We start from the raw sequence: 72,089 nt of genomic DNA, 5'->3' as shown, positions 1-72,089 counted from the left end.
GCGACATTTCGGGGAACGGGAGTCACGTGACACTACAGCTGCTGCCGCCTCTCGTAGCTTGGAAGTTTGTAACAGTCACTCGCAAAGCGTGACACAGGCAGGAGGTAGCGCAGTAGGAAGTGCACATCAAGTATATATGCAGCAGGTAAGTACGCTGAACCTGCACGTTTCGTATCGCAAACTTATATGTGAAACTGTCAGTGAAATAGCGAAGTAGTTATTCTTGGAGCAGGATACGCAGCTGGAAGAGGCGAGTCGCGAAATTGCTTGTTACATCGTCAGTCAGATATGTACCTAACGTTGACTGCTCGTCCCATGTTGCCTGGCAGCTCGCTTCATGCTTTGAGATTCGACTTCAGGTGTTCCCTTTTTATGTCATAAGTGTTCACTAACATAGCATAAATTCCACCGTAAGATTTGGATCCTGGCGTACTTCAAAGTTTCAACGAACTACTGCAGACGTCGGTGCGTGGATGAATTAAGCCTTTAATCGGATTGAACTGGCGATTTTGCGCCGCTACAGAGGCGACAACTTCTCCGATTCAGAAAATCTGCTACTTTCTTATGTGAATGTAGGCTTCCCTGGCAAACTACACTGGCGATTTCTTTTCGGGAAATCAGCCGCTTAATGTGTCCTTGTCGCCAGAAGACAGAAAAGAAATTCGTAGAAACGTCGCTCCAAAACGATCATATTACGCTGCTGCTTTCACGAGGAGAAATTCATCAGTGTCAGTCTGCTAGATTGTCTCACGCAGTTTCTTCGGCCGGCTCATAAACCACCTTTTCAAACCATAAGACGTGTAAAGCGTCGTCTAGACTAAATGTGCACGAAGGTACAAACACAGAACATCGTATATCCGTTGGCATATTTATCTGTTGGGCGTGTATTCCTCCTTGCTGTAGGGACTGACTGCGCTTTTTTCACACAGAAAATCTATTAACTCTTCGAGGTTATGCTGACATCTGTTTAAAGAGGGGCCAAGTGCAGACGAATTTTTTAGTTTTCATTATTTGTTTTTAACCTGATAGGGAGTTTTCTCGTTCTCTTAGTCATAGCAAGAGGCAAGAAAATGTAGGATACTGTTCAGTGACGTCATTTAGGCCTACGTGGAGTCATTTCGGCTTGCTACGAAGTGACGGAATATAAATTAAAGAAAATTAGGGGTTACCTCATAATTCTCTTCTCCAATAAAAGCTGATCAATGTTTATAAAATCAGCTAGGTCTAAAAGTGCTCCTTTGTAGTACCTCTTGATTGAATAAAATTCCCTTGCAAAGGTAAGCCTTAATGATACCTAAAATGGCTAACGTCAGTGCTTACTGATAGCCAGTTAGATTTGTGATATTACAGAGGACCAGTGCAGTGATTGCTACATCGCCTGTGCAATCAGTGTAAATCACTTACGGTCTATAATGACTGGTTCAGTCTTGTCTTTTACATTGTAAAAGGCAGACTTTTGGTTTTTTCGTTGCATACGTTTAATTATCAGAATGTTTACAAAGCATCGGGGTACACTGTTGGAAAAAAAAATTAGTACACCCTTCGAGGTTTCCAGTTCACTTAAGATTTATTGTTGCAATAGTGCTTATGGATTAAATGAAATGATTACATTACAGATCAGAAGCACAAAAGGTTCCAGAGTACTGGATTAGGACCAATGCTGAAATGTGTTTACCGGCGGAGGTTCGAGTCCTCCCTTGAGCATGGGTGTGTCTGTTTGTCCATAGGATAATTTAGGTTAAGTAGCGTGTAAGCTTAGGGACTGATGACCTTAGCAGTTAAGTCCCATAAGATTTCACACACATTTCAACATTTTTTGTTTGTTTGAAACATGTTGGTACGTGGTGTAGCCTCCACAAGCGGCAATGCATGCGCTGACTCTGACATCTAGTTGATCGTACAGATGAAAATAGTGTATTCAGATACGTTGTGCCATGCCGGATCGACATGTTCACGTATTTCTGTAAGAGTTGTTGGTTGGTGAATCGCATGTGTTACTTCTCGTCCCATCATACCCCACACGTGCTCGATTGAAGACACATCCTGAGATCATGGTGGCCAGGGAAGTTGCTGCACGTCTGACAGAGCACATTGAGTTTCACAGGGAGTGTATGGACGAGCATTATCCTGTTGGAACAACACACAACGCTCTCCGTTGGTGGACGATATCGAATCCATTATCAGTACATCTGCTATCCCCCAGGTGGCATATGCCATCATTGGAACACAATGGACGTTGTCTTCCCTGGTGTTCCAACTATTTTTTTTTTTGCCGTGTATGTTAAATGAAATTGTAGGTAATCGTAGAGGTACGGTCTGTTTGTTACTTTCTGCATGTTTGGATGATGCTGATTCCGCAAATGTCGTTCAATAAATGAAAACCCACGCCAATTACTTACGCTGTGCCTGGCTGTCTCGTTCATTGCAACCGTTTCACACATTTATTTATTCTAAGTATTACCTGATCATTTTATTCGAAAAAGGTAGCACTGTGCTTCTGAAATACGTCAGAATAAATTATTAAGCTAAGGCATGTTAAGTTTAAATTTCTTGGAATCTACAGTTTTTTAATTATGTTACGATCATTTTTCTTTGACATAACTGGGCGCGAAAGTGTTTAAATCAGTTTAATGTTTCTATCATGTGAAGTTGCTTTTATACTGCGTAAAGTAAGGTGTTGATTCCTTCTGTACTCGCACTGTACGTTGTCTCGTCTCCTATTATAAAATATATGAAAATATTTTTATATCATATTATATTTAAAAACTCGGCAGTTTCTTATACACATGAATAATGACCAGTTATAAAGGCCGAAACCGGTGGTGTGTGGACTTAATACAGCAGTAATTAAACAATTTGAGCGGATTTTCATTAATTAATGATGTGTGATTCTTTGGTGCGTATCCATTCACGATGATTCGTATTCAGTTTTAGTGTTGAACTGGATTCTATGTCGAATTAATATAATACCTGTTTCCACATTTTCTGAAAGAACCTCTCTATGATGCACAATGCTTAACTTGTACCGTCTGCCACTGGAAGTTGACTATCGCTGTAACATTGTCCCGCTGACTGAAAGAACCCGTGACGAAACTGGTCGCTCTCCGTTGTATCTTTATTTCCTCCATCGGCTCTTCTTGGTAAGGATCCCAGATAGATGAAAAATACTCAAAAGTCGGTCGAAAAACGGCCTTGTATTGCACTTCCTTCGTGGATGCGCTACATTTCCTTAAGGTTCTTCCTATGAATGTGTCTGGCATCTGCTTTTCCTACAATTTTCTTTATAGTCATTCCACTTGTGGTCGCCCAGGGCAATTACTCCTAGATATTATGCGGTAGATACTGTTTCCAGCAGTTTGTCATCAATAGTGTAGTTCTGCAGTAGTAGATTACTTTTTCTATATGTGCGCAGTGTCTTACATACATTTATGTTCAGAGGCAACTGCCGGAGCCTGCACCATTCATCGGTCCTCTCCAGGCCATTCCGCAAATCGATGCTGTCTTATGGCATTGCTACTTTCTTCGAGACAACTGCATCATCTGCCACCAGTCTTAAAATTTGCGACGCTTTCTAAAAGATTATTTTTAGAAATTATAAATAATAATGGACCGATGATGCAAAGAAGTCTTGCATCCAGTAGCAGATCTAGTCCGATACTCGGTAAGCTCGTATTTTTTATTAAACGGCAGTGCCGGACGGTGTTGTATGCCTTCACGGAGCAAAGGAACATGGCACCAACCTGACCGCCATTGTCTACAGTGCTATGGATCTCGTGGAGGAATAGAGCGAACAGTTTAGTAACATCTGATTGCTGAATCCACGTTGATTTTTATAGAGTATATTTTCGTTCTCGAGAACGTTATAATTCTTGAGCGTAAAACATGGTCCAAAAATCAAGATTCACATCAACGGTACAGGCTTTCAGTTATTTTTTTACATGTGCCTTCTTGCAAAAAGCGGAATACTGGGACACAAATCAGTGCACGTAGTAGTCATGAGCTTCCAGAAGGTATGTTGCAAAAATTTTCTTCTGTCCTGCCGAAGTTTTTATCCCAAAAATTTCAACGTAAGTCAACTGAAGTTCGCTATTGCTGTATCTGAAGTGAGGCTTCAATGCCTCTCACATGAGTCCGTACCTTTTTACGGTTGCCTGAATGAATTGTGAACTTTGGAGAGGAGCTTATGCGATTGTAAAGTTCCCTGACACTTCTAAATTATGAAGTATGAGTTGGATCAACACTATTCGTCTGGATCAGGCGTGGCCAAGATTTGCGATCCCAGAGCAGGCTCAAGTCGGGTTAGCGCTCCGGTTTCCCCCTCCACTGCGCTATTCCGAGTAAGTGTGTAAGAGGGCTACATGCTGAAAGCTGCATACGCAGGAAACTTAGGATGACATGTTCGCAATACAGTTCAGCATCTCCTAAAAGGCGAATATTGCAGCACACAAGCAGGATTTTACCACGTTTACTTTCAAATATTTATTTTACTTCCAAAGCAATAACTTATCACTTGATTAAAGAAGCACATAAGGCAGTGCTATTACCCTGAGCAGAACTACGAAAGCTCTACAGATAGGCATTTTACATTAAGTTGTAGTGTTTATAAATTTATACACAGTTTAGTGCTGTAATATGTGATGTCTACAACTAAGATTCGTGATAAAGTCAAAGACATGGAGCTTTTACACAGGTTAAAATCTCTTAAACCTGAATGTTGGTGGGTCATTCTTGATTTTTTAACACAAAAAATAGTTCGCACACATGTATTGTACAACACACTGAAATAACTTTAGTGACATGTCTGTGCTGTTGAGGTTATTGCTCTTGGTGTGAAATTTTAGAAAAGTCTTGTAAGTACCTGGATCAGCTTAAATTGGAAGTAATGAGGTCACTAGCAGTCAAAAGTGAGACGATCTAAAAAATAAATTGAAATCCGTCTTGAACCGTGCTGTCTCTTCGAATCTCTTTCAGAAATTATAATGACTGCACATAGTCAGTCTTTTTTGAACCAGAAATTATAATGAGATGTTTGTTACTTAAACGTTGTCGGCTATGTCTGGTCCACAAACCACTCCCTTGACATGTGGGAAATGTTCCATGTCATGAACCTGAAGCTGATCTTTCAATAGTACTACTTTTTATTTGGTGACATCAATCTTGTCCGCCATATGTTACCAAAAGATTGTCTCGTTCCGTTAAGACACTTACTGAATTCAAAAAACACGCATGATGGTCACAAAAGATTTTGTCAACACTGTACTTAAATTTAACTCGGTTTTTTTCTTCTTAATGGCTACCTTCGGTTCATCTAACTTCCGCTGTCGTTCGTCAGATGACAAGTGCGTCATATCGTCTGCCTGGCTGTGTTGTAATCACGAGCCAGTAAGTGTTTTTGTTGTGAATTGGCAGGAGCCAATTCACGGAGTTTGGAAGAAGCCGAAAGGCACGCGTTTAAGCTCACACAGGCTGGCGTGAGGTCTGGAACAGGTCAGAGAAATAAGACTAGAAAAACAGGAGGTAACTGCTAGAATACTTAACTTTAATCCACAATTGGTGTACATCGCTCTTGACGGTACATTAATAACAATCTCAATATAAACTGGTAATGGCGCCTTGCTAGGTCGTAGCGAATGACGTAGCTGAAGACTATGCTAACTATCGTCTCGGCAAATGAGAGCGTAGTTTGTCATTATAGCATCGCTAGCAAAGTCGTCTGTACAACTGGGGCGAGTGCTAGGACGTCTCTCTAGACCTGCCGTGTGGCGGCGCTCGGTCTGCAATCACTGACAGTGGCGACACGCGGGTCCGACGTATACTAGCGGACCGCGGCCGATTTAAAGGCTACCACCTAGCAAGTGTGATGTCTGGCGGTGACACCACAGTTTTCATGGCCATAGTAAGGTGATGGCATATTAAGCACTGTGCACGGACTTTAAACGATGTGGAAAGTATTCCATTCGGCGCTGAACAGTGTTCCTTCTCCACTTTTTATTTTTTTCAGTTCCAATAGTAATTACAGTGTAGAACGTAATTAATGTAACGCGAGCAGTGTTGTCGGCAAACTGCTTGGCATCTGACAAGGCGAATGTTTGGCGTCCGGCTGCAGCCTTCACTTCCCTGTTCCTCGTCACACCTCAGCCCCGCTCGTGGCAGCGCTCAGAGCTCTAGGCAGGAGCGCAGCCGAAGCGCTCGCGCTAGCAGAACGCCGTTTGGCCGGGCTTGGTCTAGATGTGTTTCAAGCTGCTCCCTAAGGTGCGGGCGAATAACTCAGTAATAACTACGCGCCCAGGTTGAAGCCTCGTTCAGGATACACACATGTGATCTGCCAGAGAGTTCAGGTGTGGTTAGTCTTCTGATATACCGTGCAGTAAATTCTCTCACTGCAAGCCTGAAAGCTGTGAGGAAACGCAGATTGTATTTCCGCAAAGCAGCTTACCTTCTCCACAAAACATATTTTCATTACCACAAAGCTGCACACACCTTTGCTGCGAAATGTTAGAAAGCCCAACCGCAAATACAAAGTGTACAAAAGCTTACATTTAAAAGTGGTACCGCAGCACAGTGCTTACCCCAGTGAAACACTTTTCCTGCCGTGCGATACGCTGTAACCGAGGTGCAATTCTTATTACATACTCCAGTAACGACATTTCACAACGTTGGTATTTGTTTGACAGTTAAGTAAATAACATGACGATTTTCCCGGCCATGTTTATTTCTCTTTTCTAGTGCAGTGTGGTAAGGCACAGATAACACTTTGCAGTTGCTTCAAAACTTCCGTAAACTCGTGGATAGAGGGATGGAGTTTGTTGAATTGTTGTCATCTGTTGATATTCTGCGAAATGTATCATCTTCACTTCCATAGTTTCAAGTACGTAGTGTATAAAAAAGTTAACTGATTGTGACTGCGAGTAATATTATTGACCTCTACAAATGTACCCCAGAGTGTGCTTTGGAGATAAGAATCTTAAAACAAACAAATGTTTCAGAAAGTCTCGGGATTCTGACTGAGGATTGGAATACTCAGAACGAAGCCCAAGTTCCACTGTCTTTTGAGATTGTACCTGACATAACCAGTCTTCAGTATTAACGCCTGGAAACTTTCTGTGCCGCCACCTGAACTGCAACTTCAAAATCTAGAATTAGTGTTTTAGGGTTAAAAATTTTAGTCCACAGACTGAGTACCGTTCCACATGCAGTTTTTGAAAACATTAAACAAAACGCAACTTACACATACTCAAAGGTAGTGCATAAATGCAATGTATAAAGCTGATGAAGTCTTTTGGTGATACGTAAAAACTCCATCCGCCAATACAGTATGCAACTTACAATTCAGAAATAGCAGATTTTGTTCACCAATGAAAATACATTATTTTCCGGCTTTACAAAGCAGAACCTTTCGTATCGGTTTGATAAAATACCTGATTTAAGTGCCCTAAGGCCTGGAGTACCAGGAAGAGTGGGCATATGTTTCCTTCGCGCTCTGTAGAATGATAAATGCAAACCGTCTCCCTTCTGTATTTCATAGCTAGCTGACACAGATAATCTGCTGGTATTATTTTACTACCTTGTGAAATTAGTCCTTCGCACGCTCTGCTTTTGCAATTATTCCGCGATTAAATAACCCTACCGATTTTGTCTTCATGATCATGGGTGTATCTTAAATACACTATTTCACACATTTCCGAACTAGTCCGTAAATTTGAGATACAATTCTCCTCCGTGCCACCTACACCCGTCATTTTACGCGGATTTGTTTTTAAAATTGTCCTTAGTAATAAAATCCACTCCACGATTCGTTTATGAAGTACATCTTTAAACGCTTAAAGTGACAAGAGAAAGATAAATATTCTTAGATACGAGCGTCGAGACATTCATCCCGCTAGCCAAGTAAAGCAATAACTTCCGACTAAGTATATGGACGTACCCAGCACACCACCGAACACAACACGACACAACATATACAGGGTGTTTCAAAAATGACCGGTATATTTGAAACGGCAATAAAAACTAAACGAGCAGCGATAGAAATACACCGTTTGTTGCAATATGCTTGGGACAACATTACATTTTCAGGCGGACAAACTTTCGAAATTACAGTAGTTACAATTTTCAACAACAGATGGCGCTGCAAGTGATGTGAACGATATAGAAGACAATGCAGTCTGTGGGTGCGCCATTCTGTACGTCGTCTTTCTGCTGTAAGCGTGTGCTGTTCACAACGTGCAAGTGTGCTGTAGACAACATGGTTTATTCCTTAGAACAGAGGATTTTTCTGGTGTTGGAATTCCACCGCCTAGAACACAGTGTTGTTGCAACAAGACGAAGTTTTCAACGGAGGTTTAATGTAACCAAAGGACCGAAAAGCGACACAATAAAGGATCTGTTTGGAAAATTTCAACGGACTGGGAACGTGACGGATGAACGTGCTGGAAAGGTAGGGCGACCGTGTACGGCAACCACAGAGGGCAACGTGCAGCTAGTGCAGCAGGTGATCCAACAGCGGCCTCGGGTTTCCGTTCGCCGTGTTGCAGCTGCGGTCCAAATGACGCCAACGTCCATGTATCGTCTCATGCGCCAGAGTTTACACCTCTATCCATACTAAATTCAAACGCGGCAACCCCTCAGCGCCGCTACCATTGCTGCACGAGAGACATTCGCTAACGATATAGTGCACAGGATTGATGACGGCGATATGCATGTGGGCAGCATTTGGTTTACTGACGAAGCTTATTTTTACCTGGACAGCTTCGTCAATAAACAGAACTGGCGCATATGGGGAACCGAAAAGCCCCATGTTGCAGTCCCATCGTCCCTGCATCCTCAAAAAGTACTGGTCTGGGCCGCCATTTCTTCCAAAGGAATCATTGGCCCATTTTTCAGATCCGAAACGATTACTGCATCACGCTATCTGGACATTCTTCGTGAATTTGTGGCGGTACAAACTGCCTTAGACGACACTGCGAACACCTCGTGGTTTATGCAAGATGGTGCCCGGCCACATCGCACGGCCGACGTCTTTAATTTCCTGAATGAATATTTCGATGATCGTGTGATTGCTTTGGGCTATCCGAAACATACAGGAGGCGGCGTGGATTGGCCTCCCTATTCGCCAGACATGAACCCCTGTGACTTCTTTCTGTGGGGACACTTGAAAGACCAGGTGTACCGCCAGAATCCAGAAACAATTGAACAGCTGAAGCAGTACATCTCATCTGAATGTGAAGCCATTCCGCCAGACACGTTGTCAAAGGCTTCAGGTAATTTCATTCAGAGACTACGCCATATTATTGCTACGCATGGTGGATATGTGGAAAATATCGTACTATAGAGTTTCCCAGACCGCAGCGCCATCTGTTGTTGAAAATTGTAACTACTGTAATTTCTAAAGTTTGTCTGCCTGAAAATGTACTGTTGCCCCAAGCATATTGCAACAAACGGTGTATTTCTATCGCTGCTCGTTTAGTTTTTATTGCCGTTTCAAATATACCGGTCATTTTTGAAACACCCTGTAACTTCAACCTGACTTAGCACCATGTACAGTAACTTTCGCCTGTGTCCTTAGCCAACAATCAATCTTCCATCTTGCCGCTGAGTCTACCGTCATACGGAGTGAGGTAGAATAAACGCTGAGTTGCATAGCTTATGTGGTAGGTAATTAGGAATTTCATTTAGCGATATTGATCTTCTGCGATAGTGAAATTTTTTTGTGAACATGAAAATTAATTTTACCGGAATTTAAGTTTTTGCGCATTTGTAACCAAACTTGAGGAAAAACAGGATGGTTATAATCAAACTTTTGAAATTTTAGAAGTACCCCCCCCCCCCCCCCATCAGAAAAGAGTTATCGTAGTGCAATGAAAGTTTGTAAAAACGTGTGTAAGCACGTGCGGAAAAAAATAATGAACCATTGAAAGAAACACATTTTAATTTCCACGTGAGAGGATAACATTTTTTAATTGCGTTCCATACGTTTAAGACAACAAACGTTGCTCACCGTTACGACTATCTGCATTCACTGCAGCCTCTAACCGTGTTAGAGGTAACGTTTCAAGGAATTTCGCCGCACCTTTCGAACGGTGGCCTATGGAAAAATGGTTCAAATGGCTCTGAGCACTATGCGACTTAACTTCTGAGGTCATCAGTCGCCTAGAACTTAGAACTAATTAAACCTAACTAACCTAAGGACGTCACACACATCCATGCCGGAGGCAGGATTCGAACCTGCGACCGTAGCGGTCGCGCGGTTCCAGACTGTAGCGACTAGAATCGCTCGGCCACTCTGGCCGGCGCGTGGCCTATGGAACATTCAGCTATCGTGGGCTGACTTATAAGATCGTGGCGCCCTCCATCGGTAATGCTGGAATTCAATATGGTGTTGGCCCACCCTTATTCTTGATGACAGCTTCCACTCTCGCAGGCATACGTTCAATTAGCTGCTGAAAGTTTTCTTGGGGAATGGCAGCCCATTCTTCACGGAGTGCTGCACTGAGGAGAGATATCGATGTTGGTCGGTGAGGCCTGGTACGAAGTCGGCTTCCCAAAACACCCCAGAGGTGTTCTATAGGATTCAAGTCATGACTCTGTGCAGGCCAGTCCATTAGAGAGATGTTATTGTCGTGTAGCCACTCCGCCGAAGGCTGAGCATTAAGAACAGGTGATTGGTCCTGTTGAAAGATGCAATCACCATCCCCGAGTAGCTCTTCAACAGTGGGAAACAATAATTTGCTTAAAATATCAATGCAGACCTGTGTTGTGATAGTGCCACGCTAAACAACAGGGGGTACAAGCCCCCTCCATGAAAAACACGACCACACCGTAAGACCATCGACTTCGAATTCTACTGTTGGCACTACACACGCTGGCAGATGACGTTCAGCTGGCATTCGCCATACCGACTCCCCGCCATCGGATCGCCACATTGTGTACCGTGATTCGTCACTCCACACAACGTTTCTCCACTGTTCAATCGTCCAATGTTCACGCTCCTTACACCAAGCGAGGCGTCGTCTGGCATTTACCAGCATGTGTGGCTTATGAGCAGTTCTCGACAATGAGATCAAAGTTTACTCACCTCCCGCCTGTCATAGTACTTGCAATGGATCCTAATGCAGTTTGGAATTCCTGTGTGATGGTCTGGATAGATGTCAGCCTATTACAAATTACGACCCTCTTCAATTGTCGACGGTCTCTGTCATTCAGCAGACGAGGTGGGCTTTATGCTTTTGTGCTGTACGTATGCTTTCACATTTCAACTTCACTATCACTTCGGAAACAGTGGGCCTAGTGATGTTCAGGAGTGTGGAAATCTCCCGTACGGATGCATGACACAAGTGACACCCTATCACCTGACCACGTTCGATGTATGTGAGTTCCGCGTAGCGCCCCATTCTACTCTCACAATGTCTAATGGATACTGAGGTCGCTGATATGGAGTACCTGGCAGTAGGTGGCAGCACAGTGGACCTAATAGCAAAAAGTATGTATTTGGGCGTGTCCGGTCACACAGTGTAGCATGCCAAGGAAAAGAAACTGCATCTAGGTGAAGACATTGTAACTTCCCCACAAAATTGAATAAATAATAATGAATATGATTCTAATTTTAGTGTAACCTCAGAACAAAACTGGTTCCCATTTATAACCTCCCTACAGGAATTCATTCACACTTAACCTCCACACAAAATTTGTTTCCCGTTTAATGTACCCACAAAATTCTTTTCTCATTTAATGTAAGCTCGAAACAGAAAAATTCCTAAACCTCGTTATAAAAAAATAAATTCAATAACCTGGTAAATTTGGACGACAGCAGTGCTGCGTCATGGCCCTGTAAGATCATTCCGAATAAAAAAACAAATTCTTACCTCAATAAAGTCGACGAATATATCTGCTCTTACAATAAATTTTCTCGGCACAGCTCTGTGCAATGTTGGCCGATAGATTTTTCATTTATGAAAGGAAGCAACTGATTTTTCTTTTGCAACAATCGGAATGATCATGGATTGGAGAAATTAGTAAATTCTTTAAATTGAAATGAATGCTTATCAAAATTACTTTATATGACAAAGATTATTATTAGGACATTTTTAAAAAATTTACATGGGAGTTCAGATAACATTAATAGAAATGCGCAAGGCTGCTTTTTACCTTGTACAATAATACTCAGGCTCCAGCATCGCTGCACCGCGACCGACCAGCCAACACGATACACCATACCAGACCAGAGCAGACTCCAGACTAGCGCAGACTAGCAACAACTTACTGCTACAGCTACACAGTTCCTACTGCAGTCAACACTGCACTCTGGTCAGCGATTCTCTTATACCTTGCATATCGCAGGCAGCGCAAATTACATCTGCTCGGACCTCTTACATAAAATTACATCTGCTCGGACCTCTTACATAAAATTACATCTGCTCGGACCTCTTACATAAAATTACATCTGCTCGGACCTCTTACATAAAATTACATCTGCTCGGACCTCTTACATAAAATTACATCTGCTCGGACCTCTTACATAAAATTACATCTGCTCGGACCTCTTACATAAAATTACATCTGCTCGGACCTCTTACATAAAATTACATCTGCTCGGACCTCTTACATAAAATTACATCTGCTCGGACCTCTTACATAAAATTACATCTGCTCGGACCTCTTACATAAAATTACATCTGCTCGGACCTCTTACATAAAATTACATCTGCTCGGACCTCTTACATAAAATTACATCTGCTCGGACCTCTTACATAAAATTACATCTGCTCGGACCTCTTACATAAAATTACATCTGCTCGGACCTCTTAAACATGATTCCGAGGGAGAGAGGCATACTTCCATTTATCCAGTGTGCATTCCGGAATGAGAGTACCATCCAGAAAATGCCACGAAAACATTCGCCAAACCATAACCCTTCGTCGTCCAGTCTGGACTGTTCAGACCATGTAGGGCGTTTGTTTCAGTCCGATGGAGCGTAAAACGTAATTAATCTGAAAAGTTCACCAGTCGCCACTCTACGGACTTGCAGTTGTGCTATTGGCGTGCAAATTGCAGCCTTCGTCTCCTCTGAACGGTAGTAAGCTTGGTTACATTGGCCAGGCACTTTATGCTCTGGCCCATACGCAGCAACGTTCAGTGAACGGTCGGCGAGGAGATACTGTTCGTAGTCCCTTGGATCATCGGGGTAGTCAGTTGCTCAGCAGCTACACGTTTATTGCCCTGGACGCAATTCGGCAGCCGTCGTTAATCCATGTCGTCTATGGCCCGTGGTGCACTGGAGTTACATTGGCGAGACTTTTGGATAGTGCCGTTTTGTCATGCATGGTACGCTTTAACCATAGCGGCCCACAAATAGTTTACGAACTTAGCTGCCCTGAAATCCTTCCTCCCTTATCCTGAAAGCCAATGATAATGCGCTTTTGACAGTCAGATAAATTGCTCCCTTTCACGTTACGACAGTCTGCAATGATTTCTGCGTCCCCTGACAGTCCGTTATAGTGGTACCCAGTGAATCATGTGAGTGAATATTGCATATTGTACATTAATGTCAACATAGGCGGTGACCACATTGAGTGGACCGTGTGGTACCTTCTGACCTTATGTCGTGTCCTGACATAGGTGGGAGAGGGAGAAAAGGGGTTACTGGTCAGTCTGCACTCCCGAGTGGTACAGAGCAAAAGGCAGGAGGACGATTCACAGTGAAGGCATTTGATTGTTTTCTTATATCTGAGCCAACACTGGTACAGGCATTTACTAGAAATGCAGGTGGTGAGACTTGATAGAGAACTCGTTGTGGATACTCTTGGACAAAGGGTTTTTAATAGTTAATTCCAGACAGGACTAACTAATACACTGGAGGCTAGTTCTAGGGTTAGAAAAAGCATGAATAACACTGTTAAGACAGAAGCCAGTGCAGAAGTCCCAGGATGGATGCTAACCACAGTAGCAAAGACTAGCAGCAGCTTAAGGCAATAAATTAGTTGCAAAACAAAACATACTGAATGTGACTTTGTTCACGGAGGCACTCCAAGTGAGAGAGCAGACTTCCGCGGAGATGGACTGAACGCTTGGGGGCACTGTTTCTCCCACTTAAGGCCACCCAACCAATTCCAGAGGTCTCTTGCAGGCGCCTGCCAATCACGGTTTAGTTAGGTCCCCCATACTGCTCCTAAGGTGGGGCTGTTTATGCAGTTGCACTACCAAGTCCGTGTTTGATATCAAAATTGTTCAGTTGAAAGCTAAACGTAACTGCTCTGCCAAATAAGCCTTGCAGCACTGTTGTTATACGTCATTTAGCCCCCATCCCCACCCCCGGTTTCCCCGGAGTGGGGACTGTTACGCCAACAGGTTTGGCGTTTTCGCTGTCTTTCTAACCCTTGTGAGCCTACTGATGCTGCTGTTCTCAGGGCTGGTATCAAGCTCTCTTTATCGCTAGTACGTGCTACGGTGGCAACCTACCACAGCATCTAGACGACATATGAAGTTACTTGTTAATTTCTTGAAGAGTAACTAGCGCCCTGGGACTGCGTCTGGGAGCGTCTGCATTTTCGCAAGGCTCTCCCCTTACGGTCTACTTCATGTAATAATATCTCTCCTAGTTTCTCTGCCCTCAGCATCGTCTCTGCTTCCACGCCTTGGAGTGCCTGTCCTCCTTTCTCACAGCTTCAACATAACAGTACAGTAGCTGGGAATAATCAATATACTACACTTATCGGTATTGTACCAGTACACTATTTTGGAAGATTCAGTGTTTGAGAGAGACTGAAATGTAGATAGAAACTAAAGAAATGGGATACATTCTGTGCAAAAGAAGTGTTCAAACTGTTAAGGAAATATTGATACTGTGTTACCTAGGAACTGCAGTTATTCACTTATGGTGTCTGTCTGATACAGCAAGAATATCACCCCCCAGGGGGTCCACAACCCTTTTGTGGATATGTGCGTAGCGAGCACAGGACCTCTAGCTAATGTGGCCCTCCTTCCTTTCCGGGCTGCATACCTTCCTTTTCCGCATCCTTCCCTATCCCCCATCTTCGCCCCCTCTCCCCTACCCGCTGGCTCTTTCCTTCCCTTTATCCCCCTCTGGGAGTATGTTTTGTGCCTACGTCTGGAGACACGCTCGAAAGTGTAACACATTCTTCGCTTTCTCTGCTTGCATGTCTTCATCCTTCCTTTGTCCTTCTCTTTTCCTTACCTCTTCTCTTTACCCTTTTCTTCGCTGCGGCGTTTGAGACCCCTCTTCTTTCTTTTCCATTTCTTTGTTTTTCCCATTCTCTTTTTTCCTTCCTGTGCGTGTCTGAAGGCCGACCCATGCACTTTCATGCCTAGCCGGTGACGGGGTAGCGCGTAATTCCCCGCCCCAGGTAGACAGGTAGGACACGTACGTACCCCCTGGTAACGGCCAGGCCCAGGGAGGGGTCATTACCCGAGCTGATACCTTCCGAAAGTGCCGATTGGTCCCTCCGTCCGTTTCTCGGGAGGTGTGACCTGAGGTGTGAAAAATCACCTAAGGCGGGAGTGCCCTCTGAGAGGGCCCACACAAGGGAGGAGCGCGCCATCGGAGACGCCGGTAATCATGGGGGACTCTTCCGCAATGGTTTCCTCATCTTCCACTTTGTCTGCTCACAAGCGTAAGTTCACTGAGTCTCAGCCACAGACAGTTCTTCCATCGTTGCCACAGTTCCTTGTTGTTTCTCGGTCTGACGAAGGTCACGACTTCTCCACAGTCAACCTTTTCATTATTCAGAAAGGTGTTGACGCAATTGCAGGTCCTGTAAAGTCTTGTTCCAGATTACGGAATGGCACCTTGTTGTTAGAAGCAGTCAGTGCCCTCCAGGCACAAAAATTGCTGCGTACTTCACTGCTACACACCTTCCCTGTCCGGGTGGAGGCGCACCACACTTTAAATTCCTCACGTGGAGTCGTTTATACACGCTCCCTCGACGGATTGTCTGACGAGCAAATTCAAAACTACCTCTCTGACCGGGGCATAACGGCTGTTCATAGTCATGAAAAGCGTTGACACGAACATTGTTCCAACCCGTACTGCCTTCTTGACATTTAACAGAGTTCAACTCCATCGAAAATAAAAACGGACTATGAGATAATTTCCGTTCGCCCCTACATCCCAAACCCTACGCGTTGCTATCGGTGCCAGTGGTTCAATCATACCAGCCAGTCCTGTTCCAACCCGGCCAAATGTGTTACGTGTGGCAAGGATGCCCATGAGGGTGCTTGTCCACCTCCATCCCCTCGTTGCATCAACTGTATGGGTGACCACGCAGCTTCCTCTCGAGATTGCCCCATTTTTAAAGACGAAAAGCTCATTCTGGAAATCAGAGGGAAGGAAAAGATGTCGACCTTTGCTGCTCGAAAATTATTCGCCAGTCGAAAGCCCAGTGTACCTCAGACAGGAAGATACAACACTGTCCTTGTCTCTCCTCAGCCAACAAAGGAGGCGGCCACGCAGACTTGTGATCTCACCTTTAGTGACACGGTCGTCAGATCGGCCAGCGCAAAGATCGCCCGTTCAACCTCGCTACTTTCGCCTTCTCACTCTATGGCTCACCCTTCATCAGGTGGTGCTAAATCTCCATCCGAAAAGTCTGACAACCGGACTTCCAAAAAAGAGCATTCTCGTGAAGATTTTTTACGTACCCCAACTTCACAACCATCGGTTCCTCCTTCATCTAAACATCATGTTTCCAAGAGGGCTAATAAGAAACCCAGTTCCTCTCCTTCTCCGCCACGGCGTGTCTCATCTACAGCACCAGCTATCGGTAACCGCCCTCGGCCGTCTTCTGTGTCGCCGAGGCGCACTGCTGGCGGCCAATCAACCGGCCAATCGCTGGTGGCAGGAGCTGCTCCTGAACAACCTATGGATCAGGATCTTCTGCCTTCGACTGAGTGCCGTTCCACGCTGTCGGTAGCAAGCTCTGAGCAGTCGTTGAGTTGACGGCAACCTTGGTCACATTCTTTCATTTTCTGTCCGCGCTATGTCCATTATCCATTGGAATATCCGTGGCATTCGATCCAATCGGGATAAATTGACGATCCTCTTACGATCCTACTCGCCGGTCATCTTCTGTCTTCAGGAAACAAAGTTGCGTCCCCACAACTGCTTTGTTTTCCCCCATTTTCAGTCAGTCCGATTTTATCTCCCCTCTGTTGAAGGCACTCCAGCACATGGAGGACTCATGATTCTTCTCCATGATACTCTCCATTATCACCCAATCCCCTTAAACACTTCCTTCCAAACAGTCGCTGTCCGACTTTCCCTCTCTGGATACACCTTCTCTCTTTGTACTGTATACATTCCATCGTCCACACCAATGGCACAAGCTGATCTCCTTCATCTTCTTGGTCAGCTTCCACCCCCCTATTTGCTGGTTGGGGACTTCAATGCCCACCACCCGCTTTGGGGATCTCCACATCCTTGTCCGCATGGCTCACTGTTGCTAGACGTCTTCCACCAAGCGGATCTTGTTTGCCTCAACACTGGGGACCCTACATTTTTGTCTGCCTGCACGACAAATTTCTCTCATTTGGACCTTTCGGTCGGTACTGTTCCGCTAGCTCGGCGCTTCGAATGGTTCGCCCTTGCTGATACACACTCGAGTGACCACTTTCCATGTGTCCTTAGATTGCAGCCACAACTGCCATATATGCGTCAGAGACGCTGGAAGTTTGCCCAAGCCGATTGGACACTTTTTTCGTCTCTAGCGGCATTCGATGACCGTCACTTTCCTAGCGTCGACGATGAGGTCACTCATATTACAGACGTTATTCTTACAGCTGCGGACCGTTCAATACCTCGCACCTCCGAATTGCCCCGGCGCCCTCCAGTTCCTTGGTGGAACGAGGCATGCCGTGACGCAATACCTGAGCGGCGACGTGCTCTTCGCGTTTTCAGACACCGTCCTACATTGGCCAACTGTATCCGCTATAAGCAGTTTCATGCACGGTGCCGTCGCTTCATCCGCGAAAGCAAGAAGGCAAACTGGGACTTTACTAGCTCATTTAACACCTTCACTCCCTTCTCGGAAGTCTGGAGTCGGATTCGGCGGTTATCTGGAGCGCCTAGTTTCTCCCGGGTCTCTGGGCGCACTGTCGCAATTTCTAACTCATTGGGTCAACACTTTGCTGAGATTTAGAGCTCTTCAAATTACCCGCCAGCGTTTATCCCGAAGAAACGTGCAGCGGAAGTGCGACCTCTTGCTTTCTCCTCTCAAAATCGCGAAAGCTACAATACTGTTTTCTCCATGCGGGAACTCCAACATGCACTCTCTTCTTCTCGCTCCTCCGCCCCAGGACCGGATGGTACCCACATCCTAATGTTGATGCATTTATCATACCATAGTCTGCGTTACCTCCTTCGCCTTTATAATCGAATTTGGACTGACAGTACTTTTCCCAGACGAAGACGGGAAGCTATCGTCGTTCCTGTTCCGAAACCTGGAAAGGACAAACATCTCCCCTCTAGCTATCGCACCATTTCTCTCACGAGTAGTGTATGTAAGGTTTTGGAGCGTATGGTCAATTGCCGTTTAGCTTGGTGGCTGGAGTCCCGCAGTCTTTTAACACCTGCCCAATGCGGTTTCCGAAAGCATCGTTCTGCAGTTGACCATCTTGTTGCTCTCTCCACTTATATCATGAACAATTTTCTCCGGAAACGCCAAACAGTAGCAATATTTTTTGATCTGGAGAGAGCATACGATACCTGTTGGAGGACAGGCATCCTCCGCACACTGTTCTTTTGGGGCTTTCGCGGTCGGTTGCCCCTTTTTCTTCGCGAATTTGTGGCAGAGCGCACATTTAAAGTGCGGGTGAACACTACTCTCTCCCGTACTTTCTCCCAAGAAAACGGGGTACCCCAGGGCTCCGTGCTAAGTGTTGTACTGTTTGCCATTGCCATAAATCCAATTATGGATTGTCTCCTTCCTGATGTCTCGGGCTCCCTCTTTGTGGCCGATTTTGCGATCTACTACAGCTCTCAACGGACCAGCCTTCTTGAACGACGTCTTCAAGGCTGTCTCGATCGCCTCCACTCTTGGAGCATCGAAACAGGCTTCCGCTTTTCTCCCAGTAAGACCGTTTGTGTTAATTTTTGGCGTCGTACGGAGTTTCTTCCACCATCCTTACATTTAGGACCTGTCAACCTTCCGTTTTCAGACGTCTCTAAATTCTTGGGTCTTATGTTTGACAGAAAACTGTGCTTGTCCTCCCACGTTTCCTATCTTTCGACTCGCTGTCTGCGATCCCTCAACACCCTCCGTGTCCTGAATGGTACCTCCTATGGAGCGGACCGAGTGGTCCTTCTCCACCTCTATCGCGCCTTAGTGCGCTCGAAATTGGACTGTGGAAGCATAGTTTACTCTTCTGCTCGGCCGTCTATTCTTCGGCGTCTCGACTCTATCCACCACCGTGGATTACGTTTAGTGTCTGGAGCTTTTTACACCAGCCCAGTGGAAAGCCTTTATGCTGAGACTGCTGAACCTCCGCTGTCCAATCGGCGAGCTGTCCTTCTAAGTTGTTATGATAGCCATTTGTCTTCCATGCCTGCTAATCCGGCCCATGACATTTTTTTCGACGCCTTGTAATCTCCCCACGGAAATTTACCCTCTACCACGCAATAATTAATAATAGTTAATCAAATCATCCACATTTATTCACTTTTAGAAAGTATCTGATCGGATTTCTAGTAATATATGCGCCGACAGCCCGTCGACGCCAAGGTATTTTTCTAGTAAGATTATTCTTTGGAATAACAGAGAGACATAGATGTATTCTCCATGGTTATTATAGAGAGAGAGAGAGAGAGAGAGAGAGAGAGAGAGAGAGAGAGAGAGAGGGAGTACAGCTTCGGAAGTATCTGTCGGAAGATTGTCGGGTTGCTAAAAGAGATATTTGCTCTTCTTCTCGCTAAAACGAGCTAGTAAAGTTTGTGCCACTAGCGTGTTATTGGTGGATAGAGAAAAACGGTAAACGAAAATTACGTAAGACTTGGAATCAACAGAAAACGGAACATGTAATGGAGATGGACTGAATATACTATTTTCCTCAGAAATAAGGTTTGTGACCCTTTTATTCTAGAGTGAATGACGAATGAGTTCTCTGTCTGAATCATTGATGATTGTATTGGCCCTGTAATTAGTGGGGAAGTTTCAGCTGTGACGAAGAGAGCCTGCAGTCTCCGAGTTTTGATAAAATCGTCCAAAAAGGCTTCGTCCACATCTGAAATTCTAAATCTGTCGTAAAATGAACGAATTGTTCAAACGATCGATTTTTCCCAACTGAATGCAGCGCTTAACAATAATAACAAATGTAAAGATCTTTTCCAGCAAACCAGCCGCTGAATATTAAGACGAAGGGCTCCACCAGAGATTCTATTGGGCTGATTCCACGTAAATAAAATAATAGGTTTAAAACTGTACACAGATAAAGGACACACAGAGAGAGAGAGAGAGAGAGAGAGAGAGAGAGAGAGAGGGAGAGCGAATGAAACTCGAGAAAATACTCAGAATCCTCAATTAGCATAATTGTTTGCCTGTCTTATCACGGATAAGCCCAAAAGATAAAACAGGAGGCCCTAACTGTATTGTACCGATTTATGTGAGAGTGAAGGGCTAATAAAGGCGACAGATACACCTCTGTACAGACAAAACATTACACCAAGTTAGCGGCAAGCTGCATTCACATACTTTCATCAATTACAGTAGAATTCATTATAATGGCCAATCCGTGACAGGACACGTTTTTGGACGTTGTTAAAATAATTTTGTTCTCTGTTTCATGTGAACTACGACGAGCCAACTTAACTGACGCTTGGAAAGGAGAAGAAATACTCGCAGTCACATTCAGGAGATCTACAAATAAGAACATACACAAGACGCGGGGCGCAGACGAAAGGCCAGATTTATAATTTAATTATGGAAGCTTACTAGAATAGATGAAGTATACGCTTTTCTGTTAAGTACTATTGAATATTTGAAAAATATGGAAGCTTACTAGAATAGATGAAGTATACGCTTTTCTGTTAAGTACTATTGAATATTTGAAAGTTGACCAATTGTGTTCATGCTAGATGTAGTTAGACCTGCCCCAGTTGCTTTTATCTGTATAAGTACAGTAAGAAAGTAGCCACAGAAGTAATCTTGTGTGAAGGGTGATATATAAATATAGTGACAGTAGAATATTTATATGGTTTTAACTAGGGCAATGTTTAAGATGAGTCGAGCAGAGCAGCACGCAACAGCCTTCAGCTGTTAGCACTGATAATAATGATGTAGTAAGAAGTGTGGTAGAACCGATCGCTACAGATAGCGCAATAGAACGCCCGGTAGACACGGCGGGAGATGTAACAGCAAGTACGCAACATGGATTAGATCCATTGGTAATTATCATGAGACAGATGCAGATGATAACCGAGAGCATGAATAATTTGAAAATCGACATTAACGCGAAATTAGCCTGTCACTGAAGGGCAAAATGATTTGAATACGAAATTAGCCTCAGTTACTGAAGGGCAGGAAAATTTGAAAATCGACATCAATACGAAATTAGCCTCAGTTACTGAAGGGCAGGAAAATTTGAAAGCTGAGATTAAGCAGCAGATACAAGATAGTTTTTCCGAATTAGAGCAGCGGATAGAGACGAAGACAAGGGAACTTAAAGATCGGGCCGAAGAGACGGAACGAAAATTAACTGCACAAATAGAATTGGTGAAAGCTCAATGTGAGGAATCTACTCATCGCGTACGTGTAGAAATGAAGGAGTATGTGGCTATTAAGATAGATACCGTACGGGAACAGGTGGAAATGGTTCCGCAATTAGTACAAAAGCAAGATGCCATGTCATGTGCAATTGCGCAACTTCCTGAATTGGCACGTACGCAGACTAACCTAAAGGAAAGTGTTGAACATCTGACAGAGCGTCAAGATGTTATAGACCACCAAATTAATGTATTAACGGGTAAATTATCCGAAATCACATTAGAAAACAAAAGGCTAATGTGTGAAAACGTTGAGCAAAATGTTAAAGCAGCATTCCAGAGTCTGTGGCAAACATGAAGAGAATTTGTTTGCGAAAGGACTTGAGGAAGTGCGACAGCAGTTAGGTGCTGATTTCGAGCATTGGAAACAAACGATAGAAGAGTCGCTACGCGTTTCACAACAAGGCTCAGAACAAATGAATACAGGCCAGCAGCAGAAGTTGGCAGCGACTATAGAGCCAGTTACTGCACATTCGCACACGATACCGACTTGTGTAAGTAACTCAAATATTAAATTGCCACGAGCTAGTTGTTCGCGTGAAGTTTTATCTGAAGGAGATTACGAAAGCATTTGCCATGCCGAAGAAAAAATGATAAAGCATCGGCAATTCCAGATTTTTAACACTGACAAAAGGGGGGTCCATCCGATTGTTTTTATTCGAAGTTTCAGAGGAGTGCTACCCAGAAATTGGTCGGAGTGGCAGAAGATCAGTTTTGTGACAGGATATATACAAGGTTCGGGGGCGATCTGGGCCTCGGACATGACTTCTGTTTGCTCGACATATGACGATTTTGAGAAAGCGTTTTTAGCAAAGTTCTGGTCAGAAGGGGTACAGGAACGCCTAAGGCAGGAGGTGCTCTATCCGGAGCCTTTCTCCTTTTCAAAAGGAAGCCTTAGGAAGTATTTTGAAAAATATATAAATAAAACTAGATACTGGGACAGACCTAAGCCCTTGCCAGACATAATAAACATACTTAAGGCAAGACTACCAACTAGCATCCGGAATCAATTAATCTACGGCAACGATAAAGACTTGGAGTCGTTCCTCACGACGTTAGACCATATAGATATTATCGAAGAGAACAACCAGAAAGCCCGTAATAACAGATTCCAATATAGGGAGATAGAACCTCCTCCAAATGGTAGGAAAGGGAATGCACAGAGATCGCTAAATAGTGGAGAAACCCCTCAAAATCTCAATAGTAATACTGGCAATAGTCTTGCGAGGGGCTATCCAAGGAACAACAGGAATGGGAAAAGATACAATCCCGTGTGGGGGAACGAAAGGAATTTCAGACCTCAAGCCTGGAACAATAACAGTAATAGAAAGTGGAATCAACCGGGGGGAATAAACTCAAATAACCAACATCAGTGGGGACGGACATCTGCGAATCAACCGGTAATTACTGAAGTGACGGAAGATGTCAACCACCAGGCGAATCAAAATCCATCAAACTTGTAAGGACCCACTCGTGCCCCGGAGGAGCGGTCAACAATTGGTTGAGGGGCAACAGGATATGTGTACCCATGCTAACGTATAATGATGGACGATTACTGGCAGATGAATTGACCGAGGACTTAGAACCCCAAGATGAGGATAAGGAAAAGGTGGCAGTAGCCGAAGTGCAAGTCATTTTGGAGACTGTACCTATAGTGGCGGTTTTAGACACAGCTGCAACCACAAATGTTATTTCGGAGGCTCTATTCAACAAGATCAGAAATATAAGACGAGTACCAGTTTTTCCAGTTCAAAATTGCAGAATAATAGGCGCCGTTGGGGCTAGATCGGCTAATGTAAAAGTGCAGTCACTACTTAGTGTAGAAGTCGGAAATGTAGCAATATTAAGCACATTCCTTGTTGTGAAAAATTTGGTGGTAGACTGCATTATCGGAGTCGACAGCCTACGTCAATACGGATGCAGAATAGATTTTAAAACAGGAAAAATTTGGTTAACTGTAAATAAACAAGAAATTGAGTTGGACTTGTTGAAAAAAGAAAGCCTTACCAGAAAATATAATAGTGGGATCAGTGTGCAAGTAATCAGGACGGCACAAAATTCTAAACAGCACGTAAATAATGAGTTCCAAGTCAAAGGAGATTTCGGTCAATTAGTGTATGAGAAGTTAAATGAATCTGACTGCATTATTGAAGATCAGAAGAAGCAGCTCAAAGAATTATTATTAGCGTATGAAAACGTGTTTGATGAAAGGCCAGGAGTTATTAAGGGATACATATGCCATCTCTACGTTAAGCCGCACGAAACGTATTGTAGAACTTTTTATCCTGTTCCCTGGAGGTTAAAGGCTCAAGTTCAAAAGGAAATAGATCGCATGTTGAAATGGGGTTTGATCGAACCCTCTACAAGCCCATACTGCTCCCCATTGTTGGTCGTGCCAAAAGCAAATGGGACTGTGAGACTGGTACTCGACGCCAGAGAAATAAATAAAATCATAATTCCAGTGAGAACACATCCGGAAAACATAGACGAACTTATACAACGGTTCCAGGATGTCCAATATTTAACGAGCATTGATTTGCGGAGGAATGGTGTTGCGAGTGACAGGGATGAACGCTCGTAGAAAACAATAAACTGTGTATGTAGTGTTAGAAAACTTTAAATTGAAATAGTTAAACAGTGACATAGATTATAGAAATAGTGACTAACTATTACTATCAAGTGTTGTAAAGAAGATAGTGGAGATAGGCTTCACCTGTGGTTGGGGTGAACATGGAACTTTAGCATTGCTAATGTCATCAAGATTTATAAAGGATCTAACAGACCTTCAAAAAGAATGAAATGTTTCCCGCAAATGACGCTGAATAATCAAAAGAGATTCCGAGTGAATGTCCATATATAATCTCAAGTACACGCTTAGATGTGTAAACGTGTGAAGAGATGTGTTGAGGTAGTGAATAATGAGTAACGGTTAACGCCGCAAAGATAATTTCCCGCGCAAAACAGTTGACGTCGGCGCGAGAGACGATATAGACGACACAGATATGCTTTGTAAGAGACTCGCACCAAACGCGAGAGTAAACTGATTCATGTTGAACTGTAAAAAGAAAAGGTGTTATAATTAGAAGTTAAGAGTTTTTAATTTATTAATGAACGATTAAAGAAAGTAATATACATAGAAGTAGTAGTTATTTAATGGTTCGTGTTCGTTTGGGAATTTTGTTTGAAAGATCCATTTCCATATATGTGCATGTATGAACGCCGTATGAATCAGGGAATAAATGAAAGAAGTGAATCCGCATTCCTCAATGCTAATAACTTTTACATCACAGCAATCAAGCGGAGAAATAGACGTATTTAGAATAAAAAGTTTTGAGTATAGATAAATTATATGACTTTTCAAGAAAATGATGGATTATGTCTTTGTATAAAAAGAACTACACTTTCCATTATTCGATGATTTGAATCCAAAATCTATTGTAAGTTGCATGAATCCTTTAAATTACGAAGAACAAATCAGTGATAGAAAATATGTCAGAACTTTTGGACTTATAAGCACAAGTGGGGATGCAAAGTCAAAAAGAGTATTCAAACGAGAGTAAATATGATGATGCTTTTGGGCAACATCATTCGTTAATGGCTAAATTCTTTGAAGTATGTCGTAACAAAAAGGATGCATGAAGCCATAAGGATTTTGCTTTCAAAAAGGAGAATCTTGGACGGTGCAACCTAACCAGTTCTCTTACAGGAAGAGTTTCCCTTTGGTCATTGCTAATTCTTTTGGAATGAATGTTGCATGTGAACTCGAGTATCCCTGTCCCTTCTAAGCTATCCATTGTGGGCCGCGTAGAAGACCAACTACAAAGGGGGCCGCGTAGAAGACCGACTACAAATGTGGACGTCGGGGACATGCAAGACCCGGGGGAGTTTTAGCACCGCAAGATATTGTCCTAGGAAGAAGATTGTAAAACGAAAATTCACGCTATTTATTGTAAAATGTTTTTTTTTTTTTGCTAGAGGCACAAACCACTCGTCTCCAATTCGTGACATAAATTGACCCCTGTCTTCCCTTTAGAGATCTATTTCAAAATTATTTTTTTTCCTTCTATAGGCTTTCCTATCTTCTCTGTACCGTAGGCTGGGGGTCTAGGCTTAAGAGGTTTTCCAAGGTTTCCCTGCTTAAGAAAGTTCCCGAATGGGTAGACCCTAATAACAGTCGCATGAAAGATCATCTTCCTTGGTTGTGCACAGCAAACATAACACCTGGATGCACGTAAAAGCAATACAGCCGCGGTACCTGTTTCTTCATTTTTTCTGTTTTCAACATTTCTTTTCTTCGTCTGTCTTAAATATAATATTCTCCTTTTCAGTCGGAGGACAGACAATCATCACTTCCGGGTTATCCACACTAATAGATAGCTCGCGAAGTGTGTTCGGTAAATCAAAATTGAGTTCATAAAATTCGCTCGCTGCGAGGGGCATTGTAATCTCCCCACGGAAATTTACCCTCTACCACGCAATAATTAATAATAGTTAATCAAATCATCCACATTTATTCACTTTTAGAAAGTATCTGATCGGATTTCTAGTACTATATGCGCCGACAGCCCGTCGACGCCAAGGTATTTTTCTAGTAAGATTATTCTTTGGAATAACAGAGAGACATAGATGTATTCTCCATGGTTATTATAGAGAGAGAGAGAGAGAGAGAGAGAGAGAGAGGGAGTACAGCTTCGGAAGTATCTGTCGGAAGATTGTCGGGTTGCTAAAAGAGATATTTGCTCTTCTTCTCGCTAAAACGAACTAGTAAAGTTTGTGCCACTAGCGTGTTATTGGTGGATAGAGAAAAACGGTAAACGAAAATTACGTAAGACTTGGAATCAACAGAAAACGGAACATGTAATGGAGATGGACTGAATATACTATTTTCCTCAGAAATAAGGTTTGTGACCCTTTTATTCTAGGGTGAATGACGAATGAGTTCTCTGTCTGAATCATTGATGATTGTATTGGCCCTGTAATTAGTGGGGAAGTTTCAGCTGTGACGAAGAGAGCCTGCAGTCTCCGAGTTTTGATAAAATCGTCCAAAAAGGCTTCGTCCACATCTGAAATTCTAAATCTGTCGTAAAATGAACGAATTGTTCAAACGATCGATTTTTCCCAACTGAATGCAGCGCTTAACAATAATAACAAATGTAAAGATCTTTTCCAGCAAACCAGCCGCTGAATATTAAGACGAAGGGCTCCACCAGAGATTCTATTGGGCTGATTCCACGTAAATAAAATAATAGGTTTAAAACTGTACACAGATAAAGGACACAGATAAAGGACACACACAGAGAGAGAGAGAGAGAGAGAGAGAGAGAGAGAGAGAGAGAGAGAGAGGGAGGGAGAGCGAATGAAACTCGAGAAAATACTCAGAATCCTCAATTAGCATAATTGTTTGCCTGTCTTATCACGGATAAGCCCAAAAGATAAAACAGGAGGCCCTAACTGTATTGTACCGATTTATGTGAGAGTGAAGGGCTAATAAAGGCGACAGATACACCTCTGTACAGACAAAACATTACACCAAGTTAGCGGCAAGCTGCATTCACATACTTTAATCAATTACAGTAGAATTCATTATAGCCTCCTTGGATTTAGGGTATGCAGGCCGCCCTTCCTCCCTACTACCACCGGGAGTCCGCTTCCGTCAACTGCTCCATTCTCTTTCCTTCCGCTTTCCTAAAACTTTCTTGACAACTTGGGGTACAGCACCACCTTGGCTCCGTCCCCGAACCTGCCTGCTCCGTGATCTTTGTCAGTTTCCCAAGGATGGTACCCCTTCACTTGTTTATCGTCGGGCATTTTCTGCTCTATGCATCGTTTGGTGTAGGGAGTGCCTATATTGTTGGTGACACCCCAAATCGATTTCGGCTTCCCGACCAGTGTTCGGCTTATACTGCGGAGCTTTACGCTGTTCTCCAGACTGTCCAATACATCCGTCGCCATCAGCGGATACAGTATGTTATTTGTTCAGAATCTCTCAGCTCTCTCCTCAGTCTCCAAGCCCTCTACCCTGTCCACCCTCTGGTCCACCGGATTCAGTACTGCCTACGCTTGCTCCACTTGGGGGGCGTCTCGGTGGCGTTCCTCTGGATACCAGGACACGTCGGTATCTGTGGAAATGAGGCGGCCGATACAATGGCCAAGGCTGCAGTCTCTCTTCTTCGGCATGCTATTTGCGCGATTCCCTTCGCCGATCTACGGAGTGTTTATGTCGTCGTGTTGTTCTTTTATGGCATGCACATTGGTCGACACTTCCCCATAATAAATTGCGGGACGTGAAAGCTCTTCCCTGTGCTTGGACCTCTTCCTCCCGAACGCGTCGTCGGGAGGAGGTAATTTTAACTAGACTCCGGATAGGGCACTGTCTCTTTAGCCATCGACATCTTTTCAGCGGTGATCCTCCCCCACTCTGTCCCCACTGCTCTCATCTGTGGACTGTAAGACACCTTTTACTTGAGTTCCCCTATTTTACTCCGTTAAGCGTCCGTCTACAGCTGTCGCCCGATATTTCTTCCATTTTAGCAGATGACACGCGCTCAGCCGATCGCGTTCTCGAGTTTATTAGTGCCAGTGAGATGACGTCAGTCATTTGAAGCTCTTTTTGGGGACAACCAACCCCCTTCTGTACTGGATTTTTAAGCTTTCCTTCTGCATTTAATTTCTCCAACTTTTTGAGTTTCGTTTCCATTGCTGCTGGTTTCCATTTTCGGTTTTTACCTTTTCCTAAGCCACAGACCGGGCGCTAATGACCATAGCAGTTTTGCGCCCTAAAACCAAAACAAAACAAAAAAAAAGCAAGAATATCTGGGTGTCGTAATTTACATGTAAAGCACAAATATTACGAACTGTTGCTTCAAACAGGTGTCTCTGTGCGTCATATAATTACTGAGAACGCTGTGAGAGATCAAATGGCGGATCAGTAACGCTGTGTTCCAGAATCACCCGCAATGGAATCCGTTACCAAGGTAGAGGAAACTGCAGCTGTCGACTTAGACGCCTTACTGGACGCTGGGGAGGACGCCACGGTGACTCTCGTGCCAGGAGAGACGCGGCTGATGGCGCGCAGGGCCGTCCTGGCAGCGAGGAACCCCGTCTTCAGCGCAATGTTCAGCCACGACACGCTAGAGTCCAGCAGCAATGAGCTCACCATAACAGACGTGGAGGGTCCGGTGCTGAGAGAGCTACTGGCCTACTGCCACACACTGAAGACTCCACATCTGTCCAGCATGGCTCCCCAAGTTCTGGCAGCAGCAGACAAATACGATTTGTCGGGATTGAAGACAGAGTGCGAGCAGCAGCTGGCTTCTCTGCTGACTGTGGAGTCAGCGGCGGCCACAGCTGTGCTCGCTGTCAGGCACTCGTGCCCCAGCCTCGCGAAAGCCGCCGTCGCCTTCATAAAGGCCAACTTTCAGGTGCTGGCCACTCAGGGTTGGGCTGATGCTGTGCACAACCAGCCCAAGGATGTGGTCGAAGTGTGTCGGCTACTCGGGCAGCCACCTAAAGAAATCAGGTAAGCACAAGCATAAGAACAAGATGATAATCTGTGTTTTCGAACGCTAGGGGTGTGTGTGTGTGTGTGTGTGTGTGTGTGTGTGTGTGTTTGTGTGTGTGTGTATTTGTGTATTTGTGTGTGTGTGTGTGTGTGTGTGTGTGTGTATTTGTGTGTGTGTGTGTGTGTGTGTGTGTGTATTTGTGTGTGTGTGTGTATGTGTATTTGTGTGTGTGTGTGTATGTGTATTTGTGTGTGTGTGTGTATGTGTATTTGTGTGTGTGTGTGTATGTGTATTTGTGTGTGTGTGTGTGTATGTGTATTTGTGTGTGTGTGTGTGTATTTGTGTGTGTGTGTGTATTTGTGTGTGTGTGTGTATTTGTGTGTGTGTGTGTATTTGTGTGTGTGTGTGTATTTGTGTGTGTGTGTGTATTTGTGTGTGTGTGTGTGTATTTGTGTGTGTGTGTGTATTTGTGTGTGTGTGTGTATTTGTGTGTGTGTGTGTGTATTTGTGTGTGTGTGTGTGTGTGTGTGTGTATTTGTGTGTGTGTGTGTGTTTTTTTTTTTCTAAGCCTACAATGTTTACCATTGAATTACGTAGATGTGTCTGTGCTAGGAAATGTACCTTCAGTGAAGGCTACAAAATTAATTTGGTGATAGCTCACAAAGCTTTTGTTGTCTTTTCATGACAGGTACAACAGATCTATGAAATTAAATGTTTGTTACGAGATAATGTAACAAAAATGTGGGAAGAGCCAAATGTTTTATAGCTTCAAGAATTGCTTTGATCTCTAAGCAATTAATAATTTCTTGCAGTCGCTAGTTCTTTTAAACCAAATGTGTATGTAGGTTTTGGCATTATGCCAGTTCCGAAAAAAAGACATGTTGACTGTGTTCTCAGCAGGAGACGTTCATGTTGTGAGTACACAGGTGTGCTACGTAGCAGGGAAACACACAGTAACCTCTGCAGATTGTGCTCAGGCAGGCGAGTGCTCGGGATTTTTTCTGCCTGATGTAAAGCTCACCACAACCATCTTGACGAAAAGTTGGGTCTAGTTGTTTGGTGTCACAGATGCTATTGATAATGAGATACTTCTGACTGGTATTAAGCTGGGTAACGAGAAGTCGAAAATGAAGAGTATGTCGCTCCTCACCAGCACCAGGAACATAACGGTATGCTGCAATATGAGACAATGAGAGCAGCAATGTATCTACAACTTATCATTTCTCACGATGCCCTGATGTAAATGGTGACATGTCGCAAATTCTGGCTTCCTCCCTTCAACCAGTTCCATGTCTCACAGTACACATTCAACAGCCAGGTGGACAGCTTTGAGCAAGCAGGTGAAACTCTGCGTCTGCACCCGCCAGCAGCGTTGCTTCTGCCAGCCCCAGCTTCAACAAACATGTCATGGAAAGCCAACGAATGTGGGCAGCTATGAGTTGGTGATAGCACTTTCTACTTATGATCACGATGTACTTTTCAATGTATTCAAAATTCCATACATCCTGCCTCAGTGCGTCTACCACTGTGCAGTATAGTCTTACAACTTTGCCTGTTGCATTATTTGTTTCTATTTTCTTAGTGCATGTATACTGTATGCCATCAGTTTTCATAGTTAAATTATTTTGATAACCCTGAGCGGTACAGGGGGAAATTTACATCAAGCTCCAAAGAGTCAGGTTACATACAGCAGATATCTAGTAGGCAAGGTACTGTAAGCACATGTGCTCATATGCTCTGTGTTCACCCACAACACCCTCATGACATCACAGCAACACCGAAGCTTTGAGCAGCGTCCACACAATACTTGGTCTTCTTACCACATTTCTCTGCTTCTCTGTTTGGGAGTGACCTAGTAATGGTGCTGTAGTAGGTACTCATTTCTGTAACAGTGATGCTGTTTACAGAAGCAGTTGACAAACCTCAGCGCTCCTGTCTTGCATGAAGTTTTCTATGGTGCTACTAATAACCTTCCAGTGAATGCCACTAACTTAGCCCAGACAGGTTGCTCATGTGGTATTGTAGGAATGTGACTCCGCCTGGGCCTCAACTTTTTCACCGTTTCAAAGTGAAATGAAGGACGAGAGATTGGGTTCAATGTCTGTTCCTCCCTTACGACCTCTTGAAGCGTCTCGGTTTTTTGCTCGCCATGCAATCCAAATGTCTTCTGAACTTCCTCTCTCACTATCTGACGAAGAACACTTGTGAAATCAGTTTCTTCCACCATCACAGACATCGATACGACGTTTGGAAGCCGTTCAAACTTCTTGTGTGTAATTCTTTTTTGAGGCATTGTCTCGATATACTGGCACCCTTTTATGCAGTCGTCTGCTGTCGGAACCTCCTGCAGGAGTAGGGCTTGATACATGTCCTCAGCAACACCCTTCATGAAATGTGCAACCTTATCTTCCGCCTTCAGTCCAACATCCACTATTTTACACAGCTCCAAGACGTCTTGAATGTAGGCTGCTGTAGTTTCTCCTGGTTGCTGTGCCCTGCACTTCTGTTTATCTGCAGCCTTGCACTTCTGTCGTTGTTTCTCCGAAATACCTGCGCAGTTCCGTCTGGAATACTGTCCAGCTTGTGAACTTGTCCTCGTTGTTCCTATACCATTGCTTGACAGTGCCCTCAAAGGAGAAAAATACGTTAACAAAACGCACTGTGTCATCCCATTTGTTAAATTTGGCTATACGCTCATATACCTTCAGCCACTTGTTTGGATCAGGGCCATCGTCACCAGAGAACCCGGAAAGATATCTCATGGGGTGTCACACAGTTGCTGTCCTCGTAAAGTACTCGTCTTCTCCTGTCTCCGATGGACTGCGATCTGTTGAATATGGCTCGAATTCAAGTTTCTCGCCACGTTAACGGCGGCTCTGTCGTGGCCTGATTGGAGCCACTCTGTCGTCCATAATGTGCGCTATCACACGCAAGTTCCAATACCCAGCGTCTCTACCACAATAATGTCACTTAGAAGAAGATGTAATTAGATTAATGACTAACATTATCTTCACTTAACGAAGATTTACTCAGCATTTGCAGATACAAGAGCAAGGAGCCAACTGCCTCCGGCTAGAACACAAACAGTATTTATACAGCTACAGAACATTCCAGTACAATGATCCATGACATTTGTGGATACTTGTAGAATGTATTCGAACCGAATATAGAAATTATTATTGTACAGTCCAGGTGAGTTTTGAACTCACGACCCTTCGTACAGCAGTTTAGTATCATAACCTCTACACCTCGGTGCTAATTTGCACGGAATACTCAGTGTAAGTCCTAATCGCATCCCTGACAGTTTTTGATAATTCGAAGGCATTTTCGCCAAAATTGTCTCTGGGTTCTGTTAAGGGTGGGGAAGCGTACACAGTCCACAGAAGCTCCTAGCTTGCTTTTGTGATATTTGTTTTTACCGTCTTGAAAAACTCTAAATCACTCTCTAGTCCCTCCAAGTAAGTCAGTATCAGATTATAATCGCTAGTTCTCTATCCTGAGGTGACTTCCCAGTGAACATACCTACAAGCTGACACACTTGTGCCGGCCGTGGTGGCCGAGCGGTTCTAGGCACTACAGTCTGGAACCGCGCGACCGCTACGGTCGCAGGTTCGAATCCTGCCTCGGGCATGGATGTGTGTGATGTCCTTAGGTTAGTTAGGTTTAAGTAGTTCTAAGTTCTAGGGGACTGATGACCACAGCAGTTAAGTCCCATAGTGCTCAGAACCATTTTTTTTGACACACTTGTAAATGTAACGTCTACGTTGCTTTCTCACGTCCTGTCTTTCCAGGATGATTGTGCACATATACTGTTAAATCAAAACATTATGCCCGCTGCCCACCGTTAGGTTGAATGCTGTATCGGGCAGAGGCGAATGGGCAGTCATTATAGCGAAGATTCGGGACCTAAATGCGCAATTCCACCGATACAAGCAGTTTTGACAAAGGGCTCATTGTTGGGGCACTGCGGCTGGAAGCGAGAATCTCTGAAAAGGCGCAGGAGGTCGCCTGTTCGCCTACTGCTGTCGTGATCACCTTTGTAAAGTGGTTGAAGCATGATTTTGGACGACCTCGTCTAATCAGAAAACGTAGAGGTCGGGGGAGCCCTCCTGTGCAATTCTATACAGGTAGCGATCTGTGGTAGGTCTGACGACACAGTGCTGGTGCAGGCACAAGTGTTTCGGAGCACATCGTTCAAAGGCCATCGTCGAACATGGAGCTCCACGTCACATGACCCCTACGTATTCCTGTGTTGACCAAACGACATAGTCAGTTACGATTGCAGAGGGCACAGCATCACCGAGTTTTCACCGTGGATCAATAGAAGCATGTGGCCTGTACAATGAATCGCATTTATTGTTACACCAGGTCGATGGTTGGGTCATTACACGCTGTCATCCAGACACGAAACATGCACTGCACCATAGATGCCTTGTGTTAAGAGGTACATTGAGTTGGGCTTCAACTAGACTTGTGATGGTAATAAAAGGTATCATGACGGCTGTGAACTACGTCAAAATTACGGACCACCTGCAACGCTTCATGCTTGAAGTCTCACCCTACGGCGATGACATCTTCCAGCAGGATAACCGTCAGTGTTGCAAAGTCAGAATCGTGCTGCAGTGAAATCACACAGTCTTGGCCAGAAAATGTGCCAGTCATGTATCCATTGGAACACACATCGGGAGCCACCTGTGTGCCAGTAGACAGCCGTGTCTTACTTTGCAGGAATTGCTTCACCAGGGCATAGACATCTGGTGCCACATACGAGGGTATTCCCAAAAGTAAGGTCTCCTATGTTTTATACGTACATAGACCTGTTTATTTCTAGAATGGTTTACATTAGTTTACGGATTGAATATTTAGCTATTTTTGGACATAATCGCCATTTCTGTCGATGCATTTTTGTAGACCCTGTGGCAGTTTTTGTATGCCCATGTCATACCAGCTCGCCACCGCGCTGTTCAGAAAGTTATGAATCTCTTCTTTCACCTCGTCGTCGGAGCTGAATCGCTTTCCGGTCAAATGTTCTTTTAACCTAGGGAACAGGCGACAGTCACTGGGTGCCAAGTCAGGACTATAGGGTGGGTGGGTGATTATGTTCCATATGTAGGCCCTTGCTCAACACTCCTCTTCTCCGGTTCTGAATTGCCCGTTTTAGTTTTTTCAGAGTCTCACAGTACCTGTCAGCGTTAATTGTGGTCCCAGTGGGCATAAAGTCGACCAACAATACCCGTTTCCGATCCCAAAAAAATAGTTGTCATGACTTTACCGGCAGACTGCGTGTGCTTGAACTTCCGCGGCTTTGGCGAAGAAGAATGCCGCCACGGGCGTGATTGTTGCTTGGTCTTAGGTGTAAAGTGGTGTGCCCACGTTTCGTCACTCGTCACAATTGAGTCCACAAAGTTGTCCTGTTCGGCTGCAAGGCGGTGAAGAAATGCGCGGGAAGCATCAACCCGTTGCCACATGTGGTCCTCAGTCAGCATGCGTGGCACCCATCTTGCGCACACCGGTAGTTCAATGTTTCCGTTAAAATTCTGTGAGCGGTGCTTCGGGAAACCTCAGGAACAAACATGCAGAGATGATCCAGTGTGGTCCGCCGATCTTGACGCGTGCTTTGCTCAACCTTCAACACTGTCTCCTCAGAAACTGACGGTCTCCCGCTCCTTTGTTCGTCGTGAATTTCGGACTGACCAACTGCAAACTCTCTACACCACTTACGAACATTTTTGACATCCATGCACGACTCACCGTACACTTACGTCAATTGGCGATCGATTTCAATCTGTGCAGTGCCCTTTGAGTTCAAAAACCGAATAACTGCGCGCAGTTCTCATTTGACGGTTACATCAAACGGGAGCTCTATTCTCAACGGCTGCCAAGCCAAGACTGAGCTCCTCAGTGCGACGTTTGCATGTTTACACACAGGGCGTGAAGCACTCTTCATAACAATGACCAACTGCCACACAGAGTTCTGTACTTATAAAAAAAATAGGAGACCTTACTTTTGGGATTACCCTCTTACTTCAGTGACTTTTAGAATCCATGGCAATCAGAATCTCTGTTGCACTGTGTTTGAAAAGTCGAATAACACGCTGTTAAACATGTGGTCATAATGTTTTGGCTCATCGGTGTAAAACTGCAGCTCGAGAACAGCCTCCGTAATTCATGACCCCTATCATATAGTGTTGCACTGTGGCACGACACAGATTTAGTATCTGCTTCAAGACCAGTTACAATTAGCTTAACATAATGTGTCTGAAAAATGTCCTTCAGCTTTTGAATGTGTATAAATATTTCATTGCTGAAAGTTCATGGTGAGAGTAAATCCACTGGTATCCTCATTAATATCTTGGTTGATCATGGTATGATAATCATACAACTAACGGAATTCCGTGGGATCTCCTGTTGGGAACTACTACATCTGCCATTGAGCATCTCCCCTTCGTTGTGATTTACGCTCTTTGGGCGTCTTGGAGATTCTTCCTTGGTGGAGAGTACGCTTCCAGAACACATTGAATATCTGTTGGTCCGAAGGCTCTTGTAATTCGTGTAGCAGCGTCAGGATGTGCATAGCGTTCAATTGTGGTGGATTGTGAGTGAGTATGAAAGTAACGACGCAGACATGACTTTCTATGATCAAATGCCATGCGTTGATATGTGATAAGATTTGTGTGTAAAGTTGTAAATGAGATTCCTCTTCTCCTTTCTGCATGCGTTTTGACTGAGTTCTTTACTCTTGCCTGTGCATGATGGAAGAGTCACTGTTTTAACTGAATTTTGTCCACTAATTCGGGGAAAGTGAAGGTCAGGAATTCACACATTGGTGTCACACACTCACTAGATGTCTTAAGATGTGTGTAGACTAACCAGCTTCTCTATTCCAGAGAAACTTATCACCATAGCTATCATACAAACGTTCAGGATCTACTTGCGTTTTATACTTCTACAGAGATAAAGGATTAATCACTTTGGGTGGCAGCGTCCAGCATGCGTTTTCAGTTGGGAGAAAGAGATGGCATTTCAGCAGAGCTGTCTGTCTGAATGACACCAAACAGCTGTCATTTGCTAATCACGTGCAAGGCCCTTTTAAATTTAAAGCCAGTAGTTCTCTCTTAACCGCTTAGATGGCGATTTATGCTTCCTAGATTTGAGTGCAGTATTTTCTGTATCTGCTAGTTCATTCGTGGACTGAAGTACTGAGTTAGTGTGATTCTCAGTAATCTGCCCCATGTAAGTATTTTCAATAGCATTTGTTAAGTAAGACAAATTCTATTGTTCGCAGTACTTTTTTCACCTGCTTTTTGCAGGGTAGGCACACAGCTAGACTCATTTCCCTGGAAAAGTTACTTCTTTCACTGTCTTCTTCCCACATATTATCTTAGCCGAAATACAGAACACACACACGTCCATAACCAAAGCACTTCAGACGTGTAATTGGCATACAGTAATCGTAAACAGATACTGCAGGAGACTTCTGTTGTTCAACCACTCTCTTTGTCATAACAGCAGACACTTCTGCCACGTGATGTAACGTGGCTTTTCCTCTAACGCATTTCGTAAATGAAAGGAAAAGATCATTAAAATTTTCTCGATCCATTTCTCTGTCAAAGGTTAGCTCGTAGACATGTCATGAGCGCCTAATTGGGCATGCTAGTGGGAATTTCGTAAAGGGTGACCGACGGGCTATTTTTCTATAGTGCCTCACAGCTGATCTGAGTTTTTAAATACTCATGTTCGACTAATGTTTTGCAGTCCTGTACATGGACCACATACAATGTTAAGGCTTTCTTAGTAGGATGAATGCTGTTACTTTTTACTTTCTCATTTTGTGGAGCTCCCCCTGCGGGTCCGGGGATTAGAATAGGCCCGAGGTATTCCTGCCTGTCGTAAGAGGCGACTAAAAGGAGTCCATCCCCCTCACGGGGGTGGTTAGCGCCTGCGTCCGGAGACGGACGGTTCCTCGACCTATTATTGTGGTCTTTTTGGTTTTTCACTTCTCGTTTCTTCCTTCCTTTTGTTGGTTCCTTTCTTTGCTCTTCTCCACCTCACTGTCTTCCTTACTCTTTCCCTTGACTTCTCCTTGCCTTCTCATTGCCTTCTTCTCCTTGCCTTCTCTGGTCTCCGCCTCGGCGTTTGAGACAGTCTGTCCTCTTTCTCCCTCTCTCTTCTTTTTCCTCTTCTTCCTTCCTCCCTGTGCGTGCCTGAAGGCCGACCCACGCGTTCCCACGCGTAGCCGGTGACGGGGTAACGCGTAAGTCCCCGCCCTGGGTAGACATGTAAGGCACGCGCGTACCCCCTGGTAAAGGCCAGGCCCGGGAGGGGTGATTGCCTGAGCTGACACCTTCTGACCATGCCGATTGGTCCCTCCGTCTGTTTCTCGGGAGGTGTGACCTGAGGTGTAAACATTCACCTAAGGCGGGAGTGCCCTCTGAGAGGGTCCCCACAAGGAAGGAGCGCGCCATCGGAGACGCTGGCAATCATGAGGGATTCCTCCGCAATGGATTCTACTCCATCTCTCTCGACTTTGACCCAAAAACGGAAACGTGACCAGCCAACAGTGACAAAAGTACTACCGCCTGCCCCACAGTTCCTCGTAGTTTCTCGATCGGAGGACGGAAAGGATTTTTCCTCTGTCAACCCTTTCGTTATTCAGAAGGGCGTAGATGCCATAGCCGGATCTGTCAAATCTTGTACCAGGTTGCGTAACGGTACCTTATTACTAGAAACTGAGAATGCCTTTCAGGCACAAAAACTGCTTCGGGCCACACTCCTGTACACGTTCCCTGTCCGGGTGGAGGCCCACCGAACTTTGAATTCGTCTCGTGGTGTAGTCTATACTAGCTCCCTCGACGGATTGACTGACGAGGAGCTTCAATCTTTCCTCGCTGAGCAGGGCGTGACGGCTGTCCATAGGGTCATGAAAAAGGTCAACAATGACCTTGTACCGACACGGACACTTTTCTTGACCTTCGATAGTGTTAAGCTGCCATCGCGCATCAAGGCGGGCTACGAGGTTATTTCTGTTCGCCCCTATGTCCCGACACCTACGCGCTGCTACCAGTGTCAGCGTTTCAATCACACTCGACAGTCTTGTTCCAATGCGGCTAAATGTGTCACTTGTGGCAGGGATGCCCATGAGGGTGACTGTCCACCTCCGTCTCCTCGTTGTGTGAACTGTCAGGGTGACCATGCCGCATCCTCCCGCGACTGTCCTGTCTATAAGGAAGAACGCTGTATCCAAGAAATTCGGGTCAAAGAGAAAGTGTCCACCTCGGCTGCTCGCAAGCTATTGGCTAGTAGGAAGCCCGCGCTGCTCCCAGCGGGGAAATACAGTACTGTCCTCGCCTCTGCTCGGACTACCCGGGAGGTAGCAACCCAGACATGCGATCTGACCTTCAGCACCACGGTCGTCCGTTCGGCCAGTGCTAAGATCGCGCGGTCGACGTCTCCTCTTCCTCCCATCACCCCACAGACACCAGCCCCTTCCTCAGACTCTGCTAAGACGAAGACCCCGAAGTCAGATGCACGGGCCTTCAAGAAGGAACCATCCCGTGCAGACTTCCTCCGTCCCTCGACCTCCCAGCCTTCGACCGGTACTTCCACCAAACGTCCTTCCAAAAAGGCGCATAGGAAGCACAGTTCTCCTTCTCCGCCACAGCGCATTTCTTCGCCTGCGCCACCCAGCGGTTGCCGCCCCAGGCCGTCATCCGTTTCGCCTGGCCGCATCGCTGGTAGCCGTACATCTGGCCGTTCACCGGCGGAGGAAGCTCCCCCTCCCGGCCATCCTCCCGAGATGGCCGATGACCCTATAGACCCAATGGACGATGACTGTCCGCCTACTGATAGCGGCGGCAGTGCTCGCTCGAAGCCAGGCCCTAAGCGGCCTTCGAGGTGACCCCTTCTATCATCTTCGTTTTCTTACGATGGCACTTATTCACTGGAATATTCGCAGCATTCGCTCCAACCGAGAGGACTTGAAGTTGCTGCTCCGCTTGCACCGTCCGCTCGTCGTAGCCCTCCAGGAAACGAAGCTACGCCCATGCGATCAAATTGCCTTGGCACACTACACCTCTGTGCGTTTTGACCTACCCCCTGTGGTAGGTATCCCAGCTCATGGAGGGGTTATGTTGCTGGTCCGGGATGATATTTACTACGATCCCATCACGTTGCACACCGGCCTGCAGGCAGTTGCCATCCGCATTACTCTCCCCACTTTTACGTTTTCCTTTTGTACCGTTTACACTCCATCGTCATCTGCCGTTACCAGGGCAGACGTGATGCAACTTATTGTTCAGCTACCTGCACCATTTTTGTTAACTGGAGACTTCAATGCCCACCATCCCCTTTGGGGCTCTCCAGCATCCTGCCCGAGGGGCTCCTTGTTAGCAGACCTTTTCAACCAGCTCGATCTTGTCTGCCTCAATACTGGCGCCCCTACTTTTCTTTCGGACACATCTCACACCTATTCCCATTTAGACCTCTCTATATGTACTCCCCACTTGCACGCCGGTTTGAGTGGTATGCACTTTCTGATGCATATTCGAGCGACCACTTCCCGTGTGTTATCCATCTCCTGCAGCATACCCCCTCTCCGTGCTTCTCTAATTGGACCATCTCCAAGGCAGACTGGGGGCTCTTCTCTTCCAGGGCGACCTTTCAGGATCAAACCTTCACAAGCTGCGATCGTCAGGTCGCACACCTCACGGAAGTCATTCTCGCTGCTGCTGAATATTCCATCCCTCACCCTCCTTCTCCACGTCGCGTACCGGTCCCCTGGTGGACCGCAGCATGTAGAGACGCTTTACGTGCTCGTCGACGTGCTTTGCGCACATTTAAAAGCCACCCTACAGTGGCGAATTGTATCAATTATAAACGATTACGTGCTCAGTGTCGTCGTATTATCAAAGAAAGCAAGAAAGCCAGCTGGGCTGCTTTCACAAGCACCTTCAACAGTTTTACTCCTTCTTCTGTTGTCTGGGGTAGCCTGCGCCGGCTATCTGGCACTAAGGTCCACTCACCAGTTTCTGGCTTGAAGGTCGCGAATGACGTCCTTGTGGCCCCTGAGGCTGTCTCCAATGCCTTCGGCCGCTTTTTCGCAGAGGTTTCGAGCTCCGCTCATTACCACCCTGCCTTCCTCCCCCGCAAACAGGCAGAGGAGGCTAGGCCACCTAACTTCTGCTCCTCGAATTGTGAAAGTTATAATCCCCCATTCACCATGCGGGAACTCGAAAACGCACTTGGCCGATCACGGTCCTCCGCTCCAGGGCCTGATTCTATTCATATTCAGATGCTGAAGAACCTTTCTCCTGCGGGTAAAGGTTTTCTTCTTCGTACATACAATCGCATCTGGATTGAGGGACATGTTCCCGCATGCTGGCGCGAGTCTATTGTTGTCCCGATTCCTAAGCCGGGGAAGGACAAGCACTTACCTTCCAGTTATCGACCTATCTCGCTTACCAGCTGTGTCTGTAAAGTGATGGAGCGAATGGTTAATTCTCGATTGGTTTGGCTGCTCGAGTCTCGACGCCTACTTACCAATGTACAATGTGGATTTCGTAGGCGCCGCTCTGCTGTTGACCATCTGGTTACCTTGTCGACCTTCATTATGAATAACTTCTTGCGGAAGCGCCCGACCGCGGCTGTGTTCTTTGATTTGGAGAAGGCTTACGACACCTGTTGGAGGGCGGGCATTCTCCGCACCATGCATACATGGGGCCTTCGCGGTCGCCTCCCTCTTTTTATTCGTTCCTTTTTAATGGATCGACAGTTAAGGGTACGTGTGGGTTCTGTCCTGTCCGACAGCTTTCGCCAGGAGAATGGGGTGCCACAGGGCTCAGTTTTGAGCGTCGCTCTCTTCGCCATCGCGATCAATCCAATAATGGATTGCCTGCCAGCTGATGTATCAGGCTCCCTTTTCGTGGACGATTTTACCATCTATTGCAGCGCGCAGTGTACACGTGTCCTGGAGCGCTGTCTTCAGCGTTCTCTTGACCGTCTTTACTCCTGGAGTGTCGCCAATGGCTTCCGTTTTTCTGCCGAGAAGACGGTCTGTATTAACTTCTGGCGCTACAAAGAGTTTCTCCCACCGTCCTTACGACTCGGTCCCGTTGCTCTCCCAATCGTGGAGACAACCAAATTTTTAGGCCTTACCTTTGACAGGAAACTTAGCTGGTCTCCACATGTGTCATATTTGGCCGCCCGTTGTACCCGTTCTTTAAATGTCCTCCGTGTTCTCAGTGGTATGTCGTGGGGAGCGGATCGAACCGTCCTACTTCGTCTATATCGGTCGATCGTCCGCTCCAAGCTGGATTATGGGAGCTTCGTATACTCCTCTGCACGGCCATCCATCTTACGCCGCCTCAACTCCATACAACATCGGGGTTTACGACTTGCGATCGGAGCATTTTATACCAGTCCCGTAGAGAGTCTTCATGCTGACGCTGGCGAATTGCCACTCACCTACCGGCGCGATATACTGCTTTGTCGGTATGCCTGTCGGCTACTGTCAGTGCCCGACCATCCGTCTTATCGTTCCTTTTTTGACGACTCTCTTGACCGTCAATACGGGTTGTATGTCTCTGAACTGCTACCCCCTGGAGTTCGCTTTCGTCGCCTCCTTCAACACCTTAATTTTTCACTCCCTGCAACCTTTAGAGTGGGCGAGAGCCACACGCCACCTTGGCTCCAGGCTCAGGTCCGCGTTCACCTTGACCTCCGCTCGCTCCCGAAAGAGGTTACCCCCGGTTCGGTCTACCACTCCCGTTTTTTGGAACTTCGTTCGAAGTTCATCAACATGACTTTCATTTATACAGATGGCTCTAAGACCAATGACGGGGTCGGGTGTTCCTTTATTGTCGGGGCACAAAGTTTCAAATACCGGCTCCATGGCCATTGTTCGGTCTTCACAGCTGAGCTCTTTGCCCTCTACCAGGCTGTTCTTTACATCTGCCGCCACCGACATTCTGCTTATGTCATCTGGTCAGATTCCCTGAGCGCCATCCAGAGTCTCAGTGACCGTATCCGGTTCACCCTTTCGTACACCAGATCCAACGCTCTCTTCAGCAGCTGGTGGACGTCGGTTCTCCGGTTAGCTTTATGTGGGTTCCTGGCCATGTCGGTATCCCTGGGAACGAAGCTGCAGATGCCGCGGCCAAGGCTGCGGTCCTCCAGCCTCGGACAGCTTCTTGTTGTGTCCTTCGTCCGATTTTAGCAGGGTCATTTGTCGGCGAATTGTATCGCTGTGGCATGCCGATTGGGCTGCACTTACCGACAACAAGCTTCGGGCCTTAAAACCTCTTCCCGTGGCTTGGACGTCCTCCTCACGCCCTTCTCGGCGGGAGGAGGTCGTTTTAGCCCGGTTAAGAATTGGACACTGCCGGTTCAGCCATCGCCATCTGCTGACGGCTGCGCCGGCGCCGTTCTGCCCATGTGGGCACTTGCTGACGGTTAGACACATTTTAATGTCCTGTCCAGATCTTAACACACTGCGCCTCGATCTCCACCTGCCAAATACTTTCGATGCCATTTTAGCGGATGACCCACGAGCAGCTGCTCGTGTTCTTCGTTTTATCAATTTGACAAACCTCGCTAAGGACCATTGATGATGCTGTTTTTTAATCCTATGCCTGTCATTCTGTCTTTTATCGTGTTTTCCCTTTTAGTTGTTGTTGTCAACTTGTGCCTCGCGGTGCATTCTTAGAGTAGTCAGGGCGCTAATGACCATTGAAGTTGTGCGCCCTAAAACCACAAAAAAAAAAAAAATTGTGGAGCTACAACTTTAGAGTTGGCTTCCCTGACTATCTTGGTGGTTTCCCTCTTTTTTCGTTTTAATAAATACCGTCATACGAGCTGTATGAGAAAAGTAACGAGACGGATTTTTTATCTACCAATGCTTTTATTATTGTCAAGAGTATTGTCCCCTTCAAAGTAATTCCCCCCGGTAGTTATTCACCAGCGGAGTCGTTTCCAGTCTTGCTAGCAGCGCTGCAAGGCTTCAAATGCTAGGACATTTGACATGTCGGTCACATTCATTTGAATGTTCGTCATAGTTCCGAAATGACTTCCTTTTTCAATTTCTGGGAAAGTAAAGTCAGGACGACTCAGATCCGGTGGATATGGGGCTGTGGGACAGAAACAGTGCCTTCAAGTGGCCGTGTGACATGGGGCGTTGTCATGATGCAGTATCCACTTGTCTGCAACGTCTGATCTCACTTAATTCCCCCTTTATCTGAGACTATGAAGGATTTCTTCACAAACAGTTGGCTGACAATTTGTCCTACAGGAACAAATTCTTTATGCATGATACCTCTACTGTCGGGAGAGCAAATAAGAATAGTTTTTATCTTTTATTTGCTCATTCGAGCTGATAGACACGGACGGGTATCCAACCTGGTGCCACGTGACCAAAGGAAGGACTGGGCCGGTGTTTGCTGATTCGTACATAGTTGGTGGGTAGGTAACACGGACTTTATGTAACATTTAGTCTTGACAGGACAAGCTAGCGATCTTTAACAATTTATGAGTTATTTTAAAAACACTGGTGACAACCTAGCCTGATAAAATTTTTCACACACAGCCTGAAGGACTGATACAGAAAACAAGATAAGACTGAAATACAAAAAAATCCCAAAGCAAAACGCCAGAAGGGCTCATTTTAAGAATCCAATAACGCCTGCAGGGTTGTTTTAAAAACATTGCCACTGCCGCAACGAGTACCGCCAGAACGGCAGATTTTTTTTTAAAAATGCAAGTAATAACCGATAAGGCCTGAAGGGCTGATTGTAAGAAATACCAACTACAATTAATGATGCCTGCAGGACCAATTAATAAATGCAATTAAAAACTCAATAATTAACTAGTATTTGAAAAGTTACTTTTGAAACAGGCCTGAAGGGGGATATCTTAAACACAAACTATTTGACAACAAGGTACATGAATAATTAACAAGACACTTTAAACATAAGCGGAAGGTTTAACAATGCAATCATAGTAATGAGTAAACTTCAAAATTTCCACAGATTAGCTACAATCAGCAATTAAATAACCGAAGTTTTGGTTCTCAACTGTAAATCAGTGCGAGCTGCATCACATTTCGCTCATTCATGACCTGATCGGTATGCTACAGCCGGTACGCAAACTGCCAGTTTAGCGTCAGTGTGTCCACAAGTCTACAACAGACTAAAACATCCAATTACCAGCCGGTACTGACAAATATAACAGAAATGAGAAACCTGCCAGATAAAATTGCTGAATTACGCTGGCGCCACGTTAAGAAGTTTGCGCCGCAAGGAAACATTTTGTTCCTGAAATAAAAGTTCGCGGCCCCAGCCGCCAATTAAACAAACGCACGTGAGATACCAACACGCCAGACAAATCGTACACAGGAAACACTCTTCGTGAAGTTGTTGAAGAAACAGAGCATAAGATATATGGAGGGGCAGATTGAGCCTCCTTAGAGATCACATCATTAAGTACAGGCAGGCAATTCAAACTGCGTAACGACTAACCACAACGGATGGCGACAGCGGAAGAATCTTGAGTAGATGGGACACAGTTTCGTTGTGGTCTGCAGAAGCGGATAATAATAGTAATAACTATGCTCACCTTAACTGCAGGCTGGTGATTTCAGTGCTGGTCTAGTAAAATCGCAATGGATAGCCTGTAATGAATCCCTCCTGTGCGTCTCACAAAACACCGAGACCGTCATTCCTTAATTTCTTACAGGTTTGAACTAGAACGTTGACCGTGCCAACAGCCCGTACTGAAACCCTCGGAAGCAGCGGCGTACTCGTTCTCCAGGAACGCCGGGCATGTTTACTCCCTCATACCGGCCACTACTTCCCACTAACAGCACACACCGTGTAAGCTGCATGCTATCACGTGCCAAGTCTACTGTACATCCCTCCAAATACTCTCCCCCTATGTTCCGTAATCTCTCTGACGAGGATCACTAGCCGTAAATAGGAAAGATAAACTAGCCGATCACTGATGGCGTTCAGCCATCTTGCTCACGAGCTTTTTTTCTCTCCAGCAGATGTCCCAATATTCCACTCCGCACTTAGTCTCTTTGTCTCCGGATACTACTCAGAATCCAGGATTCATCATATGTGTTCACACATCTGAACCGTTCGGGGTCCAGTCAGGAAGAGTAACGCTCACGTTTCTTAGATTGTTCTTGTCATCGGTTGTAAGATTTCTCGGCACGATTTCGGCACAAACCTTTCGCATGTGCGAAATTTCGGTCAAAATTTCATAGAGGGTGAAATTGTTTAACAGGTCATACATCATTCTTACCGTCAAATGTCGTTCTGATTTCACACTAACAATCACACGCTTTTTAAGTTGAATGTTTTCTTGGGTGAGGTTCGTCTTCAACGTGTTCTTGGCCTTTCAAAACTATGTCGCTAGCAGTGTTTCCAGTCTCGTTACTTTTTTCACACAAATTGTACCTAGCTTACCCAGTTGACTTCCTTTACTTTCCTCCACGTTCGGAGGTCGTGAGATCATGTTAGATTCCGCTGAGACATACAATTTTCGAATTCGTGTACATTCTCCACCATGCCAACATGCATACCGAGCGGGGTGGCGCAGTGGTTAGCACACTGGACTCGCATTCGGGAGGACGACGGTTCAATCCCGCGTCCGGCCATCCTGATTTAGGTTTTCCGTGATTTCCCTAAATCACTCCAGGCAAATGCCGGGATGGTTCCTCTGAAAGGGCACGGCCGACTTCCTTCCCAATCCTTCCCTAATCCGATGAGACCGATGACCACGCTGTCTGGTCTCCTTCCCCAAACCAGCCAACCAACCAACATGCATCACCTGTGCTATGGCTCGCTAGGATATATTTCCTTTGAGTAATAGCACTTCAGCTGCTGTTGCCATATCTCTGTGACAACCAGTTCCTCACTCGGGGCGTGGGAAATCTCATGGTGACCCGCGTCAGTACTCACATCATTTGACTCAGAGGCCTGTGAATTTGCTGACGCCTCAGAATCCTTGGCCTCGTCTTTAGAGACCAAGTTGGAAGTTGTTTACCAACTGGAAAACGGCACTCATCACCCTCACAGCACGATGCACTGTCGGCTGTGGCTGGCTCTGACTGCGGACCGGCGCTTCGGTTCAAATGGTTCAAATGGCTCTGAGCACTATGGGACTTAACATCTGAGTTTATCAGCCCCCTAGAACTTAGAACTACTTAAACCGAACTAACTAAAGGACACCACACACACCCATGCCCGATGCACGATTCGAACCTGCGGCCGTAGCGGTTGCGCGGTTGCAGACTGAAGCGCCTAGAACTGCTCGGCCACACTGGCCGGCGCTTCGGTTCAGAGCGGCTCTTGTCAAACTTATTACCACAGGGAGGAGATAGCACTCTGGCTATAAAGCGAGCAGTCACGCTTGCCACGGAGTAAAGCTTGTTAAATTCAAAGTTTCGCCGTATCGAATGAAACACTTTGGGACAAAGTTGTATCCCTAACTACGAAGCACTTGCACCCAGATAACTGTACAGACTTGAGTGTTAGTTGAATACCGTGGTACTGCGAAATCAACACTAAATAAGGAGCTCAACATTCAGCACATAACGGCTCACGTGGTAGCCATCTTGAATAGCACCACCGCTGGTCTGGTACACGCTCCAGCCACATACAAAGCCACACGATCTTTATGTGGGCCACACCTAGCAAAGCACCATGAGGTTCAAAACTATTTCCAGTCTCTTGGCCACTGTGAAGTCGTTCAAAATCCAAATCTTCTATCTAGCCATTCGATAGGAAGATTTACAAAGTATTTCAAATAATGGTCAGAACAGTACAATGAATTTCGAGTACATAAACTTTGGCCCTGTAATCATTTAATTTTTTCGTACAGACTAGTTCCCAGTTCAGACAGTGACACCAGAATACGGATGTGCATATAATATTTATGCAAAAAGAAACTAAGAGTTTGGTTTGTGGATATTAGATTTAACTGCGGGAACATCTCCTTCGGCAGAATATGAAAGGACTTTGTTCGTAACTGTCTTCGGTTTATTTTACTCCACACTACATGAAATCAAGTTTCTGGATCAAAATGTTGGTATTGCATATTAGGCTCAGTGCAGTGTGGTTGCCACACGCCACAGACATTGTGCTCTTCATTAGTAAGTACCTTAATGATGTGACGTACACAGGGTGAAGGGAAATTCGCACACTCGGGCTTAGCAGCGCGACTCCTCACATGGCAGCGATGAAAAAATCTCTCGCAATAATGTCGTCCGGCGAGTGCATCCAGCTGAAAAAGGACGTTATAGTGGCAATCTGGCAAAACCGTGACCACATGTAACTAGCTTTGTCAGCATATGTTCGTTGTGATGTGGAGTTGGTGCAGAGGATATAGTTTTGGGTTTGCATGCAGGAGGACGTGGGTTCGATCCTGGGTTGAGGCGCATTTTATTTGCTAATTTCATTCTGACATTTCATACAGTAACATACGCCGTTTCTTAAGTCACATGTATCCTAAATTTACAACATTTTGTAACTCTGGTTAGACAAATAAGAAACAGACAGTTGACGCAAATGACCTCTCATAGGACAGAGTAACAACATAAACAATATCAGTTTCGAGATACTAAAGATATGCCTGTTCCATGTAATGGGCTTTACCCCTCTGACAGATATTGTTCTGAACGATTCATACCAACATCGCTAATTGTGAAATGTTCTGTTTCGAATTACACTGCGTCCCTCACGGTAATACACGTAATGTTTCCACAATCCCATTGAGAGAATAATAATAATAATAATAATAATAATAATAATAATAATAATGCAGAGAAAGATGTAGTGAACAGCATCTGGTTACCAGACTCAGTGTTGAAAGGCGTGAGACTGTGGTGATAATACATACAAATAGTAACATAGTTTGGACATTATTTGCAAAGCTCATTGGTAGTTCTATTGGTACCATAAGGTCCTAACGAAATGTATGGACTTGAACGAGGCAAGAATAATAGTTGCTACTAATTTCATTATGACATTTCATATGATACTGCGTGAAGAGTTTGACAGCACTGAAAGACCTGAGTCGAAACAAGGCCCCCGGAGTAGACAACATTCCATTGTAACTACTGACGGCCTTGGGAGAGCCAGTCCTGACAAAACTCTACCATCTGGTGAGCAAGATGTATGAAACAGGTGAAATACCCTCAGACTTCAAGAAGAATATAATAATTCCAATCCCAAAGAAAGCAGGTGTTGACAGATGTGAAAATTACCGAACAATCAGTTTAATAAGCCACAGCTGCAAAATACTAACACGAATTCTTTACAGACGAATGGAAAAACTGGTAGAAGCAGACCTCGGGGAAGATCAGTTTGGATTCCGTAGAAATGTTGGAACACGGGAGGCAATACTGACCTTACGACTTATCTTAAAAGAAAGATTAAGAAAAGGCAAACCTACGTTTCTAGCATTTGTAGACTTAGAGAAAGCTTTTGACAATGTTAACTGGAATACTCTCTTTCAAATTCTGAACGTGGCAGGGGTAAAAATACAGGGAGCGAAAGGCTATTTACAGTTTGTACAGAAACCAGATGGCAGTTATAAGAGTCGAGGGGCATGAAAGGGAAGCAGTGGTTGGGAAAGGAGTAAGACAGGGTTGTAGCCTCTCCCCGATGTTATTCAATCTGTATATTGAGCAAGCAGTAAAGGAAACAAAAGAAAAATTCGGAGTAGGTATTAAAATTCATGGAGAAGAAGTAAAAACTTTGAGGTTCGCCGATGACATTGTAATTCTGTCAGAGACAGCAAAGGACTTGGAAGAGCAGTTGAACGGAATGGACAGTGTCTTGAAAGGAGGATATAAGATGAACATCAACAAAAGCAAAACGAGGATAATGGAATGTAGTCAAATTAAGTCGGGTGATGCTGAGGGAATTAGATTAGGAAATGAGACACTTAAAGTAGCAAAGGAGTTTTGCTATTTAGGGAGTAAAATAACCGATGATGGTCGAAGTAGAGAGGATATAAAATGTAGACTGGCAATGGCAAGGAAAGCGTTTCTCAAGAAGAGGAATTTGTTAACATCGAGTATAGATTTAAGTGTCAGGAAGTCGTTTCTGAAAGTATTTGTATGGAGTGTAGCCATGTATGGAAGTGAAACATGGACGATAACTAGTTTGGACAAGAAGAGAATAGAAGCTTTCGAAATGTGGTGCTACAGAAGAATGCTGAAGATAAGGTGGGTAGATCACGTAACTAATGAGGAGGTATTGAATAGGATTGGGGAGAAGATAAGTTTGTGGCACAACTTGACTAGAAGAAGGGATCGGTTGGTAGGACATGTTTTGAGGCATCAAGGGATCACAAATTTAGCATTGGAGGGCAGTGTGGAGGGTAAAAATCGTAGAGGGAGACCAAGAGATGAATACACTAAGTAGATTCAGAAGGATGTAGGTTGCAGTAGATACTGGGAGATGAAGAAGCTTGCACAGGATAGAGTAACATGGAGAGCTGCATCAAACCAGTCTCAGGACTGAAGACCACAACAACAATAACACTAATCTCTGGGACCACTGGAGGAGGATAAGAAGAAAACAGATTTCGCATCTGGTGGATGAGGTAATTGTGAAATTCCATGACATGAAAAGGGCTTCATTGAAGGCTGACCAACCTTCCATTTCTACGATTGTAGTATGTAAGTGTGTTTTCTAGAGGACCCACTGCAATATCTGTTGACGAGTAAGATGCCAGATACCGTACCACCTGCACTACATTACCAAATAAAATACATAGGCCTCAACCCAGGATCGAACCATGGACCAGCTGCATGCTAACCCAAAACTCTATCGACGGCACCAGCCGTACAACAGGACGACTGTGTGCTCACAAAAGTACTTACCATACATATGGTTACAGTGTTGCCAAATTGCCAATCTTTAACGTCCTTTTTCTGCCTGATGTACTCGCCGGACGAAATTTTGTGGTAGACTTTTTTTTTATCGCTGGCATATGAGGAGTTGCACTGCGAAGCCCGAGTGCACGAATATCACTTCACCCTGTATATTGTGTTCAGTAAGCAGAGGCGGGCTTGCAGGCATAGATATAAAGGACGTTCAGTAAGCAATGCAAATCTTTTATTTTCTAAATGCAGGTTGGTTTTATTCAGAATTCCAATAAACCATATTATTTCCCATTTTATGACTACTAAACCCTCTTTTTCACCATAACTTCCGTTCAGTGCGATGGCCTTAAGCCATCTTACTGGGAGGGTCTGTATGCTCACATGGTATCACTCTTCTGGTCGACACTGGAGTCAGTTTCTTGCTGCATCAACAACCTCCCCATCGTCCGTGTACTGCTTCTCACAGAGATTCTCTTTTATTGTGCCAAAGAGATGGAAGTGGAAAGGTGGGAGACCCGGGCTGTAGGGTGGATGAGGAAGAATAGTGCAATGCAGTTCTATGAGCCCCTGTCCAGTGTGTCAGCTCGTGTGAGGCCTTACGTTGTCGAGGAGGAGGGCGAGGAGGAAGAGCTTGTTTGCATTTTTGTGTCACTGAAGAATTTCCCGAGGGTAGCACAATATGCTTCAGAGTTGATCGCTGCACTGTGAAGGAGGACATCAAACAGTGTAACACTTCAGAATCGCGGAAGTCCGTCACCATGACTTTAAAAGCTTAGGGTGCGGCTTTGATCTTTCACTTAGCAGGAGAGGTGGTATGGTACCACTCTATGCACTGACGCTTCGCTTCCGATTCAAAGTGATGAACCAACGTTTCACCGCCTGTGACGATGTTCGACAAGAACTTGTCACGATCAGCCTCGTAACGAACAAGTAATAACGTACGGATGGTCCTTCGTCGGCGGCGAGGAACTCAACATGCACACACATTTGAGTACCGCAACTGGTGTGTCAGCAGTATCAACAGACTTGTAGTTGTGCACCGAGGTCTTTGTGATCTGTCCATCATCTGGAACGAGATTATCCGTACGTTCCAACATTGCGGCAGTCACAGCTGTGTGCGACCGTCCTGCACGCGGGAGATCGGACAGGTTTGCGTGATGTTACTGCTACGACAACAACTCAGTGCTTTTGTTTACTGTCAGGTCTTCGTAGACACTTTGTAAGTACCTAAGATGCTTTGCGGAGCTCTGGTTTTCCACCAAAAGGAACTCAGTGACAACTCTGTTTCGAACGCACCTCCGTTTCAGACGCCATTTTGAAGACTATGAGTAACGCAACCTTCTATCGGAAATTCATGAAACTGTAGGGGCTGAAGCACGAATATTCCTCTGTCCCAAAACAAATTCTGCATTTGTTAAACCTAAATTAGCAGAGAGAAAAGTTACACACTACTGGCCATTAAAACTGATACATCAACGAGAGGTGCAGATCACAAATGGGTATTCATTGGACAAATATATTATACTAGAACTAGTATGTGATTATATTTTCACGTAATTTGGGTGCATAGATCCTGAGAAATCAGTACCCAGAACAACCATCTCTGACCGATATAACGGCCTTGATGCGCCTGGGCATCGATTCAAACAGAGCTTGGATGGCGTGTACAGGTACAGCTACCCATGCAGCTTCAACACGATACCACAGTTCATCCAGAGTAGTGAATGGCGTATTGTGACGAGCCAGTTGCTCGGCCACCATTGACCAGACGTTTTCAGTTGGTGAGAGATCTGGAGAATGTGCTGACCAGGGCAGCAGTCGAACATTTTCTGTATCCAGAAAGGCCCGTACAGGGCCTGCAACATGCGGTCGTGCATTATCCTGCTGAAATGTAGGATTTCGCAGGGATCGAGTGAACGGTAGAGTCATGGGTCTTAACACATCTGCCGGCCGATGTGGCCATGTGATTCTAGGCGCTTCAGTCTGGAACCGCGTGCCTGCTGCGGTCGCAGGTTCGAATCCTGCCTCGGGCAAGGATGTGTGTGATGTTCTTACGTTAGTTAGGTTTAATTAGTTCTAGGCGACTGATGACCTCAGAAGTTAAGTCGCATAGTGCTCAGAGCCATTTCAACCATTTGAACAGATCTTAAATGTAACGTCCACTGTTAAAAAGGCCGTCAATGCTAACAAGAAGTGACCGAGACGTGTAACCAATGCCACCCCATACCATCACGCCGGGTGATATACCAGTATGACGATGACGAATACACGCTTCCAATGTGCGTTCACCGCGATGTCGCCAAACGTGGATGTGACCATCATGATGCTGTAAACAGAACCTGGATTCATCTGAAAAAATGACGTTTTACCATACGTGCATCCAGGTTCGTCGTTGAGTACACCATCGGAGGCGCTCCTGTCTGTGATGCAGCGTCAAGGGTAACAGCAGCCATGATATCCGAGCTGATAGTCCATGCTGCTGCAAACGTCGTCGAACTGCTCGTGCAGATGTTTGTTGTCTTCCAAACGTCCCCATCTGTTGACTCAGGGATCGAGACGCGGCTGCACGATTTGTTACAGTCATGCGGATAAGATGCCTTTCATCTCGACTGCTAGTGATGCGAGGCCGTTTGGACCCAGAACGGCGTTCCGTATTACCCTCCTGAACCCACAGATTCCATATTCTGCTAACAGTCATTGGATCTCGACCAACGCGAGCAGCACTGTCGCGATACGATAAACTGCAATCGTGAGAGGCTACAATCGGAAACGTGATGGTACGCATTTCTCCTCCTTACACGAGGCATCACAATAACGTCTCACCATTCAAGCCGGTCAACTGCCGTTTGTGTATGAGAAATCGGTTGGAAACTTTCCTCATGTCAGCACGTTGTAAGTGTCTCCACCGGCGCCAGCCTTGTGTGAATGTTCTGAAAAGCTAATCATTTGCATATCACAGCATCTTCTTTCTGTCGGTTAAATTTCGCGTCTGTAGCCTGTCATCTTCGTGTTGTAGCTGTTTTAATGGCCAGTAGTGTATTACTTATTGAACGCCCCTCATATAATGGTATTACCCAAGTACATGAAAGAATTTACTCGGAGCTACAGGTTTCTCCGACACATTCACACACATGATAGCCAAAAGTATGTAGTTAAGTGTCAATGTGTGCCTGCATGTACAGTGGAGTAGGCTTGGTTATGCGAATGTTGGGTAGCAGAGCCCAACAGGTATCCCTGGCGTTACCACCTATGTCCGTGTTATTTACCAGCGCAAACTCGATTTCCAAGCACTTCGCTGAGGACTATGCTCGAGCTTCTGCAGCGGAGAATTACCCGCCAGCCTTTGGCACTCTCAAATGTCGAATGGAAAGGAAAGTCTTCTCGTCCACTAGACGCCATATTGAACGCTGTAACGCCCCATTTACAGAGTGGGAGCTCCTCAGCGCCCTTGCACATTGCCTCGACACAGCTCCTGTACTGGGTCGGATCCACAGTCAGATGATTAAACATCTCTAGTCCACCGACAAGTGATATCTCCTCATTTTCAAACATATCTGGTGCGATGGCGTCTTTCCATCACAATGGCGGAAGAGCACAATCATTCCAGTGCTCAAACCAGGTAAAAACCCACTTGGTGTGGATACCTATCGGCCCATCAGCCTCACCCAACGTTCTTTGTAAGGTGCTAGAACTTATGGTGTGTCAGTGGTTTTCTTGGGTCCAGGAATTACGTGACCTACTGACTCCATGCTAGGGCACTTTCCGCCGGGGTGGGTCTACCACTGTTAACCTTGTGCCCTCGAGGCCATCTGAACAGCCTTTTCCATATGACGACACCTTGTTGCCATCTTTTTTGATTTACGAAAAAAGCTTACGACATGACCTGGCGGCAACATATCCTTACCACGTTATATGAGTGAGGTCTCTGGGGCCTGCTTCCGATTTTTATCCAAAATTTCCTATCGATCCGTACTTCCCATGTCCAAGTTGGTGCCTCCCATAGTTCCCCTCATATCCAGCAGAATGAGGTCTATCAGGGCTCTGTATTGAGTGTGTATTTTAGTGACCATTAATGGCCTAGCAGCAGTCGTAGGGCCGTCTGTCTCACCTTCTCTATATGCAGACGACTTCAGCATTTCATACTGTTGCTCCAGTACCAGTGTAACTGAGCGACGCCTACAGGGAGCCATCCACAAGGCACAGTCACGGGCTCTAGCCCACAACTTCCAATTTTCAGTCGCAAAGTCGTGTGTCATTCACTTCTGTGGGTGTTGTGCTGTTCATCTGGAACCAGAACTTTACGTTAATGACGATCCACTCACTGTAGCAGAGACGTATCGATTCTTAGGACTTGTTTTCGACGCCTGATTGACTTGGCTTTCTCATCTTTGTCATCTTAAGCGGAAGTGCTCTCAGCACCTCAATGCCCTCCGTTGCCTGAGCAACGCCAAATGGGGTGCAGATCGCTCTACTGTGATGCAGCTCTACAGAGCCCTTGTTCAATCCCACTATGATTATGGGAGTGTGGTTTATGGTTCGGTGGCGCCCTCAGCGTTGTATTTACTTGACCCAGTGCACCACTGTGGAGTTTGACTAGTGACAGGAGCCTTTAGGACGAGTATGATGACCAGCATCCTGATGGAGGCCGGAGGCCCTCCATTGAAGTTTAGGCGTGCACAACTGATCGCCAGTTACGTTGTACACATTCGTAGTTCTCCTGCACATCCGAATTACCATCTCGCTTTCCCAACCACTGTGGTTCATCTCTCGCATCAGCAGCCCCAGTCAGGGTTCATGATAGCAGTTCGTGTCCGATCGCTTCTGTCTTGAGTCCTTCTCTTTACCACCTCTAGTCGAGGGCCATTCACGTACGCCTCCATGGTGTAAACCTCGGCCAAAGCTTCACCTGGACTTATCACATGGCCCTAAGGACCCAGTTACTCCCGCGGCTCTCCGCTGCCACTTTCTTTCGATTCTTGACGTGTTCCTGGGCTCTGAAGTGCATTACACTGACGGCTCGATGGCTGATGGGCACGTTTTCTTCGCCAACGTTCAGAGGCCATATTGAACCCCATTCCTTGCTCGATGGCTGCAGTGTTTATACTGCAGACCTGGTGGCTATATCTCGTGCTCTTGAGCACATACATTCAGGCCCTGGGGAGTCGTGTACTGACTCCTTGAGCAGCCTACAAGCTATCGGCCAATAGTAACCTCGCCATTCTTTTGTAGCGTCTATCCAGGAGTCTATCTATGCCCTGGAATGGTCCAGGCGTTCAGTGGTGTTTGTCTGGATCACAGGTCACGTCTGAATCCCAGGAAACGAACTTGTTAACATGCTGGCCAAACAGGCTACATGGAAACCGCTTATGGAGAGTGGCATTCCAATAACTGACCAGCATTCATTATTAAGCAGCAAGGTTTTTCGGCTTTGGGAGACAGAATGGCATAGTCTCAGTATGCACAACAAACTGTGTGCCATTAAGGAGACTACGGCTGTGTAGAAGTCCTCCATGCAGGCCGCTCGCAGGTACTCTGTGGCTCTCTGCCGGCTCCGCATTGGGCATGCTTGGGCGACATAGGGCTACCTCTTGCACTGTGAAGACCCACCTCCCTGTCGGTGGGGCGCCCAGTTGACAGTGGCCCATATTTTTTTTTTTTGTACTGTCCTAGTTTAGAAGACAACGCCCCATTGGCTGATTTGGTTTTACATTTTATACGTGAGGGTGGGTTTTATCACTTGATATAAGTTTCAGCGCAGGTACTTTGTCCCTGTGTCCTCTACCCTTGTGCTTTTGGGGTGGAGGTTTTAATGTGTTGCAGAGTGACTGGCTTAACCTTTTATTTTGTAGTCAGCCAGCCACGGTTATCTGCTCTCCTGTTTTACTCTCTTCTACCAGTTTCTTGCGTTTCTGTGTTTTACTTGGTCTATTTTCGTCCTTGTAGTGTTAGTTGGTCTTCTGTCGTTCTCGTGGTTTTCCTTCCTCTCGGTATTGCGCTGTGTGTCTAGTTTGTTTTATTCTTTCCCTTGTGGAATTACAATAGGAACAAGGAACCGATGATAAAGTAGTTTGGTCCGTTCCCCCCTTTTAAACCAACCAACCAACCTTTAATTCATTTGAAGTGTATTCCATGTAATCATAATTTCGATTAGTGTTTATACACACAGTTATCCGAGAGCTTTGCACAAGAACTTTGCTTGGCGTTTTTACACTGCAGTAGTTGACAGTGGTCACATTGCTTTCCAATCTTAGTACGTTTCTTGTATTGTTTGATGAATAGATTCAGCTTCAGCTTTTGTTTTCAGTTGCTGTTAAAAAGTGTATCATATTAAAAAAATCATACTTGCTTCAATATCTCAATCAATAAATCCTATAAACTGGGTGATTCTTCCGCTGTGTACAAACTCCAGGGATTCATCGATGAGGAGATACGGAACACAAAAAATGCATAATGAACTTACATGCGAAAATTTTTAGTTATTTATTTTATTCAAATGTACACTGTTACAGAGACTACAGTCTAATAGGCGCTGTACCATGCAACCACAGTTACAGTATTTGTTGAAAACGGTTTCCATGTGTGTACACGCCGTAGCTTGTTGTCTCACACGTTCCCATCAGCCAGGCTGTATCCAAACAGTGTCAAAGGCAGCATGAATACGCCGCTCCACTGTCTACACATCAGGAATGGACTCTGCATAAACAACACCTTTGAATGGTTCAAATGGTTCAAATGGCTCTGAGCACTATGGGACTTAACTGCTGTGGTCATGAGTCCCCTAGAACTTAGAACTACTTAAACCTAACTAACCTAAGGACATCACACACATCCATGCCCGAGGCAGGATTCGAACCTGCGACCGTAGCGGTCGCGCGGTTCCAGACTGTAGCGCCTAGAACCGCTCGGCCACTCCGGCCGGGTAACACCTTTGAGATGCACGGGTTGAGATTCTGTGAACAAGCAGGTCATGCAACTGGATCCCCCTCGTCCGATCCATCGACGAGTGAAGATACAACTGACAAGCGTCCGGATGTTGAAGGTGAAGTGGGTTGGAGCACTATCATGTAGGGCGCACATAACCCTTCGAATCATCAATAGCTCTTCTTCCAGCAGAGGTGGCAAAGTCACCTGCAAGAAAGTCTGACATTTCCGGCCCGTTAGGCGACGTAGAAGGAAAACTGGTCCCACAATAAAGAGGTTCCAGCTGCTCCCTTGATGATGATTCTGTCACCATACAGTGGGGGTTCTGCATACAATCCTGCAGATGACTGTTACGAAAGTTGAAGATACCACTCGGTGTAAAGGTGGCCTCATCTGTGAATAGAATGGATGAAGCAAATCCCGGAATCGTGAGGAGCCTGGTGAAGAAACCAGTGACGAAAGTGTTACAGATGTGAAAAGTCTGTCGCTAGTGAGCGCTGCACACGTTGTAAGTGATGTGAAGGGTAACAGTTGGCATGGAGAATGTTCCACACGGCCGTCGGGCGGGTCCACTGCTTTGGCGGTTGCCTTCCACAGCGTTAGTCATTTTCTTCGACGTCTGGTGCCTTTTAAGACTTCTTGCAACCTGGAACGACACTCCCTCAGACAAAGGGCGAAACACGATTGCAAACACTAAATGCTGTGTCTGTTGTAAGTGGGGATAGATCTTCTCATACAACCAGGCTTCGCACAGACCATCGTCATTTGCCTTTGCGTAAGTAAAGACCATTTCAGCAATCTCTCGATTGCCGGCCGCGGTGGTCTCGCGGTTCTAGGCGCGCAGTCGGGAACCGCGCAACTGCTACGGTCGCAGGTTCGAATCCTGCCTCGGGCATGGATGTGTGTGATGTCCTTAGGTTAGTTAGGTTTAAGTAGTTCTAAGTTCTAGGGGACTGATGACCACATCTGTTAAGTCCCATAGTGCTCAGAGCCATTTGAACCATTTTTGAATCTCTCGATTCGAATACGGGATATTGTGTACAACGCTGTATCAGATCCACTACAAGGTGAGTCAAAAGTGAATCGGACGCAAGATTATCCATTGCTGTGGCCAGAGAGGGCGCTAGGGCGTGACGTATGAGGAACATTACCAGGAGATGATGCTTACTGTAACTATGGCTGCATCGTACAGCACGTATTAGACCGCAGTCTCTGTAACAGTGCGATTAAATAGTCTCTAGCATGGAAACCATGCATGACTGGACGTAAGCTCAATAGACTTTCTTGTTAAGTATCCTCTCATCGATCAGTCAACAGAGTTTGTACATAGTGGAAAAAGTCACCCTGTGTGTGTGTGTGTGTGTGTGTGTTTGTGTTTGTGTGTGTGTGTGTGTGTGTGTGTGTGTGTGTGTGTGTGTGTGTGTGTGTGTGTGTGTGGTGGTGGTGGTGGTGGTGGTGGTGGTAGTGTAGAGTGTAAGACTATTTAATGTTTCGCGCAGGAGCGGTTTTGGAGAAGAGGAAACCAGGAGACTGATAGAGGCGTTCGAGGAGGGGGATGTAGAGGAGCTGCTGGAACTTACCGCGGCAGCGGCGGATGTGAGGACGAGGGACAGTGAAGGGATGATCGCCCTGCACTGCTTTGCAGAGATGGGATACGTGGAGGTAGTGAGGGGTCTGGTGGAGAGAGGGGCAGAGGTTGACGCCAGGAACAGCAGTAACGAGACGCCCCTGCACTTGGCTGCAATCGGTGGTCACTCACCTATTGTGCGGCTGCTGGTAGCGTGTTCCGCTGACGTCAACGCAAGGAATTGTTACGAGAGAACACCGCTGCAGTTTGCTGCGTGGCATGGGTACGAAGAGACGGCAGCGTTTCTGGTGGAGGCGGGAGCCGACACGGAAGCTAGGGATAAAGATGGGAGAACCTACCTCGACTGACAACCAGGATGTCAAATGGATGCCATCATATGACTAACAGTTCAATGAATATCTGTGATATAAAACAAATGATGCTTCACTACATGAGTTTTCATTATTTTTAAATTAAAGAATACAAAAAATTCATTTCTACCCATCATTATATAGTGGGTACAAATGCTCTAGGAACACTTCAACTAGTATCAAAATAGGAAATATCCATAAACAAATGTAAATAACTTTTCTTTTGAGGAAGCCGATTAAAAGAAAAGGTTTTTTGAGGATGTTGTGGGTTGGCAGGAGAGCCAACACCGTATTATTAGAGGAAGCCGAAAGGCACGCGTTTTAGCTCACGCATGCTGGCGTGAGCTCTTGAACAGGACAAGGAAATTATACTTTAGAAAAACGAACGTAGCTGGTGGAATACTTAACTTTAATCCATTAATGATGAGCGTCGCTCTTGAATGTACATGACTCAGTATCAATAGTAACTGGTAATGGCGCCTTGCTAGGTCGTAGCAAATGACGTAGCTGAAGGCTATGCTAACCATCGTCTCGGCAATTGAGAGCGTATTTTGTCAGTGAACCATCGCTAACAGTCGGTTGTCCAACTGGGGCGAGTGCCAGGAAGTCTCTCTAGACCTGCCGTGTGGCGGCGCTCGGTCTGCAATCACTGATAGTGGCGACACGCGGGTCCGACGTATACTAACGGACCGCGGCCGATTTAAAGGCTACCACCTAGCAAGTGTGGTGTCTGGCGGTGACACCACAGAGGAATCTTTGCAAAACTCAACAAAAAAAAAATACTCATTTCATTACCGATAGACACCAGTTATGTCTGAAAATTGAATTTCTTCCAGTCTGTGAAAACAACTTAAAATAATGCAACCAGGTAACATTTTCGACAACCGCCTACGTGTCAACTGGTGAAAACCCAGGTATTTTCAAGGCGCAAATGGAGAAATAACGGTGAAAAATAATGGTCGTTTTAAGTATGTCACCTGGCTGATTCCCTGTAAGTTGTTTCAACCGATCTCCTACATCACTTAATTACTGGAAGCAGGTTAGTAGGAGCGTGTATAATGCAATGCTAACTTAATGTAAACTGTAGCTGTCCCCAGAAGTCTGCTATGTAAGACACATGGTTAGAAACATATTCTGCTTTGAGCTCATACTGAATTTACTACTTTGTCTGCAGTATAGATGTGCACCAGTCTAACTGCACTGTTACACTGGTAGCCATATTTACACCACACTGTAGGTCTACCACGCGCACTGGTTCCAGGGTTTACAATTAAAGTGTATCTCTACAAAAGTCGGGTGCGGGCTGTAATTATTATACTACGGTTATGGTAATGTGTTGATGCGGAACCGATTTACGCCAAAAGAAGTTTCATTTGTGACCACCAGGTGAAAATAGGACGCTGTACACTATGACATACAAGATGTCATTTGACAACCCCTAAGGTGATAGAACGGTGTGGCAATCGAGAGGGCGGACTGTGTGCTGTTACTGAAACTGTTCTTTGTGAATGGGAGCAATTACAGTGCTGCATTGAGAGAGTAACACTAATTGAAACATATGAGGAAAGGCACGATGTTATTAAATGGCTGAAAGAAGATAATGAAATTCGAAAACACAGGTGAGCTGTAAGACTGCTATAAGATTCCATTGAGAACCAAACAGAACACGTAATCCTCCATTCCGAGACGACTGGAGGCTGTTTCGAATTCCAACGGTTTCCCTACACCGTATTAGCCATGGTGATGTTTATGGCGTTTCCGTATTTTTGTCCAGCCTCTCTTTCTTCTTTTAGCCACACGGAGTGGCCACACACTTTGAGGCGACATGTCACGGGTTGCGCGGCCCTTCCTGCTGGTGGTTAAAGTCCTTCCTCGGGAATTGGTAGGTGTGTTATTAGCATTACGTTAGTTTAAGTAGTGTGTAAGTCTAGCGACCGATGACCTCAGCAGTTTGGTCCCTTACGAATTCACACACATTTGAACATTTTTTCTCTTCCTTTTTGAAGTGGTTGGCCAATGGAATGATTTTTAATTTCAAATATAACTCGTACTCCTTCCTTCTTCTGTTTACTTCTCAGAAAATATACGTTCGAATCTATTGATTTACTGAGGAGTTTAATTTCCTGTGCCAACCTTCGACAGCATTCATGATCTTCTGCTATTGGTTAAAAACATTCCACATTTAAATTTGACTTCATCAACTCTTTTTGGTAGGACATATAACACTGTGGCACACTTGCGGCAGAACAGTCTGCCTTCCCTCTATCACTACATAACTCCGTTAATCACAATTATTGCATTTTCTTGCACAGGTAATCGTTGCAGTGAAAATTACGACTGGAAAAGGATGTTTCTGGGAACACAGTTTTCATAGCTTTAATTGTAGCAATTTCAAAGTGTAGCACCGCAGTTTTCGATGACGTTAAATGCATCTTACTTTTCAATCCAGAAAGAAGTCTTTGTGTATATTGACTTTTGTCAGGTAGCAAAGCAAAGAAAAAAGGTAATACCTGTCTCATTTATGTTGTCCTTCTGATGTAAAGGGTGTTGGTGTGCATTTGTTCGAACAGTTTCGAACAACTCTGCAATATTTCGTCCATAAGAACTATTCCATTTTCACGCAGGATTTTCTATGCTTCTTCACAACCGAACATCAGGATTCTTTTATGAGGAACAGACATATCGTCAGTTTTCAAAAAAGTGATACCGTAAGTAAATTTCAAAATGTTTTCACCCTGTTGAAGCTTGGAACATATACCAACGTCATGGTCAGTGTCAATAGTTTCCCTTCTTGCTTTACACAATACAGTTTTGGAATTCTCATAATTTGGCTCATTTGCGAAAAAAATCTAAACTTTTATCTTCAAATCTCGAAACTGCTCTTTAAAAATTTGGAACACAGGCACTATATTTTCTTCGTGACTCTTTTCCTGCAGCTACGCAATCGTTTCTTAATCTGCACATCTGCTTCGTCAGGTGGGCAAGAATGCTGCTCTTCAGCAATGATTCTGCCATTTACAGTTCTAAACCGCCTCGACACTTACTCCATTCGGAATTTACAAAACATAGCTCGTATACTCATCACATTACCTGTGCATCTGGTGGCAATGAGTATTCTTGAGAATAAAGTGTTTCCCTTTCGTTGTTCGAATTATTTCCATTACTAGTAGTGTCCAGATCTTTCGTGTTTAGGCCTACGAAACTATACGGAAACGAAGACCTTCGACAAGGGCACTGCGCGACTGACGGCGAAAACATATCCACCGTTGCTGATAGACTGACGTAAATCCGAAATCGGGGAGGCTCTGGTCGGAATAACTACGGTGTGAAACTGCCTTGGTCCATAGCCCCACGGTACCTGCGGCAGCCCCAAAGAGTCAGAAACACGACAGGTGGAAAGTCCACGTACCCAGCTTATAACCGTGAAACGCTCGCCTGTGGTACTTCTGTGAGAACACCTGTGATGTGATAGGCACTGGAGACATTTTCTGATACAACAACGTATAGTCAAACCATCAGATTGGAAATATATTGTGCGACGAAGGCTAAAATAGTTGAAAGATGGAATCAGCTTTCAATAATTGCACGCTTTTTCCCCACCACTAATTATATTTCATAAGATTACTTTTAATTAACTGCTGAGTTCTATGTTTCAGTATAACGGACTTCCATCTAAGCACGTTGTGTCTTCTTTCCTCTTCCCCCCCTTCCCCCCCCCCTCCCCCACCACTCCGCCCCTCCTACTGGTGAGTTTATTCGCTATTAAGATATGAACATGAATGTCGATGAATGTCGTCCTTGACAGTTCATGTGAATACGTCAGCACATTGCCTTATATGGAGTTTCTCCCTCTGTATTTTGTGATTTTCCACTGTAGTAGCGATAGAGTATGAATTATGTTCTCACTATTCTGTGTACATACTTGGGGATATATACAGGGTGAGTCACCTAACGTTACCGCTGGATATATTTCGTAAACCACATCAAATACTGACGAATCGATTCCACAGACCGAGCGTGAGGAGAGGGGCTAGTGTAATTGGTTAATACAAACCATAAAAAAATGCACGGAAGTATGTATTTTAACACAAACCTACGTTTTTTTAAATGGAACCCCGTTAGTTTTGTTAGCACATCTGAACATATAAACAAATACGTAATCAGTGCCGTTTGTTGCATTGTAAAATGTTAATTACATCCGGAGATATTGTAACCTAAAGTTGACGTTGGAGTACCACTCCTCCGCTGTTCGATCGTGTGTATCGGAGAGCACCGAATAACGTAGGGATCCAAAGGGAACGGTGATGGCCCTTAGGTACAGAAGAGACTGGAACAGCACATTACGTCCATATGCTAACACTTTTTTATTGGTCTTTTTCACTGACACACATGTACATTACCATGAGGGGTGAGGTACACGTGGTTTCCGTTTTCAATTACGGGGTGGAATAGAGTGTGTCCCGACATGTCAGGCCAATAGATGTTCAATGTGGTGGCCATCATTTGCTGCACACAATTGCAATCTCTGTCGTAATGAATGTCGTACACGCCGCAGTACTTCTGGTGTAATGTCGCCGCAGGCTGCCACAATACGTTGTTGCATATCCTCTGGGGTTGTAGGCACATCACGGTACACATTCTCCTGTAACGTACCCCACAGAAAGACGTCCAGAGGTGTAAGATCAGGAGAACGGGCTGGCCAATTAATGCGTCCTCCACGTCCTATGAAACGCCCTTCGAACATCCTGTCAGGGGTCAGCCTAGTGATAATTGCGGAATGTGAAGGTGCACCATCATGCTGATACCACATACGTCGACGCGTTTCCAGTGGGACATTTTCGAGCAACGTTGGCAGATCATTCTGTAGAAATGCGATGTATGTTGCAGCTGTTTGGGCCCCTGCAATGAAGTGAGGACCAATGAGGTGGTCGCCAACGATTCCGCACCATACATTTACAGTCCACGGTCGCTGTCGCTCTACCTGTCTGAGCCAGCGAGGATTGTCCACGGACCAGTAATGCAAGTTCCGTAGATTCATTGCCCCGTGGATTGCTAAACCCGCTTCATCGGTAAACAGGTAGAACTGCAACGCATTCTCTGTTAATGCCCATTGACAGAATTGTACTCGATGATTAAAGTCATCACCGTGTAATTGTTGATGTAGCGACACATGAAACGGGTGAAAGCGGTGACGATGCAGTATGCGCATGACACTACTTTGACTCAGTCCACCGGCTCTCGCAATGTCCCGTGTACTCGTGTGTGGGTTCATGGCAACAGCAACTAACAAACCCACTTCACCCGCTTCTCCTGTGAAGGGCCTGTTACGGACCCGTTTGCGTTCTACGACCATACCTGTTGCATACAGTTGGCGGTAGATGTTTTGCAACATGCGGCACGTTGGATGCTCTCTGTCCGGGTACCGTTCTGCATACACCCTGCAGGCTTCAGCTGCATTTCGTTGACACTCGCCATAGATGAGTATAAACTCCGCCTTTTCAGAGTTCGAATACACCATGGTCACAGTTCCTACAACACTTCACTATCACAGACGTTTGGTAACACGGTGTTCTACAGTTGGTCTGCGTGCGGAGACGAATGCAGAATAACAATAGCAGCAAGCGCTACATGCGGACACTGGGACAGCTAGACCAAACCACAATAGTGCACTACAGCCACACACGTAAACACGGTCGTCATCGTAAACATGTCCCTGCAGATGCTGCTCGCCGACCGTGGCCCGTGTTTGTTACAATACGCAACTGAACGTCGGAGGTTTCAAGCGTCAACTTTGGGTTACAATATCTTCGGATGTAATTAACATTTTACAATGCAACAAACGGCACTGATTACGTATTTGTTTATATGTTCAGATGTGCTAACAAAACTAACGTGGTTCCATTTAAAAAAACGTAGGTTTGTGTTAAAAAACCTACTTCTGTACATTTTTGTATGGTTTGTATTAAACAATTACACTAGCCCCTCTCCTCACGTTCGGTCTGTGGAATCGGTTCGTCAGTATTTGATGTGGTCTACGAAATATATACAGCGGTAACGTTAGGTGGCTCACCCTGTATATATACTGTATATATCTCTGAGCACCCCCTCACACGTCTCCTCTTCCCCATCTCGTGGAACATTCCACTTTTCTGTAGACCATTTCGTGTTGTTCACAACGAAGACGCGGTTAATACAGAATAGTTCAGTATAAATTCATATTTTAGGTACATTAGGTTATAGGTAGTCGCTGCTCATATGCATTAATGTCGCAAAACAGAGTGGATCTGACTTTATAACCGATGTTATTTGTATGGTGCAACTGTGATAATGTCCACTCCTTTCCTGTATTTCCCCTGTTTAACTGGATTGGTGATATTCTACGTTTTGTAACGCTGATATGCGCTGAATAGTGTTTCTAGGGACATATGCAATTCATGCATGTCATGATTAGTACAATCACGTTTTATAGTGCTAGCTCTATCTAATCTACATTTGACATTCATCTTATTATGTTTAGATAGCTATGACATTGTAATGTTATGTGTGCTGTATTTTTCCCATAAGTGTAAACGATCTCCTGTCTGATATATAAGAAGTCGACTTAGCTCTTTTTCTTTTTTGCAGGCGAAAGTGGTACTGTAATGAATCCAAGCTTACATACAGAAACAGAAAAAATGGTAAACAACGTTCTTAAAAGTAGTCATATCATTGACTGGCTTACAGCGAACGGTCAAACCCTCAGTGTTAAGCTTCCTAACTGTCCATATTGATGAGAACTTAAATTAGAGTAAGCAAATTTTGGGAATTTTAAAGCAACCTGGTTCAGCCACTCTTGCACATAGAATCATTGGAAACCTTGGGTAGCGACAAATCTGTAAGCTGGCATATTTGCCATATTTTCATTTTGTAATGTCCTATGGTTTAATCTTCTGAGGTAACTCAGGTTTAAGAAAGAAACTCGTCGTTGCCCAAAAACGGGCAGTAAGAATAATATGTGGTGCTCACTCGCGATCACCTAGTAAATGTCTATTTAAGAAGTTGGGCATTCTGACTTCTGCTCACAGTATCTTTAGTTCTTTGTGAAGTTTGTTGTAAATAATCCACTACAGTTCAAAAGTAACAATGTTATACATAATTACGGTACCAGAAGGAAAAATGATATTCATTACTCCTCACTTAGTTGGTCTTAAGCACAAAATGGGGTACACAATGTTGCAACTAAAATTTTTTATGCCTTACCCAGTCGTAATAAAATTTGAAAACACACCGAAACTGTTCACTTTATTCCATAGAAGAACTTATGACAGCAATGTGTAAAAAGTGATGGATAGGAATTAGTAACTCATATCCACGTATTTTTTAAAAAAAACTTTTATGAAAGTTCAGCATGTAGCCATATTTACAAATTAATTTGTGATGTGTATGTAAACTAACTCATTCCACATCATTACGATTTATCATGCACATTATCCATGGAACATGAAACCAACCAACCAGTTATCGATATAAACAGTTATTTCTATATAAAGCGGTAGTGTCTTTGGTAATATCTTGGATATACGTTGGAACAGCTGTTTAGGACTTCAGTCTGCATGTGAACATGTCGAGACAATAATCTGATGTACATATTGCGAATTACGTGTATTCCCAACTGTTGGAAGTTAAATACGTTCTTAAGGTATATTGTACATGAGTCTACAACATGTATTATAAACGTTCTGTTCCCATTAATACAGATTATGATAATATTTACAAATGGTTCTACATGTCAGCTAGTGGATTGATTTGTGTATCACATCTGTTGCAACATGTTGCATAGTGGTTATCTGAATGAAAGTACTATAGGCTATATCAAATTGATAAATCGGTCATTTGTTGTGTTTTTATACAGATTTTATACATGCCCTAGTTAATCGAATTTTTCAACTGTTGTGGTCTTGAACTAATGGGTCTGTGAAATGTAAGGTGTTCTGAGGTGGGAATGTTGCTGTTGGTCAGCTGTCACAGTGATATGTGGCCAGTGAACAGTATTTTGCTGAATAAGGCAGACTCAGTATAACAGGCGTGTACCACATCTATAGCTCACAGTCTATAGACAGTTAAGTGCATCGCTAAATTATTTAAACCTTCATTCGCCATGTGGTACGTATGGAAATTAATTTCCATCTGATGAATCCACTGATGGAGTAAAGTTTATGTAGTTTTACCCATTCTGTCACAATCCTTTTATTAATAGTTTGAGAAAACGGATTCCTTTGTTTCATAATTCAATTTTCTGCACTCTTACTTGATATATGCGCATAGTCATTAAGAGATTCAAAAACCAAAAATCCATCTACTCTTAGCAGCCATAGGACACATATAAGAGCCGAGACTGATTCGTTCTGGAATTTGCTCTCTTCAGAATACATCTCATAATTCGTTGCTTGGAAAGTTCTTAGTGCGCTAACTCCGGCCAAATACTTTGATCTTCTTCGGTGATATAATGTATAGGTAATTTGTTTTTCCAATTTAGACACTAAATATCATCAAGTAATCGTCTGCTCCTTTGCGAATCTCCGTGTGTAATTTACTTAACTGACGAAAAAGAGGTGGAGTGTGAGAATAGTTGTTTCCATATACTTACAAATTTGTCAAGAATTTCTTACAATACGCGTCCTGTAGTGCCGCTAGTTACCATTCTGTTCCTAGGTTCCATGGCGTTGTAAAAGAAATCTGCATTCGTATATTGCTTATAATTTCTTAGAACTTCGATGTCCAGCATTAAAACCCTCCTTAAAATGTTGCTACATTGTCAGCTCAGAAAACTCTAGCATTCCTTATTTGTTTCGTTATTCCTTATTTTTTGATGTTACATACATCATAACTGTCTGCCGAGAAATAATACTTACCTCCCGCCATCATTGCAAGTACATAGTTATTGACATTACTTTCATCGCTACTACTAAACAAAAACTGACTATTGCTAGTTACTTACAGCGCAAGTTCAGCTGATTAAGTTCTTCACTTTGCATATTTCATTTAATTCAATATCTCTTTATTTCCACTTGTTGAAGTTTAAAATGACATAAATCTCAGGAGGGTAATAGCTTTCCCTTAAGGTCAGTAATCGCTTTGTATAAATCCCTACAAGTTGTGATAAGAGGGCTAATTCGACTTACTACTATATTACAGCTCACCAGCAAACATCATTCACTGTACATCAACTAGGTTGGCAATATCTTATCAAGAGAACAGTACTTCATTTTCTTCCGAAACAAACCTGTTATATCACGCCGTACAACAACGTGGATAGGAGTCGGTAAGAGTATTCAGCCATCTTTTTTTTACAACCTTACTGTTTCTTGAATGGGTAATTTTCAAATTATTTACTGGTAATACATCATTCATTATAGTTTCATTTGACAGTACAGAAACAAACTTCAACTGTGGAGTACTGAGATAAGAATTAGGGCATGTCCCAGATGTGGTAAACATAGGATAGAGATAAGGAAAATAGGGATCTAAAATTACAAATTTCAACACTTTTATATCTGAACTATTTTAATAGATCCACGAGAGTACAAAGGTACATGCAAGTATTTTGAAACACACAAACATTATATATCTCCACACAACCACTGATCGTCTGCACTGCCCCTCCCCACGTCTACACACATCGACGTCTACACAATTAGCAACAGACTTTTCAGTTCCCTCCAGCAAGGAGATCGTTGTCACTGCTGACGCTATTGTCTCTGCATATGTGGAACAAGATATTCAAGCGCAGAGGCGACATGAACTCAGATCCATTGTGACTGTAACCAGAATTTAAATCTTCTGTAAATACTCTAAGAACGACGCACCAGTGAGGCACAAGTCTTCCTCAGAACGTAGATGACCAGGAAAATGAGCAGTGCGACGAGGGTAGGCAGGTACGGCCTTCTCTGCAGACCGTCCAGCAGCGGGCGCCTCCTGGAAGCCGCGCCGCCGCTCCCGCCTGCCGCCGCCGCCGCCACCCGCCTCCACGCCTCCGCCGCCCTGGGGTGTTTGAGGAGCTCCACCCTCAGCATCGACATGTGCCAGGCCTGCCAGCTCCGCCTCTGCCGCCGGCGTGGGCGCCACACACGCGCGGGCTGCTCCTCCCACCTGTGGGGCAGAAACACGCAGCTCAGCGAAGGCTCTCACAAGAACCGCCTGCAGTTTTTTTGTCACCCTTTCGGGAAGTGTCTCCCGTCGCCACACAGGCGCCCAGGGGTCAACAGTTAACAGTTCTTCCAACGCAGAACCTGTAGCACGTTATTTCCGCTGTTTCCAGGAGGGCTTGCGATTTTCTAAGCCCTTCGAGTGGGCGTTGCTTTACATTGTTAGAGACATTGTACAACATTTTTCTAAGAACCGCTCGGAGTTGGTCAGCAGCTTCATGTCTAGAAACAGTGGGAGGAAATCGCGTTGGCTGATCTCAAATCAGTGCACCGAGGTTTGCTAATACTGAGGCAGAAGGTGTCAACGACTTTTTAGTGGGTGTCCAGCCTCACCGTTTGCTGGAGAGTGTATTATTTGTTTGAGACATTGCTGGCAAAGCGTCTAGTGATCATTCACTAACATAGTCTGTGACAGTGCCGATTGTGCAACATGAAGCAGGAACAATTTGTTTCTCTGCAAGCAGAGAGACAAATCTCTGCTCACTTATGACTGCACACTTCGGCCAAGCGTCTATTCTTGGCAAGTGAGCTGGCCGGTGTGGCCGAGTGGTTCTCGGCGCGCTTCAGTCTGGAACACGCGACCGCTACGGTCGCAGGTTAGAATCTTGCCTCGGGCATGGATGTGTGTGATGTCATTAGGTTAGTTACGTTTAAGTAGTTCTAAGTTGTTGGGGACTGATGACCTCAGATGTTATGTCCCATAGTGCTCAGAGCCATTTTTGGCAAGTGTGTAAGCAGATTGTCTTGATCCGTGAACGGACCCCGTACTTGAGTCAATTCGAATGTAGGAGTTTTCTGATGCAACTAGATGTCCTCTGTTTAGTTAAGTTCATATCTGCAGATCACACATCGTTTTCACGCCGACCACAGCCTTCTGCTGATCGATGTGGCTGACTTGCGCTTTACTCGACTTCTGTGATGGTATACGCATCACGGCTTGAGAAATGTAACTATGAATGTATTCAGTTCCATGAGATCGTTCTCTGAGCTCTCTGTTGTCAGCGTAAGTGAGGGAGGGGGAATTTACTAGCAAAGAGGCCAGACACTAACAACCTTTTAGGTGTTTTTGACGTTCTGTCGTCGAAATGTGGTGCGCAATTTTTGCATAAAGATAGGTGTTCTAGCAGTCTTAAACTTAGACGAGGGAGTGGGCTTAACTGAATGTTGTAATTGTGCAGATTCCATTTTCCAGTTTCCTTGATATTTTGTAATAAATATCTTTATGGCATTCTACAACTCCTATTTAAATAGGATTAGTCTTCACCTCACTGTTCTGAGTAGATTACTTAACAACACTAACAAATTAGTATCAGTTAAATAATTTTAGTGTAACATCGCAGGTGGGTCACCCATAGCAGGATTAATCCGATCGCACCATTAAAATAACAAGATCACTACCTGACCAGTGTTAAAATGTCACCAGATTTAGCATTACTTTCTATTTTTCTTGAAAAACAAATCACGAAAGTGACCTAAGTTTCATGCGTTCAAGGGGGGTACCTTTGTAAGAGATGACCAGGAGGAGGGATCATACCCAATCTATAGAGCACACGTAACTAAGGCACAACTGCTAAGTAAAGACATTAAATATAGCCGAATATATGCAAACTGTATGTCATCACTGGAACTAATGGAAATACTTGATGGAAAAGAAGAGAAGGAAAGGAAATATATAAAGTATGAGACAGAAATAAGAATGCTGCTGTAGCTCTTTGTCTGGTCGGCTGCTGCTGTTAGCTTCCGCGAGTTTTAGCCTTATGCAAAGACATGTTGGGTGGAAGAACAAATGTATCAGCTATGGGTGACGACGTAGCTACGGGTGGCCATTTTCCTAAATTTTATCGCATGCCCTGTGGGAGTTGTAGGTCTGAAAAGTCATTCACTGAAATTCTTAAACATTATATTCCGAATCGAGTAAAACCAGGAGAGATGCTAACGAGGAAACTGAAGACACAAACACAGCAGCGAACTAGAGCAACCCAGATGATGGAGAATATGCTGAACAAGAAGAAGAAAATGACATTCCAATGCTGGTAGTGATGATCCTGTAGATATACTCTCTAAAGAAAAGATAGTTAATGTGACAAAAAAAAACCGTGGAATTTATATAAAGCACTGACGAGAAAGACATTGTGTGCCACTTGATGTGAATATGTCTGTATTATGTTGAAAGATAGTATATTTACTTTTAATAGGCTATTTTTCAGAAATAAATCGTGTCATGGAAAGTACTGCTCTTCGGAAATTGTATCGCTTTCGCCTGTTGGCTTCACGTTTGACAGGCAAAAGCCTCGATGTAATGCACAGCTCCAATGTTTGGAGATTCTTGCTGTGATTATAGAACATCGAACCGTCGACGATAACCTGTCTTTAATAAGAACAACACCCTGTCATGCTGCCAGAAGTGGTACCAATGTCTGCTGTGTTTGTGAAGTCTATTGTAATGTAAATAAGTAAGCAAAGTTTTCTGTAGGCTGTCAACGTGAAGCGTTCGCTTCAACTTAACGCTGATTGTATAGCTACTGTCCAGTTAATGTTACTGATCTACATTCCTATACCGATGACTCCTTTGTTGACAGATTCCTAACAAGTTGATACGTGGAACAACATTTTTTTTTCACCAAACAGTTTCATACGTTTTTTCGTGGGTCTTCATTCAGTAACCACTGGTATTTATTTCAGTCTCGGTTTTTTACGTGCCGCTGATGTTCTACACAACGTGTGGAAACTGTGCAGCTTGACTAAACGATCTGGTTGCTTTCATGAATGTTGAGATTCCATCCATCTGCTGCCAACGCAGTACTTAACCAGGCCCCGCATGTACTACTTCCGGGAAATCAGAAAATAAATCTTACAGCTTTCCTGTCCATGTTTCTACCTGACGATAAACA

The 72,089-nt window shown here is 44.7% G+C and overlaps 1 protein-coding gene across 1 annotated transcript; it reads left to right on the top strand.

Moving 5' to 3' along the window:
• The first annotated feature begins 28,719 nt into the window (after positions 1-28,719).
• On the top strand, positions 28,720-59,011 carry LOC126118349 (speckle-type POZ protein-like). Its single transcript, XM_049915053.1, has 2 exons — positions 28,720-29,282; positions 58,576-59,011. The coding sequence occupies exons 1-2, from the start codon at positions 28,720-28,722 to the stop codon at positions 59,009-59,011; spliced, it is 999 nt and encodes a 332-aa protein (XP_049771010.1).
• Positions 59,012-72,089: the final 13,078 nt, after the last annotated feature.

Source organism: Schistocerca cancellata, chromosome 1, assembly GCF_023864275.1.
Source record: "Schistocerca cancellata isolate TAMUIC-IGC-003103 chromosome 1, iqSchCanc2.1, whole genome shotgun sequence".
Taxonomy (NCBI): domain Eukaryota; kingdom Metazoa; phylum Arthropoda; class Insecta; order Orthoptera; family Acrididae; genus Schistocerca; species Schistocerca cancellata.
This window is presented reverse-complemented; position numbering and strand designations above follow the sequence as displayed.

What these genes read in the sequence shown, in the direction of transcription:
- LOC126118349 (XM_049915053.1), top strand. Translation starts at nt 28,720, where the DNA reads ATGGAATCCGTTACCAAGGTAGAGGAAACTGCAGCTGTCGACTTAGAC. An exon ending in CAGCCACCTAAAGAAATCAG is followed by an intron (nt 29,283 to 58,575) that starts GTAAGCACAAGC and finishes TGTTTCGCGCAG; the next exon opens with GAGCGGTTTTGGAGAAGAGG.